Source organism: Gigantopelta aegis, chromosome 6 (genome assembly GCF_016097555.1).
Source record: "Gigantopelta aegis isolate Gae_Host chromosome 6, Gae_host_genome, whole genome shotgun sequence".
Lineage (NCBI taxonomy): Eukaryota > Metazoa > Mollusca > Gastropoda > Neomphalida > Peltospiridae > Gigantopelta > Gigantopelta aegis.
This window is the reverse complement of record NC_054704.1, coordinates 53,585,880-53,657,968: the sequence shown is the minus strand read 5'-3', so window position 1 is coordinate 53,657,968 and position 72,089 is coordinate 53,585,880. Positions and strand designations below refer to the sequence as shown.

Below are 72,089 nucleotides of genomic sequence, written 5' to 3'. Positions count from 1 at the left end.
GCTAGATCCCGCCAGGAAAATATACTGAACCAATGCAACCGTTTTCCTTCTATGAAAACTTTCAAAACAAAACAAACAAAAAATTTCCAACTAGGCATATTAAAAATTAATTTTATATATATATATATATATATATATATATATATATATATATATATATATATATATATATATATAGATATATAAAGAAAAAGAACTGAGTCTTCATCCAGAAAGAGTTTGTGACGCTTCTCACTAATACCAAGGTTGAAAAGTTTGTTTTTTATAACGACACCGCTAGATCACATTGATGTATTAATCATCGGCTATTGGATGTCAAACATTTGGTAATTCAGACGCATAGTCATCAGAGAAAACCCGCTACATTTTGCTAAATGCAGAAAGCGATCTTTTATATGCACTTTCCCCACAGACAGGAAATCACACACCACGGCCTTTGTCCAGTTGTGGTGCACTGGTTGGAACCAAGGTTAAGGGTTATACTGACCAAAACAAAAATGCATTCAGCGCCTGTAGTACATAAATATATTTCTGCACGCACCTCGTTTGGCAACAATGCTTTCACGGTTTACCCTGCCGCATCACGTCTATTGAACAAGCCGTATGGACGTGCAATCCGTCAAAAATGCACACTCTGTGGTCAAACATGCTGGATTTTCCATTTAACGCATCTGGTACGCTAACAAGCAATACATCAGTGTCAGAGACATAAATACAGTAACTTATATATCAGGAGAACGCACGGAGAGCGCAAACCTTTGATCCGCAGATCACTCAATCAATAACAGGCAGATGTATCCTTGAAGAGGAAAAAAGAACTGTTTTTTGTTCTGGACACTTCCAATCGTTGTATTACTGGTGTCCGTGTCGTGTTAAACCTGTTAACCATGTGTTTTTTCCCGTCTCCGATTGCTACTGGAGGTATCTGTGAAATGTGCTCTGCGGTGGAATCCTTCTTTTCTACAGTTACAATAGATGCGCATAACCAATACACAAATTACTGACCAAAAAGACTTCAGTGATCTGTTTGTTATGGAAGACAGCTGTTACAATACACGGACGTATTCCAGAGAGCACCAAAGATCGCAGAAATGTTAATTGTTGGAACAGAGGTGGAACAAAAGAATAACTGGCAGTTCGTCGATAATGTGACGATGGCCGGTTACCTGTTTCGTCTATTTGGGGCAGAAGTTAAATTATTGCGTTTTGACACTGATAGGTAGTGGTTTCGTAGCCCGTTAAAAACTATTCAAATTAGTGTCCAGCTATCGTTTTTGGGTTGTTTGTTGGTTGTTTGGATGGATGGTTGCTGATGGTTGTTGTTGGTGGTGGTGCTGTTAGGGTGGGAAAGTGTTTTGTTTCTTTGAGGTTTTTTAATTTTTTATCAGACCACTAATCATTTATCAGATAAAGAAGTTTGTTTTGTTTAAAAACATCACTAAAGCACATTGATTTATTAATCACCGGCTATTGGATGTTAAACACTTGCTAATTTTGACATTTAATCTTACATACCTAACATTTTATCTGAACACGTAAGGGTAAATTTAGTAAAACCTAATTAAAGAAAAAAACAGAAGCCGTTCTATCTTATTTCACTTTTTCTAGGCCTTTATCAAATATGTTTTCCTTTCTTAAACATTTGTAGTTTATCAGCGGTAAAAAAAAAAAAAAAAAAAAAAAAAAAAACACACCAACTTTCGTTTCCTCTCCTTTACGACTTATAAGTCTACTGCACCAAGCTGCCATCTGTGTTGTATTTTAAATCTTCAACCATGAGTAACTGGTGAAATATATGGAGCACTTTCGTTAACCCCGGCCTTGAAACTAATGTTCTTTCCAATTTTAAGCATTATTTCTGTCTCACTCTTAGACAGTGACAGACCATGATTACTTTAAAAGTGTTGTATCTGTAACAAACACGGCATTGTGGGAGGCTTTCTTGAAAAAGGATCATTTTGTACTTAATGGCATGTGAGTATTCTTTAAAAAAAAACAAAAAAAAAAAACCCCACCAACAAAGAAAGAAATATAACCCGCCGTTTTTAGCATACTTGGTGATAGTTGCACTTAGTAAAGACTCCCTTTCAAAGTTGCTCTCCGCCCCCCAAAAAAGCATATAAAATATAAGAACAAAAATTATCTTTAAAAAAATAAAAACACACAGAAAACACCACAAAAACAAAAATATTTAAAAAAAAAGTTAAGATAATGTTTAGAAATGTAAAGATAATACCATACTTCAAATTTATAACAGGTAGAAAAATATTAATTTTAATGAAAATTTACATAGAGCACGTTTGGTTTTGATGGGTCGAGGCGTAGCCCAGTGGTAAAGTGCTCGCTTGGTGCGCGGTCGGTTTAAGATCGATCAGGGCTATTTCTCATCATAGTCAGTGCACCACGACTGGTATATTAAAGGCCGTGATATGTGCTGTCCTGTCTGTGGGATGGTACATATAAATGACCACTTGCTACTAATTACAAAATTACCAAATGTTTGACATCCAATAGCCGATGATTAATAAATCGATTTTTTTGTTCACTTACTTTAAAGTGCATTCACCGCTAATTCATTCATTAATTTATTTATAGTATTTTCGTGCTTATATTCAATTAATGTTCAAGCACTCTGTCCTGGGCACACATCTCAACCATCTGGGATGGCTGTCCAGAACAGAAGGTTAGAGAGAGAGAGAGAGAGAGAGAGAGAGAGAGAGAGAGAGAGAGAGAGAGAGAGAGAGAGAGAGAGAGAGAGAGAGAGAGAGAGAGAGATCAGACTAGTGGCCTTACACCTATACAATGAGTGGTTAAAACTCGCTCTGGGTGGGAGCTGGTACCGGGGTGCGAACCCAATATCGACTAGCCTTATGTCCGATGGTTTAACCAAGACACCGTCGAGCCCGGTAACACCGCTAATATACAATTTCCACTTAAGTAGTTGCATGTAAGACCCCCACCTGCAAAACATTACTGGATCTGTGCCTAGATATTCTACCACTGAGATTTGGGGATTAAAAGAGAAGAAGTATTTCCGGTGTTTATTACTCATTGTGATAAAAGGCAAAGAAGAAAAAAAGACTGAAATCTTTTCTTTTTTTTTGTTCCACCCACAGAGCTATTCTTCGCCGCATTGTTACTTTGCGGTTTGTTAAAGTTTGGAACCTCTTGCATGTTCGTTTTTCGTCTCATCACCCACAGTTTGGTTATTTTATCCTAATAGTTTATTTGTTCGACGAAAGGAAGAGGTTTTGTCTCAACACACCTGCTACTGAACAAATTGTCTTAATGTGGTTTTGGCACACACGGGGGAATACCTGACTTACGTTTCTTGTTACAGCGTGTTTGTGTTTACGATGTCGAGTCTTTGATACACTTACCTTTTAGTACTACAACCACATTTTTATATTAAAGGTGAACAGATAACCGCCCACTGAATTCAAATATTTCTTTCCGTATAGCATATGTTGGGTTGTTGTTGTTTTGGGCTGTTGGGGGGTTTGTTTGTTGCTTTTTGGGTGGATGGGTGTTTTAGGTTTTTGAATTTTGGCGAATATTTTGTTGCTGGTGGTGGTGGTTTTTGTTTGTTTGATGTTGTTTGTTTTCTTGTTTCTTTGTTGTTGGTTTTTATTGTTGTTTTTGTGTTTGTTTGGTTTGGGTTTTTTGTTGTTGGGGGGGGGGGGGTCGTTTTTAAAAAAAAATTGGGGGGTTTTTTTGGGGTTTTTTTTATCGTTTGATGTTTTCTTTGGGTGTTTTTTTTTTTTTTCGGGGGGGGGGGGGGGTGTGTGTTCTTTTTTGTTTCTTTGGGATGTTTTTTGTTGTTTTTATGATATTTGTTTGTTTGTTTTGTCTTGGGTTGTTGTTTTTTGGTCAAATTAAAACAATAAATTAATTAATTAATCTCCATAAATAAATCTCTTTTATAATGGTCTCTTTTATAAATGGTCTTGGTCATTCTGGCTGACCAGCCTCGGTGGCGTCGTGGCAGGCCATCGGTCTACAGGCTGGTAGGTACTGGGTTCGGATCCCAGTCGAGGCATGGGCTTTTTAATCCACATACCGACTCCAAACCCTGAGTGAGTGCTCCGCAAGGCTCAGTGGGTAGGTGTAAACCACTTGCACCGACCAGTGATCCATAACTGGTTCAACAAAGGCCATGGTTTGTGCTATCCTGCCTGTGGGAAGTGCAAATAAAAGATCCCTTGCTGCTAATTGGAAAGAGTAGCCCATGTAGTGGCGACAGCGGGTTTCCTCTCAAAAATCTGTGTGGTCCTTAACCATATGTCTGACGCCATATAACCGTAAATAAAATGTGTTGAGTGCGTCGTTAAATAAAACATTTCTTTCTTTCTTTCATTCTGGCTGTTTCTATAAAAGTTTACGTATTATCCAGAAGACCAGTTTTCGCATCATCGTAGCTAACTTGATGTTCTTCGCGTGCTTAATAGTTCAAACTAAGCTACATCGATCAACACATTGGTAAGTAAATAACAAGTGCCTTTTTAGATACACATGTATAATATTCCTAGATAGGGATTTTTTCACCGATTCGTGTCCAAATATTTTTTCATTTCAACTTTTGTTGTGTTTATATCCAATTAAGGTTCAAGCACGCTGTCCTGGGCAGACACCTCAGCTATCTGGTCTGTCCGTCCAGGACAATAGGTTAGTTGTTAGTGAGAGAGAAGAGAGTGTAGTGGACTTACACCTACCCACTGAGTGATTAACATTCGCTCTGGGTTGGAGTCGGTACAGGGCTGCGAACGCAGTACCTACCAGCCTTATACCCGATGGCTTAACCACGACACCACCAAGGCCGGTAGTGTCCAAATAACCTTTCGTTGTGACGAGTCAGTCCAAAAGGAAAGGAATGCATGTTAACAACACCTCAGCATATTTTAAAGTTCAAGTTCAAGTTTGTTTTGTTTAATAACACCACTAGAGTACACTGGTTTATTAATTATCAGCTATTTGATGTCAAACATTTGGTAATTCTGACATATAGTCTTAGAGAGGAAACCAGCTACATTTTCCATTAGTAGCATGGGATCTTTTATATCCACCATCCCACAGACAGGATAGCACATACCACGGCTTTTGATATACCAGTCGCGGTGCACTGGCTGGAACGATAAATAGTCCTGCGAGTCCACCGACGAGGATCAAAGAAAGAAGTGTTTTATTTAACGACGCACTCAACACATTTTATTTACGGTTATATGGCGTCAGACATATGGTTACGGACCACACAGATTTTGAGAGGAAACCCGCTGTCGCCACTACATGGGCTACTCTTCCGATTGGCAGCAAGGGATCTTTTATTTGCGCTTCCCACAGGCAGGATAGCACAAACCATGGCCTTTGTTGAACCAGTTATGGATCACTGGTCGGTGCAAGTGGTTTACACCTACCCATTGAGCCTTGCGGAGCACTCACTCAGGGTTTGGAGTCGGTATCTGGATTAAAAATCCCATGCCTCGACTGGGATCCGAACCCAGTACCTACCAGCCTGTAGACCGATGGCCTGCCACGACGCCACCGAGGCCGGTTCCGACGAGGATCAATCCTAGATCGAATACGCATCAAACGAACGCTTTACCACTGGGCTATGTACCACCCCCTTCCCCGCTCCCCAGCACATTTTAAACTACAACTACTGGTATCGATGGTTAATTTGATAATACGTCTACATAATGGAAGGAAGGAAATGTTTTATTTAACGACTCACTCAACACATTTTATTTACGGTTATATGGCGTCGGACATATGGTTAAGGACCACACAGATATTGAGAGAGGAAACCCGCTGTCGCCACTTCATGGGCTATTCTTTTCGATTAGCAGCAAGGGATCTTTTATATGCACCATCCAATAGACAGGACAGCACATACCACAGCCTTTGATGTACCAGTCGTGGTGCACTGGCTTCTACAGAATGGAGAAACTCTTCAGAATGGAGAAACTCTTACCCGTAAAGGGCAGAAAGAAATCTTGTATATGTATTGTCCCATAGACAGGTCAGCACATACCACGGCCATTGATGTACTAGTCGTGGTGCATTGTGTGGGACTTGGGGAGAGTTTTCTTTTATTGTTTGTTTGCTTCTCTGGGTTTTGGTTATTTTTTTTTTGTTTTTTTTTTTTGTTGTTTTCTTTTATTGTTTTTGTTTGTTCTCTGGGTTTTGGTTATTTTTGTTGTTTTTGTTATTTTTGCGGTGTGTGTGTGTGTGTGTGTGTGTGTGTGTGTGTGTGTGTTTGTTGAGTGTTTGGGTTTTTTCTGGGTTGGGGGGGGGGGGGGGGGGACGGCTAAAAAATACAAAATGTCATCACTGAATGCATTATAACACGTTTATCTATGATTATATTTTCGAACTTTCCTATTATTTTTTTTACAATGATGAAGGGCGGGACGTGGTAAAGCGCTCGCTTGATGCGCTGTCGTCCCAACCTGTGCACCGCGACTGGTAAATCAAAGGCCGTGGTATGTGCTATCCTAAATGTGGAATGGTGCATATAAAAGATCCCTTGCGACTAATGGAAAAATGTAGCGGGTTTCCTCTCTAAGACCAAATGTAAAAATTACCAAATGTTTGGCATCCAATAGCCGATGATTAAAAAAACATTCAATGTGCTCTAGTGGTGTCGTTAAACAAAACAATATTTGACTTTTTTATGGTGATGAAGTGAGAATTGGAAGTTAATACGAAGTATAATATTAATAAATTATGTTCTCTCTATTGTGGTTGAAAAGCGGAAACACATCAAATTATGGATCCTGGAGCATGTATTCACGTGTCTTGATCAAATAAACACTTATAATGTATATCATCCTGGTGACAACGGCAAACACTTGAAAATTTATGCTAATATCGAATCGTGTTCAGGATAATATTATATAGTTAACAATTTTTTAAACTATTTTTCCATTGATTTTTGGCAAAGTATTGTGAAGTGTCTATGTTGCCGATACCGGTCGATTGTTACAGTGTCGTAAAACACATTAATGCTAGGCAAACGACACATTCAGGAATTCGAATCTAATAAAGGATTCTTGATCTATAATTTCAATGACAAAACTATTTGCATAAGCAAGTTTGCATTTTTGCACAATACAGTGTCAAGAAGACCTTTTGACAAAGTCGTGATGGTGTGCTCTCATGAATCACTGTCAAATGCTTGATCCGCAAGAAAACAGCCATTCCACACGACGATACAATAATCACTTCAAATAATGGCCTGATATCTAACAATGAAACAACCATGTCCAAGGGATCACGACTATACCGTGATGACATCCACTCATGAATCACTGATAAAACATCGATGATACCAAGACAGAGTTGATTGAAAACATATTGTATCGCACATAATGTATATATAAAAGATATATAAAAGGATTGGGCACAGGTGAGAGAGAGAGAGAGAGAGAGAGAGAGAGAGAGAGAGAGAGAGAGAGAGAGAGAGAGAGAGAGAGAGAGAGAGAGAGAGAGAGAGACAGACAGACAGACAGACAGACAGACAGACAGAGAGAGACACAGACAGACAGACACACACACACACACACACACCGAGAGACACATACATACAGACAGACAGAGAGAATTGTTGTTGTTGGTGTTTTTTTGTTGCTGTAGGTGTTGGGTTTTGGTGGTGGTGGTGGTGTGGGGGGGGGGGGGGCTCTTTTGGTTTGATTTGGTGGGGTTTTTTGTTTGTTTGTTTGTTTGGGGGGGGGGGGGGGGGGTTGTTGTTGTTTTCGGGTGGGTATTATTTCACGTTAAACCGAATGACCACATCGAAAACTAATGAAATTGTCCACGGACGCTATTATTCCTCGGTATCGCTGAACGGAGAGTCGGTGTTCGCGAAATGTGAGCATATCCTGCCCAACAGTTGGCACTCTACGTTTTTACCTGAATGATGTCTTACGTACAAGACTTTTATAAAAACAAAAACGAAACAAACTGTTTCCACAAAATCAAAATATGTTGTTGCACCATGCATCATTCGAGTCAGTATGCCTAAAATCGGGAAATAATCTCTAAAAATAATGTCTACCACAAACTGTTTTGAAAATATTCGGTAGTCGCAACACCTAAAAAAAACAATTTAAGTAGCAGAAGTACATAATGTTGTATTGTTATATCACCTGAAAGCGTCATATCATGAGCCTGTCTTAGGGTATTGCAGAAAGTGAGATATGTAAACACCAAATAATTACCTTCTACAAAGTTGTAGTTATCCATAACCTGTCAAATACTAATCTTAACACTTCATCCAATAATTATAATTAAGAACAACTCCCACTATTGCTGCTGCTACTACTACGACTACTACTGCTCCTGCTACTGCTATTGCTACTGTTACTCTGTCTGCTATTGGCACCACCATCACCACCATCACCACCATCACCACCACTACTACTACTACTACTACGACTACTACTACTGCTCCTGCTACTGCTATTGCTACTGTTACTGTGTATGCTATTGGCACCACCATCACCACCACTACTACTACTGCTCCTGCTACTGCTATTGCTACTGTTACTGTGTCTGCTATTGGTACCACCATCACCACCACCACTACTACTACTACTACTACTACTACTACTACGACCACTACTGCTCCTGCTACTGCTATTGCTACTGTTACTGTGTATGCTATTGGCACCACCATCACCACCACTACTACTACTGCTCCTGCTACTGCTATTGCTACTGTTACTGTGTATGCTATTGGCACCACCATCACCACTACTACTACTACTACTACGACTACTACTGCTCCTGCTACTGCTATTGCTACTGTTACTGTGTATGCTATTGGCACCACCATCACCACCATCACCACCACTACTACTACTACTACTACTACGACTACTACTACGACTACTACTGCTATTGCTACTGTTACTGTGTCTGCTATTGGCACCACCATCACCACCACCACTACTACTACTACTGCTCCTGCTACTGCTATTGCTACTGTTACTGTGTATGCTATTGGCACCACCATCACCACCACTACTACTACTACGACTACTACTGCTCCTGCTACTGCTATTGCTACTGTTACTGTGTATGCTATTGGCACCACCATCACCACCATCACCACCACTACTACTACTACTACTACTACATCACCACTACTACTACTACTACGACTACTACTACTACTGCTATTGCTACTGTTACTGTGTCTGCTATTGGCAGCACCCACCATACACCACGACTACTACTGCTCCTGCTACTGCTACTACTACTACTACTACTACTACTACTACTACTACTACGACTACTACTGCTCCTGCTACTGCTATTGCTACTGTTACTGTGTATGCTATTGGCACCCCCATCACCACCATCACCACCACTACTACTACTACTACTACTACGACTACTACTGCTCCTGCTCCTGCTACTGCTATTGCTACTGTTACTGTGTCTGCTATTGGCACCACCATCACCACTACTACTACTACTACTACTACTAATAACACAGCTGGGTAAAACATGCGAAATCGGTCTAGGATCGATCCCCGTCGATGGGCCTATTTCTCATTCCAACCAGTGCACCACAACTGGTATATCCAAGGCCGCGGTATGTCTGATCCTGGCTGTGGGATGGTGCTTATAAATGATCCCTTGCTATTAATGAAAACAATTTCCTTTCTAAGACTATATGTCAAAATTATTAAATGTTTGACATCCAATAACCGATTATTAATAAATGAATGAGCTCTAGTGGTGTCGTTAAACAAAACAAACTGTAACGGTGTTCTGCATTATCAGTTTTCCACTAGACTAGCTGTTCCAGGATTTTGTCTTCACCCCTGTATTAAAAATACGATTTAATCTACACAATTTGACGATAATTTGTTAAGAAACATATTAACATAAAACACATTTGTTAAAAAATATTATGAGAGTTGGAATGTGTTTAAAAGTTAATAATATGTCTTCATATTCGTTTTAACATTATTTATTACAGAATTACATACCAATTCATCGGTTCCCTTTTCACGCAACCAGACTATAATTTGACAGACAGACAGACATATAAATAAACTGTCTGTGTCACACATTAAATTGTTGCATCATAAAGATATTTTATTTACTGACAACCCAGCCAACCTCAATAAATCCACTTCGAAACTAACTTCTAATTTAACGCGACAACGTTGACCTAAAGTATCTTTAAATATAGTGCTTAATGGTCGGGTGGTCCCAACTGCGAACTTGGCCAAATTAATAACAGTACTCATTTATGATTGCGCAACTGCTCGATCGATCAAGCCCGGCTCCGAAATACATCGTAAAAACCCCCACAGCGATATTATACCGATGATAACTTTGTTTCTATTAGCTAGTGTTTGTGATTTGATGAGTCTTCAAATCAAATAAGATAATTTCACCAGTATTTGAAGGAAGGAGATGTTTTATTTAACGACGCACTCAACACATTTTATTTACGGTTATATGGCGTCGGACTTATGGTTAAAGACCACACAGATATGGAGAGAAAGAACGAAAGAAATGTTTTATTTAACGACGCACTCAACACATTTTATTTACGGTTCTATGGCGTCAGACATATGGTTAAGGACCACACATATTTTGAGAGGAAACCCGCTGTCGCCACTACATGGGCTACTCTTTCCGATTAGCAGCAAGGGATCTTTTATTTGCGCTTCCCACAGGTAGGATAGCACAAACCATGGCCTTTGTTGAACCAGTTATGGATCACTGGTCGGTGCAAGTGGTTTACACCCATTGAGCCTTGCGGAGTACTCACTCGGGGTTTGGAGTCAGTTTCTGGATTAAAAATCCCATGCCTCGACTGGGATCCAAACCCAGTACCTACCAGTCTGTAGACCGATGGCCTAACCACGACGCCACTGAGGCCGGTCAGATATGGAGAGAGGAAACCCGCTGCCGCCACTACATGGGCTACTCTTTTGGATTAGCAGCAAGGGATCTTTTATATGCACCATCCCACAGACAAGATAGCACATACCACGGCCTTTGGCATACCAGTCGTGGTGCACTGGCTAGAACGAGAAATAGTCCAATAAGCCCACCGACGGGGATCGATCCCCTACGTCCCCCCCCCCCCCCCCCCCCCAGTGTTTGAAAGTCCAGACTTCTCTTTCCTAAGACCGGACTAGGTGTTGATGTGGTTAAGCCATAGATGGGGAGGGACGTACCCCAGTGGTAAAGCGCTCGCTTGATGCGCGGTCGGTTTGAGATCGATCCCCCTCGGTGGGCCCATTGGGCTATTTGCCGTTCCAGCCAGTGCACCACGACTGGTATATCCTGTGAGATGGTGCATATAATATATCCCTTGCTACTAAGACTATATATCGAAATTACCAAATGTTTGACATCCAATAGCCAATGATTAATAAATCAATGTGTTCTAATGGTGCCGTTAAACAAAACAAACTTTAACTTTTAAGCCATAGAACTTAAATCTGGTAGATACTGGGCTCGCGTCCCGATACCGGCACGAACACAGGGCGAGTTTTAGCCACTCCTAGGGTTGAGTGTAAGACCACTACACCGACTTCTAGCCATTATCTCGCTCCAGCCAGTGCACCACGACTGGTACGTCAAAGGCCGTGGTATGTGCTATCCTGTTTATGTGATGGTGCATATAAAAGATCCCTTGCTGCTAATCGAAAAGAGTAGTTCATGAAGTGGCGACAGCGGGTTTTCTCCCTCAATAGCTGTGTGGTCCTTAACCATATGTCCAACGCCACATAACCGTAAATAAAATGTGTTGAGTGCATCGTTAAATAAAACATTTCCTTCCCTTTAGCCATTAATAACTAACCATTAACTTGCTGTCCATGACAGCCCAAGGAGATGAGGCGTGTGTGCCCGGGACGTCGTACTTGAACCCTAATTAGATATAAGCACAAAAATAGCTTTAAAAATTAATTAATATATCTCGGGCACAGTTGCTAAATGGATCATACAAATCCGCCCGGGGACAGGCTGGGTGCGCCATCGTGTCGCTAACGCTTGCTAAACTGGTATTTACGCTACACATTATACCGAATGACTACTTCGGGAACCAGTCAAAATAGTTTTCAAACGTTTGGCAAAAACCCCCACCAAAACACATCTGGCTGAGCTCAGGCTAAGTCAGCCAGCATTGCGTTCAGCCAGCATTGCGTTCAGCCATATTGCGTTCAACCAGTCAGAGCAGAAAAAAAAGTCCGATAGACTGGTTTATGCGCTTTACACAGTAAACCAAAATGGAAACACGTTGGGAACCAGTCAACTAGTTCGCGCTGAACGTACTTGCTGGTGATTTGTGGCTCTTATCAGGATTCCACTACAAATATTTGTCATCTCTAAAGAAAGCGTAGTTGTCTGAGAATAGACAAACACTGGCCAGTTGCAAGAGCATTGGCAAACATAAAAGGTAGTGGAAAGAAAAAGAGATGTGATTTGGGGGTCATGGTCCCTAAACGCTCTACCCCTTACCCCACCTCTCTGCGCCAGTGTGAAGAAACAGTTCCAAGTTGTTTGTTGTGTATACCGTCAAATCAAATCTATAGACAGGGTAACAATAACATATTTGTCAAAGACTGCTACATTCAGCATTCCAATCAACGTCACATCATGGATATGAATACATGTACTACACCCTCTCAGCCTTAAAAAAAAAGAAGAAAATATGGGGATTATGCCGATAGTTTTTCGATATAACGGGAAGCATCCTAGTTCCGCATAAAAATCCCCATTTTAGTACAACCCTGCACAAGTCTCGAGCACAATAGTACCTGAGGGATGTTCAGGTAGGTAATCGATAACGGTTGGTTGCTTGCTGAACTGGTTTTTTGTTTTGCGCTGGTAATAGCGAGCGCTCGACCTCGTGAAGGCGGTACTGGTATATTGATAAAAGTTCACATTACATTACAACAGCAGTTTTACCGGCCATATGAAACAACTAAACACTTCATGACAACAAATTGTATTACACATCTCACCAATAGCAGAAAAAAAAAATGGAAGAACATCTTTTATTTAACGACGCACTCAACACATTTTATTTACGGTTATATGGCGTCAGACATATGGTTAAGGACCACACAGATATATAGAGAGAGGAAACCCGCTGTCGCCACTTCATGGTCCACTCTTTTCGAATAGCGGCAAGGGATCTTTTATATGCCCTATCCCACAGACAGGATAGTACATACCACGGCCTTTGTTACACCAGTCGTGGGGCACTGACTGGAACAAGAAATAGCCCAATGGCGCCACCGACAGGGTTCGATCCTAAACAGACCGCGTATGAAGCGAGCGCTCAATAGCAGAACCGGTATCACCGTATGTATTTAATGCACTATTTAAAGTAGCTCGAGTCACCTCTAGCCTTCTCATTATTAATATGATACAACATGGGGCTAGAGGTGACTCGAGCGATATTTAAAGTTATGTACACTTACAACTTTGATCCACTGAGGTGCTATTGTAAATAGACAGATCCGTTGACAGATCCAATGGGGGCGTGGGTGCGGGTGATTAAAGACGAAAATAATACACCTGATACCTCCAGTTGCTGACACCTTTCGACGACTATACGTTCCGTATTTTAAAAAACCCAGATTGTATATTCATAAAGAAGTGGCTGCATATTAATTAAGCTGTTGCATTATGGGATGGATTTTAGTACTAGAGGTCAGAGGTACCTGTTCCGGGTCATTCGCCCTCTCCATGCTTCTGGCGATAAACGTTGCTCATCACAAGTTTTTCATTTAACAATTATATACATGTTATTATTTAAAACATATTAAAAACCTACGTGCACATAAAATACACAATATATGATAAAACAGCATTCTGGATATAAGCATATATCAACAACTTAAATTTGAGCTAAATAAATACCTACAAAATGTGTTTTATATGCTGTCATTTGAAGATGGAAGTTTGTTTTGGTTAACGACTCCATTAGAGCTCATTGGATGTGAAATAAAAGTTCATGATGATGAAAGCCTGGTTCTATTAAGCAGTTATTTCTGTTTAAAGTATCAGAAGCTAGTAAAACAAACACTTGTAGCATATATATATATATATATATATATATATATATAAATTATTTACAAAACAGAAATTCCAGGCTCCATACTTATTAAAGTCCATAAGCAAGGCTTTACCACGGTCTCGCCCATACAAATAGCATGTCTGTTTAGTTAATATTTGGAGATTTAAATTTTGAGACTGGACTATAAACGTTTTCTAAGCATGGGCCCCGATATGTACTCTATTCTATCCGTATCAGTCAAAGAAAGGGACACTTTTCCAGCTGGAGAATATGGCGGGCGAGTCATTAAGAGCAGGGTAGTACCTAGATTGATCCTTCAAAGAAGAGTCGTTTAACAGATATACAGACACAGACACAGACATAGACAGACATACATACAGATTCTTTATTTAAGTCTCACCTCGTGTACAATTGTTTTAAGACAAGAGTTCAACAATACCCTAATACAGCAATACAAGTACACAAGCCACTCCTATGGAGTTATGAGAGACTTTAAAACTACTAAAAGAATATCAGAACTATTTTTAAATTATTGTATTTACAAGAAATAAAACTAAAAACTATAAATTATGTATATGTTTATAGGTATAATAATCTTTGGCGACGTAATACAATAAGATGGCAAGTTTTGGCTGTAATTGTATGGTTATCACTGGCAGTGTTTGAAGTGAACGACGCGGTTGTTAGTAACGACATCCCGCGCCCGCGCCAACGCCGGTGTAAAAGGAACAATGATCCCATTGGACTTCCATACCTAAGGATCATTAGTCCTACTCGGACTTGTATTCCGGACTTAATGTTGCTATTTTGATTTCTATATAGTACACCTGGGACTTGTATTCCGGACTTAATGTTGCTATTTTGATTTCTATATAGTACACCTGGGACTTGTATTCCTACCGGATTTAGATTCCTCGATTCCGGCGGACCCGCTTTCCGTTTACACCGGCACCACATCAAAAACTGAACACATGGGAAACGGCCCGTAGAGAATATTGTTAGAGAGATCGTTCTCGATGAAAGCATTGGTGTTTTGTCATTTTAATATGTGTTCCTGTGCTGGTATCTCAAAGACAGAGATATCTCCCAATAAAAACATGAAATCTGTTACTGTAGAATACAGACCGAATTATCAAGTCTTTACCAGAATTTATTTCTCAGAATTTCCATTAATTTCCATCAGCCTCCACCTCTCGACTCACTGTCTTGTGGTTTTCATTATATCGTCAGACACTTAAAAGAATTATGTTGCACGTCTTCAATGCGCTCGTTCAGAATAGTGACATCAGAATCATCGCATTTCTTTGAAACGTTTGATTTGATCAGATAGTTGAAAACATATATGTTATAAAATATGACATAAATAGATTTAAAAAAAATGAAATTGGAACCCTTAGAATTGTGTTCATGTATAACAGGACTCCCATAGACGCATTTGTCCCAGAAAGCTTCCACGCCATCGTTCAAAGCGTTTCGCGTTAAAACCGCCAAGTACATACCTTCTAACTGCGCCCCTCAACACTTCTCTTGGTCGTAAACCACTGACTGGTAGGTGTTTGGCGTGTGGTTAATAGAACAGGCAGTCAAAGGTGTGAAAGAAGAAACCCAACGCAGCACAGAATAATCTTTCGTTTAGCAGCATGTAGTCTTTTATTTGCAATTTCCACCATACGTCTATATACCAGTTGTGGATCATTGGTTGAAGCAAAGAACACTCCAGTCTGTTACTTTAGGATCGATCCCCGTCAGTGGGCACACTGGGCTATTTCTCGTTCCAGCCAGTGCCGGAGCATTTTTAAGTTTGAGTCCTGTTTTGATTTGAAAGGTTGTTTTCTTCAATTATTTTTCTTCTTTTGTCCTCATACCATTAGCAGTCATACAACCACCGTTTTCGTAAGTCGGGGTTTAAAATGGGATTTTTTTTTTTTTTAACAACATTAATATTGCATTATACCCGCAAACTAGTTTGTGTTGCAATATAGATTTTAAAAACAAGAATACAAACCAAATACAGTGGTGCCAGCGGTTGGAGACCCTGGTATAAGCATGGTACAACAATAATATGGATACATATATGTTATAACTGTAATAATAACGTTACCACGAAAGGAAAGAAGAAACAATGGAAGGAAGAAAAAGAAAGAAAGAAAGAAAGAAATAATCAATTAAAAAAAAGAACGAAAAATAAGAAAAGAATAAATAAATAAATAAATAAATAATCTTTAACATTAACTATCTTCTGGTTTTCATCCAAATTGTTGTCAAAATGGGAACTGAGGGTGAAGTTTTATTTTATTTGATATATTCAGAACACTGGTAATACCGTACATTGAGCATAATACGTGTTTAAAGGACATTCAATAGCCTTTATCTTCAGAGCAAACGGGGATGTAATCTTTTGATTATTTTTGTTATGATCTAAAGCAGTATTTAAACAATAAAACAATTTTGTTTACCAGAAGTCGTCCAAAAGCTTCAAATACAAAGGTGGGTTTTTTCTAAGCAAGGGGCTCCCTTCACTACAATCTGCATTTGCGCTTCCCTTATCAAATTGTCTGCATTCGCCCTGCAATGATCCCTATTGATCTTCCCAATTATCTCCATCTTTGACTGAATCAGAAATAAACTGTAGATAGAGGTTAAAGTTTATTTTGTTTAACGATACCACAAAGGACACATTGATTAATTAATAATTGGCTACTGAATGTCAAAAACATTTGATAATTTTGAAACAGTCTTCAGATAAAAGTTCATACATTTTTGCATTAGTAGCAACATATCTTTTACATGGACTTTCCCCCGAAAGGTAGAACAGCACATACCACGACCCCGATCATGCACACATTGATTAATGATCGGTTATTGGCAAAACATTTGATAATATTTACACATAGTCTTCAGAGGAAACTTGCTACAATGTTGCATCGACAACAACCGATCTTTTAGATGGACTTTCCCCAAAGACAGAACAGCACATACCACGATCTCCCAATCGTGAAGCACTGATTGGGACAGAAAAACCCTTAATGAACCTACCGAGGGGTTCTATCCTACTCTCCAAGCACCCCAAGGGAGGGTTCTACCGACTGCGATATATGCATCTCGCTCCAACTCCTAAAACTCGTGTTACATGCATAATATAAAAATAGTTCTTACCTTGTCTTGCTCTTTTCCACTACATGCTTATTCGCGTGTAGCAACGTAACGCCTAACAGAAGCAAAATTATCCTGTTCAAAAGCATTGTTGCTGAAGATGTCTTCAGTATTGAGCAATCTTCGTAATGGGAGAATTAACACATTATGAAACCACCGGCATCGACAGAAGCGTATTGTTTCACCACAGTGCCGTCAATACGATCCGCCGATCACCAGTCTTTTCAACGCTGCCTGGACTGATCACAAAACGCTTCAAATCATGTGAAAACGCAATCGGCACTCAGCCGAGATACCAGTGGGCGTTTTCCCCAAGACTCTGCCTAATTAATACTAAACAAGTCCAGCCACTAAGGCACATCCTTGGTTAACTACGTCTCTGTGAATACAAACAACAAAAACCTCCGCGTTTTTTGTGGGTACTTCCGTCTGGAAAGTCAAGCGTTCGGAAATATGGATAAAGTAATGTTCTTTGGTTTTCTTTATTTAAAGTTTAAAAAAAGGCTTGCGTTAATGACTGTTTCTATTGATTAATGTTTTCCGTTCGTTTTTCTTAGAGCATTTGACACATCGTGGTTGCAGAAGAATGTGAGAAAAAGGCCTTGCCCTTATGGTTTTACCAAAACAAAAAAAACTGAAACTCGTTACAACCTAGTTGTGCTTGAATCAACAGACTGTGGTTTAAAGACAGTGTCTGACCGCTGTGTTCAATGAAAAGTGGAGATGTAAGAGATATAGGGAGGTGTGGTTCGCGCTCAAAACGCCAATCTATTTGCAGGTTTTTCATAGCCACTTACTGACAGAGATAAGGAAACCCACGAGACACGTGTAGCCATCGAAACGGCACCACGTGAATGTTTGCCTGTAATAAATTCCATTAAAGCAATATTTGCAGCTGTTCCGTTTATATGAACTAAACACACTGGTTTTCTGGAAGCACGATTTTTTTTCTCTCTCAGAAATTGTTATCCCTGGACGTATCAGAGTTTGCCAAATCGTTTAATGTCCACGGTGTATTAGTATCGCAGATTGTGCCCACTTGTTTTCACCCTCTCGGAGCATGAACAGACTATCAGAAATACACTTTGAAACAAAGTCCATAACATTTGCTTTATGCAAATGCTATATTCCTATATAAAAGTGTATGCATACATTCTACGGAAATTTGAATCTTATACAGATCTGTATGTGTGCGTTCTAAAGAAATTCATATCTTATAATTATAGTAATGTATTTTTGTGCCCCTGCGCGTGCTGTAACCTCACCGTGGTGCAGGGGTGTAACATTCTCTTTGAGAATGGCCAATACAGCACAAATTGAAGTTTAGAGTAAAATTCGGTGTCCGTAAAATTCTGTGATATTTGTATTTGTATTTTTGCACAGTTCTTTACACTGTTTTTGTTTAAACCTTGAATTTTTATATTGATGTTGATCATCACTTTATTTATTTGCATTACCATAGTTTGACACCCAATAGCCGATGTATTTGTCGTGCTGGGATGTCGTTAAACATTCATTCATTCATTCATTCATTCGTATTTTTGTGTTCTATGGATGTTTGAATCTTACACAGTCTTGCATCACAAATTTGCTTTTTAGTGATGTTTAAATCTTACAGAGAATTTTATGTTCGCATTCTAATATATATACATATATATATATATATATATTATATATATATATATATATATATATATATATATATATATATATATATATATATATATACATTTTTGCGTTCTATGGATATTTAAATCTTACAGAGAATTTTATGTTCGCATTCTAATATATATACATATATATATATATATATATATATATATATATATACATTTTTTGCGTTCTATGGATATTTAAATCTTACAGAGAATTTTATGTTCGCATTCTAATATATATACATATATATATATATACATTTTGGCGTTCTATGGATATTTAAATCTTACAGAGAATTTTATGTTCGCTGTTTTGAGGGTTTCCAAAATAAGCATTCAATCATGACGACATAGGGCGATTAAAGAAGGATATGATTATTTACACTGAGGTACAAAGCGATTATATTAAAATATGGCGGTAAAACAATTTGAGATGGTTTAAATAAACGTAGATCGATCTACGGACGTTTTAATGACGTTTTAATGACCGTTGAGTTCTGGGGATATCTAAATTCTGTGGGTGGTTTTTATTTTAAAATATCAAAATACTATCTTTACATTGTATGAATATGTTTGTTTTATTTTCGCCAAACGAAAAATATAAAATATTGGTATGCGCATTATGTTAGGCCTGTTTATGAGCGCAAGTCTGGCAAAAAAGAAGCCGATTTGAATCAAATATATAGAAGTACACTTTCAAAATTATAAATTGAAAAAACAAATAGTGTTTTTCAAATGAGTCCTGGTTTGGTCTGCAAATGATTCTGAAATGTAGTTCACATCGGTGGCGTCGTGGTTAGGTCATCGGTCTACAGGCTGGTAGGTACTGGGTTCGCATCCCAGTCGAGGCATGGGATTTTTAGTCCAGATACCGACTTCAAATCCTGAGTGAGTGCTCCACAAGGTTCAACGGGTAGGTATAAACCACTTGCACCGACCTGTGATCCATAACTGGTTCAACAAAGGCCATGGTTTGTGCTATCCTGCCTGTGGGAAGCACAAATAAAAGATCCCTTGCTGCCTGTCATACAAGAGTAGCCTATGTGGCGACAGCGGGTTTCCTCTAAAAAAAACAGTGTCAGAATGACTATATGTTTTATGTCCAATAGCCGATGATAAGATAAAAAAAATCAATGTGCTCTAGTGGCGTCGTTAAATAAAACAAACTTTACTTTTGTTTCAAGATACGGACGACATATGATACCTTTCATGAGGTTTGCTCATGATATAGTGCTTTTAGCTAGAAGATCAAAGTAACTACGATAACCGATTATCACGTTAATCAAATTATGCCCTTTAATAGGACCAAACTGCAAATATAAATAAGAAAAATATTATTATCGTTTTTACATGCATTGAGCCAGAATGCGGGAGTTAATAAAATGGTATTATAACGGTTGTCAGTTAGAGGTTGTCAATAAATTTAATTACCTTGGTGCGCTGTTCATTGATAATGGCAGATTGTGTCTTACTGAATAAAAACAACGGCAGAATATGACATCAAATATATGTGTGCAAATACGATCGTGATATCATCTGTGTGTTATTTCTATAAGTAAAGTTATAATACATACGAGCATATTAATCCATATTATAAAATTTTACAATAAAGGCGACTTTGGGGATATCTGTGTAAGTTTGTCACACAAACTCTCGAGAACAATTGGATTGGTATCCTTCGTATTCTATCACATCCATTTACTGTTAGTCACAGAATTTAGTCTAACTAGTGATTGTAAGAACTGAGCCCAAGGAATATGATACTGAGCAATATAGTAAAAGAAACAGTGGGGTTCCGGTGTAACTGTCTAGGGCGATACTACTCAAGCGGCATGTCGGGGAATAATAGTAAAGAATATGCCACGACAAAAAGTCCCAAGTGTGCCGCGCGGAACATTCGGTATTGTTGTAATTTGCGACTCGTTAACGAAATATTCAAGGGAGTTTAAATGTATTTGTTTGTTTGTTTGTTTTGTTTGTTTGTTTGTTTATTTATTTATTTATTTATTTACTTACTTATTTTATTAAAAACAATTTCCCTCATTCAATAGAAAAAGAGTAATTTGAACTTTTAATTAGTTAATTATTGTATTATTAATTAATTAATTAATTCATTCATTCATTCATTCTATCATTTATGCATTCATTCATTTGGGTATCTACTCGATACAGTAAAGTTAAGGTTTGATTTAGTTTAACGAAACAAATAGAGCACATTGATTTATTTGTCATCGCCTACTGGGTGTCGAACATTTGGTAAATTTGACATAATATAGTCTTAGAGAGGAAACCCGCTAGCTTTTTCCATTAGTAGCAAGGGATCATTTATATGCATCATCCAACAGACAGGACAGCACATACCAAGACCTCTGGTATTCCAGTTGTGGAGCACTGGCTGGCACGACGACACGGTAATGAAAGTACAATACAAAGTATACATATTTATATGATAAAACGTGATTGGTGCGTAGTATGTCGAGCAAGCGAAAGAATGATGTGAAATAAACCAATTTAGAAGCATTATTATTGGGGACCTAGTCGACAGAGCACTTGTCTGGATTTCGTTTTTCCTGTCCTAACCAGTGCCCCATAACTAGTCAATCGAAGGCCGCAGGTTACAGCTCTGTAGTCCGAAGGTTCAATGGTCGAAGGTTCAATGGTCCGAAGTTCAATAGTCCGAAGGTTCAGTAGTCCGAAGGTTTATAGGCCTAACTATAATCACGAAGAATGGCAAAAGAACAGTGTCAAATGCACTAAACAAATGTGAATTATTTACAGTAATCACCAAGCGTACCTCTGTGTAATTAGGCAACAGCGTAAGATGTTATCACACTAAGACTGATACATAGTGGATATCAATTTAAAGACATCTGATTCTTAAATGAATCCAAAACAACCGCTGTCTGAGATTAAGGCTACACATGTCTATTTCTTTTGTCAGATGACGTACTGGTAAGTCAACAGTGTATATTATGTAAACGCGAGCGCCGTATATAATTTGGTTCAAAATACGTTTTAAAGGTGCAGACCCTACTTTCAGCCCATATAAATGAACACTAAGTTTAGTTAATCTAGAAATCTGCAACACATTTGGATAAGGTTATAACAGAGAAAAGCTAAAGTTTGTGATGATTAAACATGGAAATACCGTCAAAAAATAACTAGAGATTATTTCGATGACCACATCCCGGATGACAACAACTACTTTAGGTATGCAAAAGTGAATATTCTAAATAATAAAATGTAATTTATATTATCAAAAATGGCTTTAATAGTGAAAATTGCGTCGTAGTGTTTAAAAACTAGGGTCTGTCACTTTAATGTCTCTTGTTGAGTGCTCGCCTGAGGTCTTTGCGTCGCATGGTCGAAGCACCTCGATGGATCACATCAACCGATTGGGTTTTTTCTCGTTCCAACCAGTGCAGCACAACTGGTCAAAGGCCGTGGTATTTGCTTTCCTCTCTGTGGGAAAGTGTCTCCAGCTCTCGTGTCAGATACCATTTATCTTGCATTTCGTTTAAAATTGTATTCACCTCACGTTTGTTCCCATTGGCGTAGCCAGGATTTTATATTGGTGGAGGACAACAATGTCATAGAGGGTCAACCACATTCAGGTCTTTGACTGTCGGAAGCATTTTTTGATGTAATATTCCAAATTCTCCTCTTACCTTTCTGTCCCGAGTCAAGTCCCTGGCTATCCAGAGACAGGACTCGGGATGGACATGCCTGAAACCTTAGTGGTATATGTGCATGTTAAAAAACTTCAAGCTCAAGCTGTCGGTAGCCAAATTAATTAGCCATTGGCTAATTTTTTATTTCTTTTGAAAAAAGAAAAAGAGGAAGGCTAATACAATTTGCAAGCGGCCAAAATTTTGGCTAAACCATTTTCTGTCTTCTGATGTGAAGAAACGAGTACATAATCTATCAGACACCTCAAACATATTAATACGAAATATTCAATTAGCGTAATAGCGATCTCGCGACCAGTATAGAAAAAACAGTGTCACCCAGAATAGGCCTACATTGACGTTGTTTTTGAGACTCTTAATAGGGAAGGAAGGAAGGTAATGTTTTATAAACGACGCACTCAACACATTTTATTTATGGTTATATGGCGTCGGACACATATTGAGACAGGAAACCCGACGCCGCCACTTCATGGGTTACTCTTTTATATTAGCAGCAAAGCAGTTTTTATATACACCATCCCACAGACAGGATATTACATACCACGGCCTTTGTTACACCAGTAGTGGAGCACTGGCAGGAATGAAAAATAGCCCACCGACGGGGTTCGGTCGGTTATCAAGAGAGTATTGTACCACTGAACTACGACCCGGTGTAAACGGAATGCAAGTCCGTAGGAACAGTGGTCTGCCCGGACTTAGTCTCCTAGGAATGCAGGTCCTAGGTCTAATATACCTAGGAATGCAAGTCCTAGGACTTATGTTTCTTAGGAATACTGGTCTGACTGCCAGGATATCAAGTCCGGGCCGGACTTGCATTCCTGGACAATCAAAATTTAAGACCGGTCGTACACATAAAAATTAAATTATAAATGTAAACAAAACGAAAAACAGTTTCCTTTTTGGTTTATTTAATTAACTAAGGATACTAGCGCCTCTCTTTATTTAATTATTTTCTATTTATTCCAATATTTTCCATTTATATAATTTGCAAGAGTTTGTACACATTTTGTTGACCTTATTACATGAGCAGAACCAAGGTCTTTATTCATTGCGTATTATTCCAACTAATAAATGTTTAAACATTTAAATGTAACTCAAAAACATTTACCATAATTCGAAGCATATTAGTACTCGCAAATAGGTATAACTTGCCCATATGATATACCAACACAATTATCTGTTATACATTATATATTGGTATTTGATGATAATAATAATAATAATAATAATAATAATAATAATAATAATAATAATAATAATAATAATTTAACTATAAAAATGTGATAATTGCGTTATATACATTATCTTGTTATTATATAATTTTAAGTTTGTGCCTTTCTGTCAATAATGTTGCAGGCGCGTGTACATAGGGTGTAGGGTGGGTTGGCAAATTTCTCCTGCATAGCTTACTGAACATGTGCCTGCTTTGTCAAGTTTGCTCATTTTAACAAATAATTTGGTCTAACATATGACATATCAGACTCTAACCTCTATGATATCTTAGTCCCAACAAACCACACCATCGATAAACAAATATGTTAAATGGTTTTCATTAATGTTTATCAATTAATAGAAATATCAATGACTAAGAGTGGGTTTTAGCAGCTCAATGGGCTACTACACCGACTAAAACAAAACAGTAATCCCTGAACAATTATCATACTGTCAATAATATGCACACACAATTTACAAAGATCCTTTTAAACAGACTAACTACTCATGACACTTTTACACCTGACCGTTTTGGTCGCAATAGGCATTCAGACTCCCTTTTTGGGAGATGGGTGGGGGAGGCATGCTGATCATTATTGCCCGAATGAAACGAAAATGTCCGAATCTGGAACACAACGTATATGTATATTCGCATTACTACCAAGATGCTAAATAGGATTCCAAACAAATTAGTCTGCATTTTTAAATGGATTACAACTAATATTGTGAGTAAAATTATGGAAATGCATGGTGAAGATTTTAGGCCAACTCATTTTGCCCGAACGTGTCCATTGACCCCATACATATGTAATAAGCAAACTATCGGAAATAAATTCCAGAGGACTAGGAATACTAGAATTGAAACTCCTGTGGACTAGGAGTACCAGGAATAAAAGTCCTACGGACTTACATTCCTCGAAATGCACGTCCCACAGACTTAAATTCGTAGGAATACAGGTCCCACAAACTAGGATTCCGAGGAATGGAAGTCCGATCGGACAAAGATTAAAAAATCACAATTAATCAGATTGTGACTTACCGTCAAAATATAAACTAACAAAACATATTATTAAAAATTATGTTCGTGCATATAGAAATTGTCTTTTGTTGTTCATCAAATGTTAGTTTTTTGGAGTTACCAGTTTTCATATATATATTTTAAAAACAATTTTGGGCTACATATTGAGGGGGGGGGGGGTATATTTCTTCGTGTTGAACACATGGACATATAGCCTACTTTATATCTGTAGTTGCTTTATATACTTTGAAAAAAAGCAAGATATTCGTCCTACTTCAATATTGTAACAAAAATGTAAGACGATTACAAAAATGCACTGACGTGTCTGATGACAAGTCTATGACGTAAAAAAAAAAAAATTGATACTCAAACTTAAACATATTTTTTGACATGGAGATTTGAACCCAGAATAATCTTAAGAGACTCGTACACTTATCCATCACACTACGATGGAAGGCTGCCTAAACCTCACTTTTTTTCTCGTGTCTTTCCGGCAGCTCGTGCAAATTGCAGAGTATAATAAACGGACATTTAATTTGCCGGACTAGTATTTCTGTCACTGTTGTAGAAGGAATTTAAGTCCGGTAGGAATACAAGTCCTAGGATTAAAAACAACTTAAAAATAAACCAGGAATGAAAGTCCGGGTAGGACTATGGTTCCTAAGCTATGGAAGTCCGATAGGACTACTGTCCCTACGGACCTGCGTTCCTTTTACACCGGCTCCTTGTTAATAGGGCGACAGACAAACATGGTTTGAAAAACAAAGAAGAGGTGTTCTTGGAGAGAGCATAGTCCCTTCCCCCTCCCCAGGCAACGCCAATGTTGGCTCCTTAGGTACGGTTTGAAGCAACTCGGAAGCAAAAACGTTTTGTAATGAGCATTCAAGTAGTATTCTTTGTTTATCCAAGAACATTCTACAGTGGTCACGATTTAAACGCTTGGTGATAATTATACAAATAATATAACAAAAAGAATGCCTCTTTTTAAGAGTGGACATTTGAAAACATAAGCCACACCTGGATAGGTCAGTAGTATAGTACATGCCACACCTGGATAGGTCAGTAGTATAATACATGAATTAACAAAAAGGAAATGTCGGTATTTAATTAAAATAGCGAACCCTACACTGCACCTTTATTACACTCGTCCGTCTTCGCTATCAACCGGTATCGTCAAAAACCTTCTACCGGTATTCAATTCGCAAGACGTAAAAGTGCAGTTATACCTACATTTTGATTTAGTAATCGATGTTATAACATGGTAACCTTATATAGCAGCTTTAACTGGTGGATTTCAATAAACGGACTACTGAACCTTCGGACTATTGAACCTTCGGACCATTGAACCTTCGGACTATAGAACGGTCCCCAAGGCCGCAATATATGCTTTTTTGTCTGGGAAAGTGCATATAAAAGAAAACAGTTTAGCTGGTTTCCTTGTAGACCACATGTCAAATATTATCAAATGTTTGACATTCAGTAGCCGATGATTACTAAATCAATGTCATCTAGTCGCAAAACAAAACATACTTTAAAAGCAGTGGTTGGTCAAACTATGAATTAAAGGGACATTCCCGAGTTTGCTGCATTGTAAGATATTTCCGACTAATAAAATATTTCTACGGTTAAACTTACATATTAAATATATTTTCTTGTTTAGAATATCAGTGTCTGTATATTCTATGTGTTTCTGGTCGTCTTAATATCTGTAAGAAGCCCAAACTGGATTTTGTTTTTAAATAATTTCGTACGTACGAAACAATCTTTTTTAGGAAATAAAATAAAATTTAACCTAGTACAAATATCAGAACGATCAGAAACACATTTAATATACAGCCAGGAAAATATATTTGATATGTAATTACAGTCGTCAAAAAGTCTTTGTTAGTCGATATCATCTTACAAATTGCAGCAAACTCGGGAATGTCCCTTTAAGATATGTACATTGTGAACATATATTTGTTTTCTAACTTGATATAACCTACTGACGTTGTCATCCTTGCAACGAGACCCTTGCGGCATCACACATCCTAGGGTCAGGACGTAGCCCAGTGGTACTGTGTTCGCTCGATACGCAGTCGGTTTGGGATCGATCCCTGTCGGTGGGCCCATTTGGCTATTTCTTGTTCCAGCCAGTGCCCCACGACTGGTATATTAAAGGCCGTGGTATGTACTACCTTGTCTGTGTAATGGTGCATATACAAGATCCCTTGCTGCTAATCGAATAGTGTAGCCCATGAAGTGACGACAGCGGGTTTCCTCTCTCAATATCTGTGTGGTCTTTAAACATATGCCTGACGCCATATAACCGTAAATAAAATGTGTTGAATGCGTCTTCAAATAAAACATTTCCTTCTTCACATTTACCATAGTTTGACATCCAGTAGCCGATGTATTTTTCGTGCTGGTATGTCGTTAAACATTCATCCATTCATTCATTCTTCACACATCCTACGATCACGTGAATGATACACCAGGAGCCAATATTTCGAGGCGTCAGCAAACCGGTTAATTTTATGTTCTTGTAATAGAGTTACATTTTTTATCAAATGCCCATGTCCATGTCCAGAAAGAAGATTCAGTTACAATGATAAAAAAGAATCTTGGTTTTGCATTCGTGTAAAAGTAAAATCGTGTTAGCTTCACGGCTTTTGCGCTTTGATGGACACTTCCACTTGCACTTCAAGCTCCCGTGTGTGTTCCTGGAGCAAAACCACCAGAGCAAAGTTCAAAAATAGAAGACGAAAATGAAAGCCGTACGGAAATATGCAGTACGCTAAGATTAAATTTAAGTTCAGATTTTTTCTTTAAACTTTTTTTTTTTTTTTTTTTTGCCACGATGAGTCAGCAAATAAAAAGGTCTACACAGCCTAAAATGTATTGGTATTCCTGCTAATGGAACACGCAACAGAAATATGAATTTACTTCGGTACTTAAAAATCGCTTCATCTTTCAAAATGGAGCTGCAAGCGGCGTAACGGAAAGCTGTTCCTTAATTAGAAATGAGCACCGATGTATTTCAATGAATGGTTGCTATTTTTTCGGAGTAATAACATTGAGGAAAACGGATGTTTCAAACGATACTTATACGCGCTTTCGTCATTGTTTAATCAGCGCTGTCGGGGTCGAGTTGGGACAAACAGAATAGGAAAACGCTCGCAATACTGGATTATTTGAACTAAGCGTTAGACTGAGTGACCAGAGCAGGAACCATTTACATCGTGACTCGCTTTCGAATAACGCAAACATTTTGTCACAGGAGCGAGTGCATGGGCGGGGGGGGGGGGGGGGGGGGGGGGGGGGGGGGGGGGGAGAGAGAGACTGGAAGGCCCCTAGAAACTTCATTCAAGACAATCTAGAGCACTCCTACAGAACTTTCCGAACACGCGCTTGTGTCCAACATAGTAAATGCAAAATTAAAGTTTGTTTTGTTTAACGACACCACTAGAGCACATTGATTTATTAATCATCGTCTATTGAATGTCACACATTTTTGGTAATTTTGACATATAGTCTTAGAGAGGAAACCCGCTACATTTCTCCAGTAGTAGCAAGGGATATTTTATATGCACCATTTCATATACAGGATAGCACACACCACGGCCTTTGATATACCAGTCGTAGTGCACTGCTGGAAAGAAAAATAGCTCAATGGGCCTACCGACGGGGATCCCAAAACCGGCCGCGCATATGGTAATATGTCTAAATGAATAATACATTTGATGTGGGGTTTTTTAGAAGAAAAAAAAAAAAAGCAAAGGAATATCTAAGTGTCTAGCATGGCGACCGTTCAGTTTATTACCAAAGTATGTGATTTGCAGGCAAACATTTAGCAAATCAGTATAAAACAATCTGTATCGACCGCACATCGAAACGTATAATATATACTGAACTCCATTGAAAACGCACTATCCAATTTTCAGATGTTATTGTCTTCGCCTGTTATAAAATAACAATCGCCCTAACCCTTGTATAGAACTTTGGGGTGATTTGTTTCTCACCACGTCAATACATACGGTTATACAAATATGAGTTAATAGAGGATACTCACCGAGTGTCTTGTGATATCATAATTTATCAGCACGAGTTGATAAAAGTATGAAATCCGAGGCTTGCCGAGAATTTTATACTTTTATCAACGAGTGCTGATAAATTATGATATCACAAGACACGAGGGAGGTATTCTTTTTATCATCCACTATCATTCTTTTCATTTGTGACAGTTGTAAACAATGTCAGTAATGTAGGATGAATGTCAGCGGTACACTCGTTATCTAGCAGAACGGCAGTGGCGTGACGTCACTAAAGGTAGGTTTAGCCTGAAACAAACACGGTGACGTAACAAAACATTGTCTTGTGATTAAAATTTGACCAATCAAGATTATAAGAAGCGATATCCTCTACAGAAGCTTTTAATGGCTGATAAAGTGTATTATTACTTCTTTCCATATCTTTTTTACAAGTACAAATATAACTGGTGCATTTTCAATGTATTTCAGCATAGTTTATCAACGGACCTTTGGGGTGTAAAACATATATAAAACGTGATCAATAACCCTGAGTGGAACCAATGCAATTTACTACCACATTGCCAAAAGATTACATTTTAAAACAGCTGCAGTTGCCGATATCAAATTGCTATTAGGGGCGGGATGTAGCCCAGTGGTAAAGCGCTCGCTTGATGCGCGGTCGGTTTGGCATCGATCCCCGTCGGTGGGCCCATTGGGCTATTTCTCGTTCCAGCCAGCCAACCACAACTGGTATATCAACGACCGTGGTGTGTGCTATCATGTCTGTGGGATGGTGCATATAAAAGATCACTTGTTGCATTAGAAAAAAAAATGTAGCGGGTTTCCTCTGATGACTACGTGTCATAATTACCAAATTCTTAATTAATCAATGTGCTCTAGTGGTGTCGAAAAAAAAACCCAACATAGAAACAGATATTTCATACACACTACTGTTATTAGAAACAAAAGTACCCGTAGACCGATTAATTATTTGTATCTGTAAATCATGTTTCAATTTAACCAATCTGTTGTTTGCCATATGATATTTTAATTGTATTTTAATATTTAATAAAAAAAATAAAATGTCACGGTCCTTTTTAAATATCAGTACAGAACATAACGTGTCTAAATCGGATACCCTTTATAATCGGGCTTTTTGACTTGGTCCTGTGTGTGTCCGGTTTAGAGGGATTTCACTATATAGATAAATCGCCGGTTATGCAAACATGAATTACGTAACTGAACAACCAGTTAGCTAGGTAAAAACCGCGTGAACCAACTCTCTGCTACCGAAGAATATTGTTCCATCAAATTGGGTTAATCGTTAATTAATAGTTTTAACTTAAAACGTGACACGGATACACCCGAATGAGGCCGAAGCCTTGGTTCGAGTCAGCCGATGCGTCCAATCAATTATCGTGCCTCATCGGTGTTTGACCTAACAAGAATCTACTCTGCTGTCATACTGTCATACTGACATCATAGCGTTAGTCATGGAGCACTAAAAGACACATCTAAACCTTTGGAGAAACTATCGAAAAGTAAACAAATTATGTTAAGTTAAAATAATCAGCCTTGTATCCAGTTTCTGACACCGACCCCGACCCCACCCACTACCCCTACCAAGTAACTAACTGAGTCATTCACAGCCTAACCGCAGGTAATTTTTGACGGGCTTCCCGACTTTTTGCTTCCTGCTAAGATATTGCAGATTGGAATTTTTGTAGAAGTGTTTTTTAAATATACTCTTAAAAAAAAGGTAGGAGAACTCTAATAAGAATTTACAATTGCCAAATTTGTAAGGTATATTAGCTATGGGGAATGGTTATATGATAATAGTGAATTAATTGGACAAACGTTACAACTGGTAATTCAGTATTACAGTAGGTTTTATGACCACCAAAGATATTGAAGGACGATTGAGGTCAGAAGTGAAATTTGAATGTTTACGTTTTTTTATTAGTAAATCGCAAATTAAAACAATAAAAATTACTTAAAACAAAACAATAACAACTGTATGATCAACAGAATGAAAAATATTGACAGAAATAATGTTCCACAGTGATTAATGGACCTTCCTGGAAATTGTCAAAATCGAGAATGACACCCCACGCACGTGCACGGGGCAACTGCATGATGCATGTGCAAACTATGGAATTTGTTTCGGTGTGTTGATAAACAGACCTAAATGTTCTTTACTAGGATGTCTGTGGTCAAAACGTATGTTCGGTCTAATACTTGATATTAACATTAATATTTCAGGTTCCCCTACTTTTTTTGAAAAGTATAAATGAAGTATTTGGTGTATTAGAAATGAGACGCGGTATTTCCAGACATTACTTATTAACATGTTAGCAAATAGTTTTATAGTGAGTTTTGTTTTTGTTGGCGTTTTCTAATTAGTAACCAGACAACCATCAGTTTGCGTGGGATGTTAACAGAGAAATCTTTCAAACACACCGTTACTGTTATAAGTCCCTATAGTCCGTTCCATCGTCTTATAAAAATGTTTGGGGGTTTTTGTAAATAATTTCGGTTTGGTTTGACGTAAGAAGAAAAGTAAAAGTGTTTTGGAAATAACAAAACAACGACAATGTTTGTGTGAAATTAAAAAAATATTTGGTTTAGAAATAAATAAAACTGTAATGCATATCACAGTAAAAAAAAAACACCGACGCTTACAGCGTTATGGCTGCCATTTTGGTTTATGGACTGGTGTAGTCTTGCTTTATTGAGATAACTCTGATTAATTTCCCTCTGTAGTGAACTTAATCAAATAGTTATCTCGTATCAAGACTACACCAGTCAATAAACCAAAATGGCGGCCATAACGCCGTAAGCGTCGTTTTCTTACTGTGGTATGTAGTACAGTTTTATTTATTTCTAAACCGAATATTTTTTTAATTGCACACACAAATTGTCGTGTTTTGTTATTACTAATACACTTTTACTTTTCTTCTTACGTCAAACCAAACCGAAATCATTTACAAAAAACCCAACATGTTTTATAAGAAGATGGACGGACTATAGTTTGAGTTTAGTTGGAGACTAATATATAATTTTTAAAAAATAAAAATAAATAACACTACTGAGAATTTAAGTCACTAGCCGTGCCGTTCTGCGAAACTAATTAAATGATTAGTGCTGTTAATTTATGAAGCGTGTTTTCTTAAACGCATGTGTTTAAAAATATTGCAAATGTATGCAGTTACACACGTGTAAGACATAAACAGGCTTTGTAAATGTTGTCCATTATCATTGGCTATTGGTATCCGTAACCGCAATGGTGTGGTTGCGTCAGCTCTCTAATAGTCTGATATATCGAACTAGAAGAGTAAAAAAAGTGTATATGCCAGGGGATGTTAACCAAATGATTCATTCAATTTACTTTTTGTGTTTATTTTTAATCAAAGTTCACGCACGCATTCCTGGACACACACTTCAGATATCAAGAATTGCATGTTCAGACAGAGGTTAATGGTTAGTAATTAGTCGCTGGTGAGAGAGAAGTTGGTGTAGTGGCTATATAAGTGCCCAATGAGTGGTGATAACGTACTCTGGCTGGAGCCGGTAACGATGACTGGATCACAGGTACTGTTCCAAGGCTGCTGCTGCTGCTGGTGCATCGGGGTGAAGGGTGAGGAGTACTAAGTATACCTGAGACATCCTACTACACGTATAACTAACGGCTGTTTCATGTCATGAAGATAGTAATTCTGACACAAGAAGGGTGTATACTACCAAATCAAATCCCATAGACGACAATAGTAACATATGTGGCTAAAACTCCTACCTTCAACGTATCAATCGACATAAACGCCACGGATATAACTACTACCACCCCTCACACTTAAAGTGAATCAGAAAAAAAATGGGGATCAAGCTACTCATTTCTGAGATAACCGGTAGCGTCTATGGCTATCCTAGTTCCGCACAAAATACGAGTAATTTTTTTACAGGTACCCCATACATATTTCAAGCACAAGGCTACTTAACACAGTGGTACTAGCTGAAATACAATTGCATACATGTTTTGCCCAGATGAAACTAAATTTTTTTATAACCAGCACACTCACATTTAACACCAATCACAGGATTTGTGGTGTTCATGTCTCTATCAAAAGTTGGGTACACCTCCAGCCGGAAGATATTTGGTTTAGTACTACCAGAAGAAACCAGTTTACCACTTTCTGTACTCATTTCGATATAGACAGGATATCAATATACCTTATTCTTAACCTGCCAGTCGTGAAGCACTGGCTAGAACGCGGAAAATACCTAATGAGTTTACCAAAGTGATTGATTTTACAACCCAATTGATTTTAAACGAAGTGGCTTACCTAAATTATAGTGGACAACAAAAGAAAGGCAAACTTTAATTTAGTTTTCTTCAATTTTACTTTAAATTGCTCAGTTCGAATCTCATTATAATGTTTGTGTCTATTAAAACTATAAAAGTTTAGTGAACATTTTAGGCCCATTGGGACGTTCTGTTTACCGATTTAATTGTATCATGAATATATATTTATCAACTTTGCAAATTAGATGCAAATTAATCGAGGTCACATTTAAACAAACGTATTGCGGTTACACTCCATAACTGATGTGATCATCATTCAAAAACATTTCAACAGCAATACTACACTGAAAGCAGTACAGCGTTCAGAAAAGAAAGAAAAAACCCTGTTAAGCACAAGGTTATTTTTATGTAAGGACATGCAAAATGACGTCATTCTGTTTGACGTCAATTCCATTAAAAAAGACACTGCGTCACATATTCTTATGTCATTTGAATATAGAGTAATGGCTGACTGGAATTAAAGTTGCGTACATTTTACAGGAACATGTTGTATTAAGCTTGACATTTTATGATAAAGCGATTATTACTCTTGTGTGTTTTGGTATCGTCAATATCAACCGGCCTCTGTGGCGTCGTGTCAGGCCATCGGTCTACAGGCTGGTAGGCACTGGGTTCGGATCCCAGTCGAGGCATGGGATTTTTAATCCAGATACCGACTCCAAACCCTGAGTGAGTGCTCCACAAGGCTCGATGGGTAGGTGTAAACCACTTGCACCGACCAATGATCCATAACTGGTTCAACAAAGGCCATGGTTTGTGCTATCCTGTCTGTGGGAAGCGCAAATAAAAGATCCCTTGCTGCTAATCGGAAGAGTAGCCCATGTAGTGGCGACAGCGGGTTTCCTCTCAAAATCTGTGTGGTCCTTAACCATATTTCTGACGCCATATAACCGTGAATAAAATGTGTTGAGTGCGTCGTTAAATAAAACATTTCTTTCTTTTCTTTCGTCAATATCATATATTAGGAATAAAAATAATGTATTATGCTCGCTAGAGGCTCGCATAATACAATTTGTATTCCTAAAATATGATACTGACGATATCGAAACATACTCTGATAATAATATTTATCCTATAACTTACCCATGATATCCATGTCATAAACTCATGTGATAATTTAGTGTATTAACCCGGTTAATAATGGTATGCAAATTTCAAGGTATATGCAAATTTTCAAGGTCTCTAAATAATAATGTGTTGCTGTGAATTGGTCAGTGGTTTAAAATCCATCAATACCTGTATATCTGAGCTTAACGTTCTCATAAGATGCGTGACGTTAACGTTATTTGTGATAATCATGATGACGTCATAGTACCGAAGGACTTTAGTACTGTAATTTACTAAATATCGAATGAAAATGTTATTTTAAAAGTGTTCTAGGATAAACTGAATTCGCTACTCGGGTTTTTTAATATGTAAAATATCAGCCTTGTCTAATTAATGGAATTTGTCTCGGCAGAGCCTCGACAAATACTGATTAACATAGACTCAGTTGATATTTTCCATATTAAAAAACCCCACTTGTGACGAATCCTCTCTCTCTCTCTCTCTCTCTCTCTCTCTCTCTCTCTCTCTCTCTCTCTCTCTCTCTCTCTCTCTCTCTATATATATATATATATATATATATATATATATATATATATATTTCGCATATCTTTGTTGTTCAGTATATAAAATCTTTCTTAAAAATAAAATAAAATATTTGTTTAAAACCTTGTAGATGAGCTTTAATGGCTCAGTGGTCTAGATAGCTCGTTCGTATCCTGGTGCCTGCTCCATCCAGTGGTGAGTGTGGTGCTTGTTTCATTGATGAGGTGTAAGCCATATACATACCAGAGCTCCACGACTGGCATATCAAAGGCTGAGGTTGTGCTGTTCTGACGACAAGACTGTGCATATAAAAGATGATTGGCTTCTGATCGGTAAATCTGAACAACAAAACCGTAATACATAATCTGGGACGTATCTCTGCACAATGCAGAGACGACTGGGCATTTGGCAAAATGGTGGTTGATTTCATGAATCTCTATCTAGTGTTTCGTCTATAGGAGGACAGCCACGAGGAGATCCTTTACTAGAGAGTCCATCCATCTGGCAAGCCAGAGGACTGCCACTCCCGGACCAGTTTACTAAATCACTACTAGCACTGGGCAGAGCTCATTAGAATAACTACAGCTGTGATGACATGCGCCCATGAGTCACCGTCATAACAATGATGGCATCAGGTGTTCGCGAAAGATGAGCATATCCTGCCCCACCGGTGGCATCCGTCATGAATACTGCCACCACAGCTGTCAAGTGTGTCACTTCATCTAAAACGATGAAAATAAATAATAAATGTGCAATAGTTTCATCAAAGAGATGAAACAAACATATGGAATAGCATCAGCCATCATTTTGGTCTGTGTTGCCACGTATTTAGTAGATACAGCCTCCAAATGTCAAACATAAAACGTTTTGAATGCCCTCAGGAGTCTCTGGACATCATAACCTTGTGCCAAAATGATACATGGCGTTGTTTGAAATCTGCATACAGTGAGCATGCTGTGGGATTTCCTCTCTGACATTAGCTTCCACATGGAATATTTCTATCGTTGAATATGCTTTCAATATTAAGTTAGTCCACAATCACTTTCCAAGACAGACGGCTCTGGCAGTTGAATTGCATGCCTAGGATAGCGTGCTTGTGCCTTGGTTGGATATAAGAACAACAAAAAATATATAAATGGCATCTTATCACCAGTGCTTATAGATGAACGGGAAGAGATAATGTTCTTCTTTCATCGCATATCGTGCAGATATGTGCCGATAATGTTTTTTCCATTTTTTATGGGCGTATCATAGAATAAAAACAAGATGAAATATCGTTAAGTCTTTCATAATTAATTAACTGAATATCGCGTGGTTTTTTTAATCTGTTATGTCATGTTTTACATATTACAACAATAAACCACGTGTTACAGTTTTGTGCTATGTTAATAGATATGGGGTTAAATTTAGTTACTCAAGGTGAATGACGAGGGATGTAGCCAAGTGGTAGGGCACTCTCCAGGGGTGCGTTGTGCCGTACGATCGTTCACGCTCTTTAAGACTCACTTTCTTCCCGTCCCAGCCAGTATCTAATATTGAGAATACTACATGAGTGGCCATTAGATACCATTTATCTTACAGCGAGTTGTTTAAAAGGGTATCTAACGAGCGAAAGCGAGTAGGATACATTTTTAAACAACAAACTGAATGATGTTCTCACCAACGGGTGTGTAAGAAAACACATTAAAGGTGCAGTATCATAGTTACAAGTGCCATATTTTGCTAAACAAAATTTATTTCTTATAAATAACTAAAAATATTAACTGAAACAGCATAATATTCATTACTAAAATAACTCGGGAATATAAAATTGTAAATCACATACATCCTGTTTAAATATGGTGACGTTCAGTACGACATAGTTTCAAGTTTTATGAAATCGGCGAATCCACAAAATCTGACAAGTTCACTGTCGGCAGCTAACGCGCCCAATTCCATCGGTTATCTCTAAAGATTCTCCAATTAAAAAAAGAATTCTACAAATAATTCAATTTTTTTAAGTTGTATTTTTATGGGTATAAAGTTGAAAGTATAATAATTTGGGCGAGAAGCCGCTATTATGCAAATTTGATACTGTATCTTTAAATGCCGTGGCATGTGTGTATTATCCTGTCAATGGAAAAATGGATATAAAATATCGAGCAAGTGTGGAAAAAGCACAGACATATCCGATATCAGCTACATTTCTACAGTCCTAACAAACAGGTTCGTACTTAAATCTATCACGTGTACTGTCAACCCATCTCAAACCTAGCATAACAGCCACATTTACGGGTCAGCTGTAACTCTCAAACCCAACATACGAGCCACATTTACGGGTCAGCTGTAACTCTCAAACCCAGCATACGAGCCACATTTACGGGTCAGCTGTAACTCTCAAACCCAGCATACTAGCCACATTTACGGTGAACTGTAACTCTCAAACCCAGCATACTAGCCACATTTACGGTGAACTGTAACTCTCAAACCCAACATACGAGCCACATTTACGGGTCAGCTGTAACTCTCAAACCCAACATACGAGCCACATTTACGGGTCAACTGTAACTCTCAAACTCAGCATACGAGCCACATTTACGGGTCAACTGTAACTCTCAAACCCAGCATACGAGCCGCATGTACGGGTCAACTGTACGGGTCAACTGTAACTCTCAAACCCAGCATACGAGCCATATTTACGGGTCAGCTGTAACTCTCAAACCCAACATACGAGCCACATTTACGGGTCAACTGTAACTCTCAAACCCAACATACGAGCCACATTTACGGGTCAGCTGTAACTCTCAAACCCAGCATACGAGCCACATTTACGGGTCAGCTGTAACTCTCAAACCCAGCATACGAGCCACATTTACGGGTCAGCTGTAACTCTCAAACCCAACATACGAGCCACATTTACAGGTCAACTGTAACTCTCAAACCTAGCATACGAGCCACATTTACGGGTCAGCTGTAACGCTTAAACCCAACATACGAGCCACATTTACGGTGAACTGTAACTCTCAAACCTAGCATACGAGCCACATTTACGGGTCAACTGTAACTCTCAAACCCAACATACGAGCCACATTTACGGGTCAGCTGTAACTCTCAAACCCAGCATACGAGCCACATTTACGGGTCAGCTGTAACTCTCAAACCCAACATACGAGCCACATTTACGGGTCAACTGTAACTCTTAAACCCAACATACGAGCCACATTTACGGGTCAACTGTAACTCTCAAACCCAGCATACGAGCCACATTTACGGGTCAACTGTAACTCTCAAACCCAGCATACGAGCCCAATTTACGGGTCAAATGTAACTCTCCTGTCATGTTTTACCAAGAAAACAGAAGATAAACGCAGCAATTAATAGACGACATAGAACTTTCGAAACTATTCGCAGGAAAAAAACAGACCCTCTTGTTTTATTAGTATGCAGATCGCTTCCAAGTTTATGTCCTCGAGAAACATAATGATGCCTCTCCATCTGTCTCGTCATACAATTGTTATTCTGGATGGCTCCGAACATCAAACAGTTTCAAGAGGATGAGCGGCAGAGTTGAAAGGTTGATCTCCGCTTTCAACGATTGCAAGCTGCCTGGGAGTGTTATAATGAAGACAGTAAGGCTTTATTATCTGCTAGCATCATGTGTTATATCGGTTTAGTAATACTAAATACACGTAATGCTTTTGTTAAGTCTGGTTACAATAAAATCTGTGACACGCGTGAGATCGTTGCGATCGTTTGCGATTACGTTCTCTAAAACATTGGTGTTGGCCTGTGATGATCTGTGACTGTTTGTGGCGATCAGTGACTGTGACGAGCTGTTACTGTCTGCGACGATTTGTAACTGTTTGTGGTGATTTGTGACTGTTTGTGACGATCTGCTACTGTTTGTGACCATATGTAACTGTATGTAACGATCTGCACTCTCTATGTGACGATATGTGACCGTTTGTGAGGATCTATGGTTGGAACGGGACGTAGCCCAGTGGTAAAGCGTTCGGTTGATGCGCGGTCGGTCTGGGATCGATCCCCGTCAGTGGGCCCATTGGGCTATTTCTCGCTTCAGCCAGTGCACCATGACTGGTACATCAAAAACCTTGGTATGTGCAATCCTGCCTGTGGGAAAGTGCGTATAAAAGATCCTTTGCTGCATTAGAAAACATTATAATAGCGGGTTTCCTCCGATGACTACGAGTCAAAATTACCCAATAGCCGATGATTAATTAATCAATGTGCTCTCATGGTGTCGTTAAAACAAACTTTAAATTTTATCTATGGTTGACTGTAACGATCTCTGACTTTTTGTGGTCATCTGCGACTGTTTGTGGTCATCTACGATTGTCTGTAAATGTGATGAGATGCGACTGTCTGTGACGATCTGCGGATGTTTGCTATGATCTGCGACATTTTATGGGAATGCTGACTCTATATGAAGCAAACAGCTGATTTATATCCGGAAGTACGTGGTTGTTATTTTGAGTTCTCGCTAGATACCATTTATATTACAGAAGGGTGTTTGAAAAAGTAACTAACGAGCAAAAGAGAGTTGGGTGTATTCTTAAACAACGGGTTTAAGACAAGTGGTATCGAACATATCCTCAAAAACCAAGTTTAAAACAAATTTAAACATCTCCCCACTAAAACATAGTTATGGCGCTCGCGCTTGTGGTTACCTTATTTGTCATAGATCAATCAATTTTAGGTTAACTGAAATACGTCACAAAGAAATCAATTTCGATCGTGCTTATTTCATGAAATGGTATGGCTGTGGCGACAGGGTCATTACCTTGGAGCAGCCAGTCGTATGTGTGTTACTGCTGTGTGAGGTCATGGCGCATTCTCGCCAATGGGTGTATAAGAATATGTTTGTTATCCTTGGCTAGACAGAATATAAACAACATTAAACCTCATTTAATACATGAAAAATAAATATATGTGTTCTATTTATCATGCGAGTTTTTACATGTAAAGGAAATCTACACAAATAACCCAATAAAAACAAAAACATCCTCGACTAAACTAAATATAACAAGGCTGAGGCAGTTAAGATTATTTTCATCTGAAACTGTATATCTGTATATTTTGCCGCTTTTTTTTTAAATAAAAAAATAACCTTTTAAATCAAGTTAAGTGTTATCACAGAATAAAAAACTAAAATGCAACAAACAGCGAGATTAAAAAAACAAGAAAATCCCAAAATAACATGCATGTGTCTTCCGATCACTGAAGTCGCAAATGCGCAACAAAATAAAAAGTTAGAGAGGAGAGAAAAAAGGAAAATAATCAAAGAATGAAAGAAACATAGAAAAAAGGAAGAAAGAAACGGACAGAAAAAAGGAAATGAATGAATGAATTAATTAATTAATTAACGAATGAATGAACCAATGAAAGAAGGGAGAACGAATGAACAAATGAATGAATGGAAAATAGCAAGTTATCAATAGGGCATTTCAAAAGAGAAACATTTTGAATGAATAAATGGTTATACCTAACGGGGAATCGGGAAGGGCAAGACCCTATAATACTGTGCCCTAATTGTGTTTGTTTTACTGCTCCCCTGGTTATTTTAGGCTAGGATATTCCATGAAAGTGAAGTAAATTCTGTTTAACGACACCACTAGAGCACATTGATCAATTAATCATCGGTTATTGGCTGTCAAACATTTGGTAAATCTGACGCGTAGTGTTCGGAGAAAATCCGCAACATTTTCCCATTACAAGTAAGAGTTCTTTTATATGCACTTTCCAACATAAGAGGACAGAACATACCACATCCTTTGATATACCAGTTGTGGAGCACTTGTTGGGACGCGGAAACCCCAAGAGAGAATGGGTCCATTAAGGGGATTAGATCCTTATACCCAGGCACTTCACACGAGAGCTCTACCGGCTGAGCTAGATCCCGCTCCCAGGAATGGCCATGAAACAAACCTGTAATAAGGAAACGTATAAAATTGCTAAATGTTTAGCTAGTAGATTTGTTTTCCTTCTAACCTGTCAGGAAGATTATGGCTGCCCGCACACAACCACAAACCGTTTGATGGGCATAAAATGTTAAGTGACGTTAATAACGCTTTTACGCGTCTGAAACGACACATAAATCTTGCGTTTTTCGTAATACGCAATGAAGCGTTTAATATATCTTTCGTTTGGCACGGCTGCACAAGGTGAAACATACATACACAAGTAGTTTTAACCTTTGGAAAATGAAAGGAACGTAATGTTTAATGACACCCTATCAGAGTCTTTAATAAGCGGGAAACGGGAAACTCTTTTTACGTGCCCCTATCCACAGAGGTTCAGGCACGCCCACCACGGATTTAGCCTCTGACTTCGCCAGTGGCTAACTCCGGAGCAGGAGGGGGGGGGGGTAAGTTTGAGGTGGGCGGAATTTGGAATAAAGCCATTTAGTAAGGTCGACGCGAGCGCGGACCAAATAGCAGACACTTCGTAAACTTGAAGTACACCGAGTGGGAGCCGTGCTCTGATTGGCTGAATTTCGATTCCTCGGTGAAGCCTGTATTTTACCTAAGTCTACAAAGAGTAACTGCATCCAAAACATGTCCGGACTCTAAAATTTAACCAAAAATAGTTAAGACTGCTCAGCCAAAAGGTTTTTAAGGTGATTGTGAGCAATTGAACGGGCGCCAAAATAAAATGCGTTAGACTATTTATAAGAAAATAAACATAAGAATTTAGAACTGCTTCCAAAACGTTTAAAGTCTAACTAGCCCAAAAAAAGAGGTTGTTACCTGTCCTAGGAAAGGTTGTTAGCGGGGATGTCGTCACGGAGAGGCGATGAATAGGGACGAGTCCAGATGGGTGAGGGCGTACCGGTTTGCGGACTTGGCGATGCTCTCGGTGATTGGACGGTAGTCATCCCCGGCAACGGTCTTGATGACGCGGTGGATGGTCGGGTTGTCCATTTCATCGAGAAGCATCCCTTGGTTGAAAAGTCCCTTCCGGCGAACGGTAAGGCAGATCCCTCGCCCATCGTTTATCGTGATCCTACGCACCGAGAACTCTCCCTCAGTTCGTGGCAGAGGTTGGTAGGACTCCGGAGTCGGTCCACAAAGGAGCTGACGGACATCCCCAATGTTGGTCTTGACCAGCCTGGAGTAGCGTGTTGGGAGCTTGCCGGCCTGCAGTGACCAAGGTTCTTCAGGGGGCTGGTCGTTCACTGGAGATGATGTAGGTGGGGGCGGTTGTATCGGCGGACTTGGCTTGGCTGTCTGGTCGCCTGGTGACACCATCGCCTTTCGTTTTCCAACGAGTACCAGTCGGGCCTGGGTCTCTACAGCGCCACTCTTTCTGGGTGGGGGTGGCATCGCTGGAATCCCGGGGGTTGAAGTAGTCGGAGTTGTTGGTGGCGACTCCATCTGGGCCTGGTTAGGGACCGTGTCCGCCACTGGCGAGTCGACGACTGTATCCTGCAAAGCTGGATCAGCTGGCCTCGCTGGTATTGACTTGGGCTTGGGGGGTTCAACGGGAAAAGTCGCCGCCGGTAGTTGAGCTACCTGTTTTGACCTCCCCCGGTCCGCCCCTGGCGCGTCCGTCTTCCTCCTCCTTCTCCTCCTAGTTGGTTTCTTTACCGGGTCGCCGTACACCAAAGTCACGGTTGCCCGTGACCCGGTGTACGCGACGCGGTATTCCAGTAACGTCCCGTAAGAAGCAATGAGCCCCCCCAGGTGGGGGGGGGGGGGGTAGCTCGAGAGAGCAGGCACACACGTCCTGCTTCATCTTTGTTAAATTTCGGACTATAAGCGACTATTACATGTCGGACGTGTTACTTGTGACATTTGGTTTCGCATGTCAGTGACGTAACTTGCTATCAACACCTTACAAAGAAAATGAGTGACACCTCAGCACATTTTAAACTGTGGCTATTTGGGATTTAACGTAGTTATTTCAACACTAAAGGGAAAAGAGGAGGGTGGAAGAGATACTGACAGAGAGAGGGCGAGAGAGAGAGAGAGAGAGAGAGAGAGAGAGAGAGAGAGAGAGAGAGAGAGAGAGAGAGAGAGAGAGAGAGAGAGAGAGAGATGAAACCCACTGCCGTCATACAAATTACTCATACAGAGAGAAAAAATGCAATGCAAATTTCCACAGACAGGACAGTACATATCACGGTTATTTGATATACCAATATATCTTTGTGCACTGCTTAGACGGGAACTGGAATTAGCACCAACGGGATAACCCATCACATTCCATATTATTCGGTATACCAGCCAGTCGTACATCATTAGTTGAACCATGACTTAACCTAACAGATCCATCGCTGACATCGAATGTGCGATATATTGCACCTCGAGCGAGTACGCTCCCGTTGTAAAACATCCTTCTTCCGTAACTTTCCAATTATCGCCTGTTTGGAAGTACTTGCATTGTACTTTGCTGTTATCTGTTAAAAGGTTCAATGGTGGTGATATTCAACTCATTGGCAAAGAAAAGCAATACACAATTTAACGACAATCCCAGCACTGTTAGTTAACATCACATCTAGTACCGTTAACGATCACGCTTTAGGATTCGTCCAGATGGTAAGGGAACCGTAATACGTAGTCTAAGCTACATAAGATACCACTGAAGATTTTTAACAGATCATCGAGCTTCCTTTTATGGATTTGAGTATAGAGAATTAGAAAAACTGAAAACAGATAATTCAGACTGAATGACCTTTGGGAAAACAGTTGGCGCTCAAGACGCAATGCTGATGTGAAGATCCAGTTTGTGAATTCAAATTGTTAATGTATGCCATATGCTTTAAACGTGTTTTGTTCACAAACAACAGAGTTTCTTGCTTGAAATATTTCTTTCTTTATTTCTGATCATGTCAAATTGACGCCTGGCTATATAATCACCCAAATATTCATGAGACATTTCGCAACACAAAAGTTTAATAATCTTGTCTGGACACCACAACTAAATGCTTATTTTCGTGAAGCAATCCAAGTGTTCTGAATGGTAACAAATCCTGACGATCCTGATGGTTTAATAGGATATATATTTTAAGGTTTTATTATATAAAACTAGCGCTCGCCAATTGGTCACACAATGGACACTGTATGCAATGTATATGTGTATCAATATTAAGACAACCCAGAACACATTTGAAGTTCAGAAATGAATAATATTATTTAAAGGGACATTACTGACTTTGCTGTTATTTATAAGCTATTATCGACTAACAGAGACTTTTAACGATTGTAATTACATATTAAAAAAGGATTCTGCATAAAATATTACTGGCTGTTTATTAACGTGTTTCTGATCGTTCTAATATTTGTACTAGGTTAAATTTCATTTTATTTCCTAATTATTATTTTTTTTCGTACGTACAAAATTATTAGAAGATAAAATCCAGTTTGGTCTTCTTACAAATAATAAGACGACCAGAAACGCATTGAATATACATACACTGATATTCTAAACAAGAAAATATATTTAATATGCAAGTTTAATCGTAGAAATATTTTATTAGTCGGAAACACCTTACAATGCAGCAAACTCAGGAATGTTCCTTTAAGCAATAAACTGTAGGCTTCGATCACAAGTACTGTTTAATGTTTCTAAACGGAACACGAACATTTAGTGATTAGTGGTTAGTTTTTGTGAAACGATAAATTCACTTCTGACTTCTGAGCTTATACCAGTTTGAATTAAAGGGGTTGTCTTTCAGTTTGCTGCTATTGTAAAATAGCGTGTTATAGTAGCATCAAACTAGGAACAGTCTGTTTAACATCGAGTAGTTTTAACAAGCGTTGACCTTTATAGACATTGCAGCATCCTTCAAAATCGGTGTAAAAACAAAGAGTCGTTTTAAAGTTACAGACCCTAGTTTTTAAATACTAATGCGTATTTTTCACCATCAGAGGTGCTTTTGACAACTGATATAAGACATTACTTAGATTGTGTTCTTTAGTTTACCCATTTCCAAACATCCAAAGTGTTTCTGGTCATCCTGGTGTTTCTATCATATTTTGAAATACCGTAGTTTGACACCCAATAGCCGATGTATTTTTCGTGCTGGGGTGTCGCTAAACATTCATTCCTTCCTTCATTCCTTCCTTCATTCATTCATTCATTCCTGGTGTTTCTAATACCACGAAATGCATTTTTCATAGTTTAAAAAAAACAAAAAAACATCACACGTACCATTGAGAAGTAACGGTTATGGAGACGACCTCTAGTCTACTGTTAAAAGGGGTATTTCCAAGTTTCAACGTTACAGACTTGTTTCAATCTATTTTAATTTTATCCAAATGAGCAACAGGTTTGTTGAAACTAGGGTCTGCCCCACTTTAAAGGTAAATATTTATTACCACTAAACAGTGTTAGTAGGAGTAGTCTATTTGACGATAGCGACCCCCACCCAGCATACTAACCATTAAATATCTGTATCCTACAGACAGCGCTGACGTTAATTTGTCAATGTTATCTGTTATCTTATCAGTATAGCATGGTTCTATGACAAGGTCGGAATATACAGATACGGATGGCATGTTATGGTTATATTTCGTCGACCTGCCATATATGTTTTTTCTTGCTAAATCTTGGGTCTCACAGGAGCTTACTTTCAGATCAAGGTTCATTTGTGAGAGACGCCTTATTTCAAACTGTTGTAAACTAGCATAATTATATTAGAAATGCAGTCCAACTTTATATAAAATATTATTCATCACAGCCCAATAACAATGTAACATATGTAACCATTCTGTCTCATGACCAGGCACTGGCCATGCCAGATACTGGGCTTGTAATGTACGTACCTGAATCTTAAATAGGACACGGACACGTAAAGAGAGTACATAGCATGCAATATGTCTATACAAAAAACCGGCCTCGGTGGTGTCGTGGGTAAGCCATCGGACATAAGTCTGGTAAGTACAAGGTTCGCAGCCCGGTACCGACTCCCACCCAGAGCGAGTTTTAACGACTCAGTGGGTAGGTGTAAGACCACTACACCCTCTTCTTTCTCTCACTAACCACTAACAAACTAACCCCTAATTCACTGCCCTGAACAGACAGCCCAGATAGCTGATCTGTATACCCAGGACAGCGTGTTTGAACCTTAATTGGATATAAGCATGAAACTAAGTTGAAATGAAATGAAAGCGTAAAAAAGAAAATTAACATTGCAAATATGAAAAGTCCTCCAAGTAGTTAAATTTAGTTTTTAAGAGGAGTTAACAAGATGGCGTGAGCAACTCTGCACCTGAAGGGCATAAAGAATTATCACTTCGTCAGAACAAAGAATCATTTTTATTTTTCATCTTTTTTTGTTTAATTTCACCATTTTACTGATTTACAGCAATAATTAATTTATTTTAATTAATTAATTTAAATACTGTGTTTCTTTTAACTTCGCAGTTCATAGATCTAAGACGATAAAATCGACTGTAACATTTTTTTCTGCAAGAACCATTAAATCAGAACTTGCACAATGAGAGAAGCTTTTCAAGAAGATCGTTTCTAATTAGAGAGACCTGACTTTCATTTGCATAGCGATTGTCGTAATGTCGAACCTGATCGATTGGCTTTTGCGTGTTAATTCCAGCAAACGTCTCTGAACACGAAATACCATGTTGCTTTCTCATTGATCTAGATTTTAAGTTAGTTATGGTTAGTTTTTAAGCTTTCTTCTTCTTTTTGTTTACGTCAGACATTGATTTCAAAATGAGAGAGAGAGAGAAAAAAAAATTAAACTTACGATTGGAAAGTTGTCTCACTATATTATAACTTAAAGGTGCTATATCATGGGTGTAAATATTTATTTGTAATAAATAACTTCAAGTTAATCGAGCTCACGCATAATCTGTGTATAAATAACTCAGGAATATGGAAATTGCAATGAGCTTATATACGCCGTTATAATAGAGTGGCGTTCGGTGTAACTATACTCAAAGGCTAAAGTTATTGTGACATGGATTGTTTGGAGTAATACATTTGTGAATGGATTTATGGATGTAAACCAGAAAAAATGTGCATGAAACAGCTTAAAGAAATGCAACCAAACAGTTGTTGCAGCGATTTCATGCTTTGTGCAAGAAACATGGAATATTCTGGACAAATGCTGTCCAGTGTTCACCATAAAAGGCCAGACATTCAGTCGCACACCATTGCCACTCTGTGCAGCCTTCAGAAGTCCAGAAGTCAGAAAAATACCATTAGTGAAATGTTTGATGCAATTTCGTCATGCCACGCCTCAGTGAAAATGGCAGATGGCGAGTCATAGGAATGCTTGAATCTTGGATCTCGCAGCGTGACGTCGCACATCAATTCAACGTCCACAGAAACACCATATGACACTTATGGCAACGATATCAGCAAAACAACCAGGTCAGGGGCCGTCTCTGTAGCGACCGACCACCCGTGACGACCCCTTGCCAAGACACATGGATCCGAACCACGCATCTGCGAAACAGGTTCCAGCCAGCAACCCGTACCATCCCTTTCTCCAGCGTTGAGTGGTCTCAATGAGACGACGGTGCCAGGCCTGTATAAATGTTCAAGGTGGACACTGTGTGAACTTCGCTCTGGACCCCCTCTAGTGATGTGGCTCGTTTGCATATGGCATTTGCGCCCTTTTCATGGACTATTGCTCGTTTCCATACCTTCGGAAATTTCTCTTTACATGTTATAACGTTTCATACACGGCAGTTATAACTTATCCTCATTTATCTTTGTCTTTTGTGTGTCACAATAACTTTTGCCTTTTAGTATAGATTCCTGTCTTATCACAGTGTAACAAATCTTATGAAATCGGCAAATCCACAAATTTGACAGATGAGTTACAATTATACAATACAAGACATTATTTATTGCAACCTTTGTATGTATACATTGGTTAAGCACAGCTGGTCAAGGGTCGTGGTATGCGCTTTCCTGTCTGTGGGAAGGTGCATATAAAAGATCCCTTGCTGCATTAGGAAACATGTAGCGGGTTTCCTCTAATGACTACTAGTCAGAATTACCAAATGTTTGACATCCAATAGCCGATGTTTAACTAATCAAAGTCCTCCAATGGAGTCGTTAAAAAAAAGAAACTTTACGTTGGTTAAAGGCAAATGTTTCCATTAAAAAACAAACATATGAACATATTAAATTTTTTAGGCATCATTCGCCTGGCATAACATGACGCAGTGTTCGTTTGAACTAAACGCGCCAAATCCCGTTGGTCGTCTGCCATTTAAACATTCTCCAATGTGTGCGGGGTTTCTTGCGGGTTTTGTTTGTTGGGGGTTTTTTTTGGGTTGGTTTTTTTTGTTTGTTTTTGTTTTTTTTGTTGTTGTTGTTTTTTTTTTTTGTTTTTTTTTGGGGGGGGGGTTGTTGTTGCGGTTTTTTGTTGTTGTTTTTGGGGGGCGTATGTGATTTTTTTTAAATTATTATTTATTTATTTACTTATTTACTTATTGCTTTGCTTTGTTTTTTCTACTAGTAAATAAAATTATCTAGTTGTAGTTTTGTAGTTGCTGAAGGTATAATGCTTACACTTAATAAAAGATAATAATTACTTTTCGCGGGAATCCGTCATTATTCGATTTTGAGATAGCACCTTTAATTCACTACAGCAAATTTCAAAGACGGCTACAGATTTTAAGAAACTTGTGCGTTATCAGGGCCGTAGCTAACAGGAGAAAAAATTCGGAAAGCATTATAGAAACTTAAAGAAAAGGAGTTTTAGACTATTAACTACCCCCCCCCCCCCCCCACACACACACACACACAAAAAATCTTAGCTACGGCCCTGGTTATCGCTGTCTGTATCAACAGTCAAATACATTCTCGCCATGTTTTTAATTCTGTGTAGCACAAAGAAGTAAAATAATTCATTTTTATTTGACCTGGATTAGCGAATACAAATAAAGTACATCAAAGAAGGAAGGGAAATGTTTTATTTAACGACACACTTTATTTTCGGTTATATGGCGTCAGACATATGGTTAAGGACCACACAGATATTGAGAGAGGAAACCCGCTCTCGCTACTTCATGGCTACTTTTTTCGATTAGCAGCAAGGGATAGTACATACCACGGCCTTTGTTACATCAGTTGTGGAGCACTGGCTGGAACGAGAAATAGCCTAATGGGGCCACCGACGGGGATCAATCCTAGACCGACCGCGCATCAAGCGAACGCTTTACCACTGGGCTACGCCCCCCCCCCCCCCCCGAAATAATGACGTGCGACGCTACAAAAAACGTTTTAATATTGTGGATAGTCTGCTATAAATGGTTAAATATTAAAAATATATTCGATATCACAACTCTAACACACACAGACATATACATATATACGCACACACATACATACACACAAATACACAAACACATAGGTGCACACATACGTGCGCGCACAGACACACGCATACAGACACACGCACCACACACACACACACACACACACACAAACACACACACTTCCGCATACTCGAATAACAGTACGGCTGTGCTTAAGAAAGTACATTTGTGTTTTCATATATTGATTGCTAATTTAGATCCCTGCTCATGGAAATGCCATTTTCGTTTTCAGCACAATGATAACAATCTGAAATCCGTATCCATCAATCATGGAATTACAGCGAATTCGGGTCAATACACCAATAAAACCGATCATAAACGAGCACGCTAATTATTTAGTTGGTTAAATATTTATGACTTGAGTTACGTTTACAAAAATGTCAACTAATAAACGTGTATGTGAACTATTTAAGTGTGGATTATCCAGCTCATAAACCCATATTTTTTTAAACATCATAATTGCTACTGATGTACATCAATGTTCCTTAAACACAAATTAAAGACGCATTCTCGTAGATGAGATTGACCTATTTAAACATAAATATTTTATTTACTTTATTTCACTTTCCTGAAAATTAAATAACGTGTTCTAATGAAAAAGGAACATTATCAGAAATTGTGACGATTTCACAGAAAATTTCCATTTTTAACATAATGGCCCTAGTATAATTTTTGTTTTTAATCTCTAAATGAGATGGAGTGAAAAAATCAAACTGGTATTTTGCTTCAAAATGCTACACTATGAATTATATTTTTCGAAAAGACAACCAAAAATGCTCATTTACAAACAGTGAGAATTTATAACACTGTGGCTGTCGAATCTCTCTTCAATCAGTTTTAACTTATTCTTTGAGATACTCCAGTGGAAAATGTTGTCACTTTTAGTTCTTACCTAATTAGTATTACAATTTGTTATAACTGCTTCCGATATCGCCATTTCCGGAAGGTGTTATCGCTTCTTCCGGAAGTTATCATCACTTCCGGAATTGAATAGCCTCGCTATGAGTCGTTTAAATATTTAAATATATTTATGTTATTGGTGAATTTTTATTTTAATACCCTAATATTCAGCTACTAGAAGTGTGCATTTATTGAAGTGCTATGAAGATGTCTATTTTTTTAGCAACAACAACAGTTACTTTGAAGTTTGAACTTTTTAAACATGCCCCTATACCACTAAGGTTTCAAGCATGTCCATCCCGGGTCCTGTCTCTGGATAGCCAGGGACTTGACCCGGGACTACAATAACAACAGCAACAAAAACTCTCTCTCTCTCTCTCTCTCTCTCTCTCTCTCTCTCTCTCTCTCTCTCTCTCTCTCTCTCTCTCTCTCTCTCTCTCTCTCTCTCTCTCTCTCTCTGTCTCACTCACTCACTCTCTCTCTCTCTCTCTCTCTCTCTCTCTCTCTCTCTCTCTCTCTCTCTCTCTCTCTCTCTCTCTCTCTCTCTCGCTCTCGCTCTCGCTCTCTCTCTGTCTCTTCATCTCAACCTCTCTGTAAATCACTCACTATTTCTCTCTCACCTTAGGTTTGGGGTCATTTCAACAAGGTGAGGAACAGATAACACAGAATGTGTTGCAAGTTAGCAGCGATATAACATCGTACAGAAAAACAACCAAACCCGTGTACTATCTTGTTATTTGCTTCTCTATGACGTGACACGTGTTTGGCACCTCAGCGCTCATCCAGTAGCTAGCTAAGTCTTGCATTAAGTAGATAACAATATCTTTCTTCTCTTAAATAACTCACAGTTGTCACGCGTGTTTTACATCATTCAGGCCTCCAGGCGCTGTTCAAAAATCACGTATCTCAGAGTCGAGGCTGTATTTACATACGAGGCTGTATGTATATATATATACATATACAGTAGAATCTCGTTGGTTCGATCCCGGAAGGGTCGAAGACACCGCAACGCTCGAACCAAAAACGAAGTCCCGAGTTTTTTGTTCAGTAAACCCTTATATTAACTGCTGAAGGGTCGAACACGTCCAGGGTCGACTATAAGCCATGGCTCGAACTAAATTGTCGGTCCCATCTATGTTAATAGCTATATTTCCCTCGAACTGGTGATCCATCAAATAAAAATAAAAAGAGTTGGTGATCGTCCTTTTGATCACACAAATCAGGGGGGGGGGGGGGGGGGGGGGAATGGGTTTTGTTTTCTGTGAAAAACTTTATAAAACACTGGAAACCAGGAGTAGCATACAACAGCGCATGCGCCTGGATGTTGTAGTTCCTTCACTGGCCGCCAGATGGACCTGGTGATGGTTTAACCCGTTACTGTGCTTACGAAAGTTGAATTGCTGCTATCTCGACGCATTTTTAACAGCTTTTTACAAACTAAAAAATAAAATAATTTCAGGGGCGGGCGCATTTTTTAGGTACGGGCGGAGACGATCACCAATTCTTTTTTTACTTGGCCTTATGGCAAACCGCCAAACAGGACTAACAATTGCTGCGCTTGCGCAGTTGGTTATTATAACCTTCGGATTAATTATTTAGGCGGAACGAACTATAGATAGAAAGAAAGAAATGTTTTATTTAACGAAGCAGACATAGATGAATCGGGAATCGCAACACTAGCTATGCAATCCTTTTGTCACCACACTTGTCATGTTGTTTGTTAACGACTATCGGCAATGATCTTTCAAGTACAGCTAGTGTTACCGCAACTGTCAAATGAACCGTGATACCAATCAAACAATTAGTGCACAAACGGGCCTCAGCATAAAGCGTTACTTTGAAAACGACTACATTTCTGAAAAGTGGACAGTACTGCGTTTTTTATTGTTGAAATATTCAAATTGTTTAGTAATAAATTCATGTAAATACAGATTAAGAATTTGCCATTTATTTATTTGAGTTCAGTGCATTCAACTTTCTAACTGATGTTACGAAAATGTCCGATGTTGACCAAATGGTTCGGTCGAACTACCCGATGGGTCGAACACTTTCACGAGCACCGACGGGGTTCGAGCCAACGGGATTTAACTGTATATATATATATATATATATAAATATTGTTTAAAAGTTAGTTTGTTTTGCTTAACGATACCACTAGAACTCATTGGTTTATTAATCATCGGCTACTAGATGTCAAACCTTTTGGTTGCAGCCAAACACGCGGCTACAGGTTTTTATTCGTACCGGCGGAGTTTAGTCCTGATATTGAGCGTTTTTACATATTCTATGTTTACTGGGTACTTACAGAGATAGCAAAAATACATTATTTATGAGAAACACATCAGTGTGATCCCAGCTCCATAGTTAATTATCATAAATTTTCATGCATATTTACGGTTTCTGTCTTCTCTTTTTTTATTTCTTCTCTAGAATGCATTATAAATGTTGATCAAACGACAGTCACACACTGTCAATGTGTCTCAGTATTCTCTGTGTACACAGAACACTAATTTCAGTGTTTTGTATCCATGAAATGTTCACAATTACTTGCCAAGTATAAACCACAAAAACTAGTTGTTGCTTAATTAATTCCCAGGTGTATTCATGATGTTCGGTATGTTTATCATGGCATCTTTAATTGTGAGTATACCAATTGTCAGAATTATAAACGACTGGTTTAATAAATTCAGCAAAAGACATTAAGATCTCTAAACTTTAGATTATATATATATATATATATATATATATATATATATATATATATATATATATATATATATATATATATATATATATATATTCCATCCCTTTTCATTTGTCCTCTTTTTGAGATCCGTTTCATTTCTGTCCTCAACCACATCCCAGTACTCTTCAGCCGCAAGAAATGCTTGTCTCTTGTGGTCATCTGTGCCACACAGCTGACATTTCTCATCATTGTATTTATTTTATTCTGAATCTTATGAGATATTCCAGTCGAAAGTGTTGTCACTTTTAGGTCTTTCCTAATTAGTATTACAATTTGTTATGACTGTTTCCGATATCGCCACTTCCGGAAGGTGTTATCACTTCTTCCGGAAGTTATCATCACTTCCGGAATGGAATAGCTTCGCTGTGAGTCGAATAAAATATTTTAAAAGATTTATGTTACCGGTGAATTTATATTTTAATTCCCCAATAATTATCATCGTTTAGACGTCAGCATGTACTGAAGTGCTTAGTTCCAAGACACCGAGTTTGTTCAATATAGTGAACCAGCCAAAGCCTCGGGGTTTTTTTTAACGGCATTGTTTGTTAATAGCAGACATCCATGTGGAATCAATCATTCATAGGCTGACAAAAATGATGTGGGTGGATGTCATTGTCAGTTTTAAGTTTTAAGGTCATTTTCAAGGTCATAAAGGTCACCAAGGTCAAAAATGGCGTTTTCACAAGTTTAATTGTCTAAGTAGTTTATAATTGCAACAGAAGCATGATAATTGGCACACAAAAATAGTTTTTAGTCATTCTTCAAATCCATATAAGTAAACATTTGAAAATCCAAGATGGCGGCCACACTTTCTAAGATGGCAGCCATTTTTGCACTTTTGAACATAACTTAGAAGATTCGCTAACTTTGAGCGATGTTGGTGTCCATTTGTGTGTTTTTACGTATGATGAAACCATTTATGCTCTTTTTAGTCCTCTTACATATATAAATATCATATTTGAAGCTATTTTAATACAATTGTCTATGCACATATAACAAGGCAAAGTATAATGATGTCTATTGTCCAGCTGGGTTGCAGCAACCGACTATATCACATCCACATGCTGCAGTGCACTGCATGTTCTTCGTGAAGCAGGAACATCGGGCAGTCTTGCACTTGGACTTGCAGCCGCATGTCACCAGTTCCAAGCAGGCGTCTGGGATATGGGGGAGTCTTGTCCAGACTGTTGTCAGAGACTCTGCGTCTTTCTTCCAGGCCGTGGTGGCTACTGGGTGTGGAACATCTATGTGTTCTTTATTTGCTTGCAACCAGATCTTAGCCTGGTAGTTGGCACGTATTACGTGAAGTTCCAGGGCATGTCTGGTTGGAGGCAACATCTCCAAACCCTTCTTTGCCTTACCAAACAACTGCAGTCTGGCCTGATTGGTGTTTAGCTGTTCCGGTGTGCCATACAGGTGACACACAAACTCTTCAACTGGTGCGAGCTCTCCATCACGACCAACTCCGCTGACAAGAAGTGGGTGCTTCTGGAATGTTTTCCAGCAGGACTTCTTACCATGACCACTGAAGGCTGAAGTGGTGTCACAGCCTGTCAGTGCATGGAAGCTGAGTAGGTTGTCCCTTACAGGCTGTGTAAGTCGCTGAGATACCTCATGTACTGGGTAACATTTCCGTTTCTTGGCTGTCCCAGCGATCATCCACACTTCAACTACAGGCATGAAGTGCACCAGAAGCAGCAGAACATCTGTGTCTCTACAGATGACCAGTACTCGTTTATATCCTCTGTCAGCTGCTTCACACGCATGCAGGATTAACCTCGTATCCGCTTCTTCGTGGTTTCCCGAAAGCTTGGTTTGATCTCTTCTTGTTGACTTTGCATCTGTATCATTGATGAATCCGCCTCCCGTCACCATCTCATATCGCTCTGGTAGGTCTTTGCCTTTTACCATGATGAAATCCGATAAGAACCGGGCAAGATCGGCCTTGTTTTCATCCAAGGCAATGAAGGTGCTCCATACCTGTGGTAGTGGGACTTGTGGTCCTTCAATAAGCTTGCGAATTGGCTTCTGTTTGCCCAATCGCTTTGATCGTGCCACTGCCTTGATTGAGTCCTCTCCTATATAGCGATCAAACACAACATCAACTCTAGTTATGTGTTCTCCAAAGTGACGTGTTGCAATTTGTATGAACACACCAGCTAGGTCGCCAAATGTCTGGCATCCATGGGGCTTCCCAAGGGACTGGATCAGTGCATGCCCATCAATCAGCACACAGGTCTTCATGTCAGCATCCGGAACATCACAGGAAGTGTGAATTCCAGCCATCAAGATGCTGATCAAGTCTGCCTTCGATGTTGTGTTCATCTCTCCGGGCTTTGCTAATGATTGTGGGAATGGAGACAGCTCATGCTTAAGCACGTTCACCATTTCTACTGTTCGACCTGCGATGACAACATTGAACAGACGCTGCAGTAGCTTCCTGTCAGCTTTGATTGTTTTCGCTATATTCTGTGTAGTACACACCTTAGCTTTGTACAGGTCAGCGAAAGTCTTTGAGTGATGATTCTTTAGTGCATCATAAAATCCTGTGGTTCCCTCTGCTAGTCGTTCCTTCACATTGATGATGACTGCCTGCATTCCTCTCTCTTCTGCAGTTAAGAGATCACTGAGCACCTCACTTGGTACAGTGTCTTTGGTGGCCAGGGACACCAGAGGTATGTCCATAGTCTCTGAGTAGGTGTCCCCTTCCTCTTCTGCTGATTTTGTGTGTAACCTGAACACATCAAATCCTCGGAGTTGCGTAGCAAGCTTCTTCACATCATCAGCATCACGCCTTGTTCGAGATGGAAGACTATCAGAACGGGAGAAAACAGTCTCCTCGTCGTCATCTTCTAGGTTGAAGAGTGACCTGGTTTCTTGTGAAATGTATGCTCGTTCTGACCATGTGACACAAAACTTGTCTCTGGCTTGGTCATTTCTTGTGATGCCGATGATGCCATCAAATCAATGATTATATGCAAAGTTATGTCAAAAAGTACAAAATTAACCGACCTTTGGGGGAAAATGGCCGCCATCTTGGATTTTTAAATGTTCACTTATTTGGATTTGAAGAATGCCTCAAATCAATTTTTTTGTGCCAATTATCATGCTTCTGCTGCAATTATAAACTACTTAGAGAAATAAACCTGCGAAAACACCATTTTTGACCTTGGTGACCTTTATGACGTTGAAAATGACCTTGAAACTCAAAATTGACAATGACATCCATCCACATAATTTTTGTCATCCTATTAATGATTGATTCCACATGGATGTCTACTATTAACAAACGATGCCGTTAAAAAAAATTCTACAGGCCTTTTCCATATTTGGCTGGTCCACTAATAGATGTCTATCTGCACGATCGTCCCAGGGGTCCTATGTGCAATCGGCATTAACTTGTAACAGTAACGAAGCGTAACATCAATGAATATTTCACAACAACTGCACCCCCGGGGTCGATAATCGTTAGGTATCCAGCCATACTTCAGGAAAGTGGTTAATATTTCATAAAAAAAGAGCAATTGAGTTTTTTTATCATATAAATGGTAGTGCTATCTAATCTCCAACATTTTGTAATAAAAAAATTACATATTTCTGTTTAAAAGCATTAACATTTTAATGCATTTTTAAATGGGGATACTTCAGCAGGTATCTCAACCCACATCATACTCGGAGGTGAAAACCATCATAAAGAACCGCTTTAACACCAACTGGAAGATACGGATGGAAGTGGGAAAAGAGGATAACCTTGAGTCACTGGACAGAACACAGCAAGTAATCATCTTTAGAATGAGGACTGGCCACTGTCGCCTGCTCTCCCACCTCTATAGACTCAGACGCCCACACTGATGAATGTCCCTGTGGTACAGATGCCCAAACACCTGAACACATTCTTCAGTCCTGTCCATCATATACCACCCTGAGACAAGACACCTGGCCGTATCCGGTGGATCCAGAAGAGAAACTTTGGGGACCGACGTCGTCCCTTCGACGGACAGCCGACTTCCTGGTGAGAACAGGACTGGAAGTCTGAGCATGGCCTTGGGAACGCAGAAGAAGAAGAAATGGGGATACTGTTTCATTGGTGAAAGTTAATTTCATTCAAGAATTGGGAAAATAATCAACATCGTGTTCAAGCAGGTTCGTCTTGGTCAGACAGTTTGATTTTGACCAAACCTCTTGTCCAACACTGGCAATTTCATTACCGGAAACATGACCAGCCATTAGTTGAAACATGTGGTATAGTTTTACAATAGCATACAGGCCTATGACACCACTGTAAACTGTTACTTTTTCTTATTGTAAAGAATGTGTGACACAAGGAATGAATTTGTGTTTCATTTAGCACCGAATGGTAATTTATATGCATTTTCCTCACATACTGTACACTGTATACCAAGTCTTTAGATACGAATATCATGGAGCAGTAACTGATCAATCTACGCCGTCCTGTAACAGAATCTGTATTAGACATGGACACGTGAAGTCAGTCACATGTAACAGTGATAGAATTCCATAGCAAAACATCTTGTCTTCTGACCTTTAAATTAGGGTAGCAGGAATACGATGCGTGGTAGATAGCTGTAGTTAATCTTCCTTACGTTCTGCAACAGCGAGCAACACATGTACTGGCGTTCACGAACTATTTGACTCGTTTCTGATGTGGCCATTTGTTTTAACATGAAGCGCATAAACTAAAATGCGGACGTTTTGCTGTTGGGTCCAGATGGCTGAACGCTACCTTGGCGCTCTCTGACGGAATGAATAACCTTTTGCGCTTCAATGATTCGAGCGCTTCGTGGTTCTACAAAACGCTCGTTAGATTGGTTTAAAGGGACATTCCTGAGTTTGCTACAATTTTTAAGATGTTATCAACTAACAGAGACTTTTTAATGAATGTAATTACATATCAAATGTATTTTTCTGCATAAAATATTAGTGACTGCATATTAAACGCGTTTCTGATCGTTCTAATATTTGTAGTAGGTTATATTTCATTTTATTTCCTAAAATATATTTTTTCGAACGTACGAAATTATTTGAAGACAAAATCCATTGAATATACAGACACTATTATTCTAATATTAAAAACAAGAAAATATATTTAATAATGTGTAAGTTTAATCGTAGAAATATTGTATTAGTTGGAAACATCTTACAATGTAGCAAACTCAGGAATGTCCCTTTTACAGAAGGCAATAGGGTCGGATCTAGTCAATTATATAGCAAGCGCTCTCCCCAAATGGCATGTGCTGAACGCGGACCATGTTTTATGTGTTATATATCGCCTTGTTAGACACGGTCTGTGGGAGACACCTAAAACATGTTCAAATGAGGCTCGTAGCTGAAAGTTACTTAGATGCCGGTGTGGTGAAGAGGATCAATGGAGGATGTTTCCTGGTTTGGTGGGATGTCGGGAAGAAACTACTGATGATCAGTGATACAAACCACATGGTGTTAAATCTAGTCTTACCGTGGGCTATCACTTGATTACTCATACAAACCAAGTTATGTCCACTGCCTAATGTTACTATGGCGTATCGTTAGCTGTAATTGTTAATATTTGTGTTGTTATCGCTGCCTCTGCTGCTGCTGATGATGACGACGACGATGACGTTGATGATGATGATTGTGCTGCTGATGATTATGATGATCCACCATAATTATCATTATCATCAGCACAATCATCATCATTATCATCATCATTATCATCATCATCATCATCATAATCATTATCATCACCATTATCGTCATCGCAATTATAATCATTATCAACATCTTCATTAATTTCATCATCAACATTAACATGATCATAGTCATTGCCATGATCGTTGTCTGCTATTGGCCCATTACATTAAACTGGGGATTTTAAGGAACATGGATGATTTATTAACTAGGACAAAAATAAGGTTAAAGTTTCAAGAAGTCACACATGAAAACAAAATTATTCTAACAGATACGTCCACATACAAACCACACATACACACACACATGCTTTTTATACCCTCGTTACTGTTGTATTAAGGCAAACACGCTTGTCTGCCACAGCCAGATATATACATAAAACACTAATATTATATACTATCTTGGCAAAACAAATAAGATAAACCCCATATAGCTCTCCTTAACACATTTGGCTTGGCAGTTATACTGTCTTACGAATACTGTTGACTCTAGCAAATATTACCTGGTTATTTAAGGTTGCATACCACCAAATCAAATTCCATAGACGACACTAGTAACATATTTGCCTAAATTTGCTACACGCATCGTTTAATTCAACATATACACCATGGATAAAAAAACATATTGCAACCTCTCACCCTTGAAGTAAATCGGAAAAACGGGGGGATCTCTATATAAATAAAGATTTAAAAAATCTTGTCTGTGCATTCCCCCACCCTCTTCCCCCTCCAAGAGACTGGGCACTCCCCCACTATTGTTGGTTTGATGTGTGTGTGTGTGTGTGTGTGTGTGTGTGTGTGTGTGTGTGTGTGTGAAAGAAAGAGAGAGAGAGAGAGAGAGAGAGAGAGAGAGAGAGAGAGAGAGAGAGAGAGAGAGAGAGAGAGAGAGACAGACAGACAGACAGACAGACAGACAGAGACAGATAGACAGACAGAGAGAGACAGATAGAGAGGGGTAGACAGACAAATGCAGATGCAGAGGTGGAGACAGAGATATTGAGATAAAAGAGAACCAAGGGCGGATCCTGGAAATATTTTAGGGAGGGGACCAAGGGCAAAACAGCATTTTAATCAATGTTGTCAGCAAACTGTTCAAAAAGAAGAGAGAGCACGTAATTTGGTCAGCCTGGTCTCCTCCATTGCATCCGCTTTTGAGAACTTTAATATAATCTAATAATTTAATATAATACTAACTTCTGAAACCAACCATGTAATAATAAAACTATATTTACCGTGTCTTGGTGCCTGTGCTAACACCGATCCAGGTAAGAAAGATGATGATCTTAAATTGCGCTGTAATCCATTCACCTCTCACGTTATTCTTCCACATCTTTTAGTAGTCGTTTTTTTGGTGTTTTTTTTGTTTGTTGATTTTTTGCTGTTGTTTTTTTGGTCTGTCTTAAATTCCACCACTGGAATTAACACACCTTCATCATCATCATCATCAGCATCACATACATGATACGTATATTTACTAAAGTTCCTATCCACGTCAATCCATAATGAATTCTTCTGACATAGAACACCTGAAAATTGTTCTTTTTTTCATGGGCAGACAGTTGTGCCAATGGACACACTTCGCTGTGCGTTTCGCAGAAACTAATATCATATCTTAAGGAATGCACTCACGGTTCCGAAAGAGTAGGCGGCAGTTGCAGACGGTAAACTGCACAAGTTGCCTGCCTCCCTCACGTGTCAATATCCTGACCATAGACTGGTCTCGGAATCAAAAGAAGAAAACGGCTTGTGACAGGGTGTACCTAAAAGGCGACATGGTTGCACTTACCTCGCGAGTGATCGCGTGTTTGATGCGCACGGAGAATGGATACACAAATTAGGCTGCGACGCAACATGAAAGCCGTTGTTACAAGCATTTGATATTGGTAGATTATTTTCAGATTAATAACAACGGCTCTTTTGTACGAGGCGGAATATTAATAGGGCAAGCTTCCAACACAAACGTTACCGCGATATTAGCTCGTTTACTAGAACTACTGGCTAGGTTCTCTCCGTCATTTGATTATATCCCGCGCAAAAAAAAAAAAGACAAAAAAAGGAGCAATAATTTATAAACATAGGTGTGGATTGCAGTTTTTTAAAATAAATAATTTCTCCCTTTATCGCTCGTCAAATCTGTTATTTTGTTCTGTGATGTTTCTGTTGGTGTGTGTGTGTGTGTGTGTGTGTGTGTGTGTGTGTGTGTGTGTGTGTGTGTGTGTGTGTGTGTGTGTGAAGGGTGTGTGTGTGTGGCGGGGGGATTTGCATACAAGCAGTATTATTATGCGGATTATTGTCTCGTCATGGCGACAGCAGCAGCAAGGATTGTCATGACGACAGCGATGTCGTCGGCGAATGGCGTGATCTAGTTCAGTCAGAACAACGCTTGTCTGAGGTGCTAAGGTCACAGGATCAAACGTCCTCGACACACCTATTGGGGTTTTCCCGTCCCAATCAATGCACCACGACTGTTATATCAAAGGCCGTAGTGTGTACTGTTCTATCTGTAGAGAAGTGCATATATAAATATTCCTTGCTGCTAATGGAACAAATGTAGCGGGTTTTCTCAGAAGACTACGTGTCAGAATTATTAAGTGTTTGACTTCCAGTAGCCGATGATTAATTAAGCAATGTGCTCGACGGAACACTCAAGTGCGCTACGTTGTATTGCCTGTTGTCTTCGTATATATATTCAACTGGTACTAATTAACACCCAGAAACTCCAACCAGGACCCGAACGCTCGTGGCCAAGGCGACGGTGGTGGTGATAAAGACGAGGATGATGTTGATAAAGACGACGATGATGGTGATAACTTTAGACGAGGATGATGGTGATAAAGACGACGATGATGGTGATAAGGACGAGGATGTTGGTGATAAGGACGAGGATGATGTTGATAAAGATGACGATGATGGTGATAAAGACGACGATATTGGTGATAAAGACGACGATGATGGTGATAAAGACGACAATGATGGTGATAAAGACAAGGATGCTGATACTAAAGACGAGGATGTTGATAAAGACGACGATGCTGGTGATAAAGACGACGATGATGATACTAAAGACGACGATGATGGTGATAAAGAAGAGGATGATGATGATAAAAACGACGATGATGGTGATGAAGACGACGATGGTGGTGATAAAGACGAGGATGTTGGGTGATAAAGACAACGACGATGGTGATAAAGACAACGATGATGGTGATAAAGACGACGATGATGGTGATAAAGACGATGATGGTGGTGATAAAGACGATGATGATGGTGATAAAGACAACGATGATGGTGATAAAGACGACGATGATGATACTAAAAACGACGATGGTGGTAATAAAGAAGAGGATGATGGTGATAAAGACGAGGATGTTGGTGATAAAGACGAATGGTGGTGATAAAGATGACGAGGATGTTGATAAAGACGACGATATTGGTGATAAAGACGCCGATGATGGTGATAAAGACGACGATGGTAGTGATAAAGACGACGATGATGGTGATAAAGACGAGGATGATGGTGATACAGACGACGATGTTGGTGATAAAGACGACGATGTTGTGATAAAGACGACGATGATGGTGATAAAGACGACAATTAATGTGATAAAGACGATGATGATGATAATAAAGACGAGGATGATGATGATAAAGACGAGGATGATGATAAAGACGAGGATGATGACAGCGGCGGAGATGCTCACAATGATAATAAAATTACACGAAAAACTGTTCTAAGCCTAAGACTAGCTTAATATTAAGTCTTACTCTAGACCTAAGCCTAAGTCTAACCCCATATACCTAAGCCGAAGTCGAAAGAAAGAAATGTTTTATTTAACGACGCACTCAACACATTTTAATTACGGTTATATGGCGTCAGACATATGGTTAAGGACCACACATATATTGAGAGGAAACCCGCTGTCGCCACTTCATGGGCTACTCTTTCCGATTAGCAGCCAGGGATCTTTTATATGCACCATCCCACAGACAGGATAGCACATAACACGGCCTTTGATATACCAGTCTATGTTTGTTGTATACCTGTCTGTCTCTCCGTCTCTCTTTCCCTGTGTCTCTTTCTCTGTGTCTGTCCGTCTCTCTCTCTCTCTCTCTCTCTCTCTCTCTCTCTCTCTCTCTCTCTCTCTCTCTCTCTCTCTCTCTCTCTCTCTCTCTTTTTGTCATCTGTCTCATCTCTCTCTCTCTCTCTCTCTCTCTCTCTCTCTCCTCTCTCTCTCTCTCTCTCCTCTCTCTCTCTCTCTCTCTCTCTCTCTCTCTCTCTCTCTCTCTCTCTCTCTCTCTCTCTCTCTCTCTCTCTCTCTCTCTCTCTCTCTCTCTCTCTTTGTCATCTGTCTCATCTCTCTCTCTCTCTCTCTCTCTCTCTCTCTCTCTCTCTCTCTCTCTCTCTCTCTCTCTCTCCCTCTCCCTCTCTGTCTGTCATCTCTCTCTCTCTCTCTCTCTCTCTCTCTCTCTCTCTCTCTCTCTCTCTCTCTCTCTCTCTCTCTCTCTCTCTCTCTCTCTCTCTCTCTCTCTCTCTCATTATTTCCTTTTCTTTGTCTCCTCTCCATAGTTAGTTTAGTTTAGGTATTGCCCTGCACACATCAGAAGTATCAGTTGGTACACTGGTAGAGGTACAAGTAATATGTAGAAAGCTATCGTAGGGTCGTCGAGTTCTTTTTTCTATATGTATGCACTTTATAGGCTGCCTAACATAACTGCCGTGACTAACTGACAATTCTTATTGATTGTAACCCCCGCAGAGATATTGATTTTTATTCAAATAAATTACATTACATTAAAAAAAACCGTTCATCAAGAGGTATATTAAGTACAGTGTCATTCTGAAGAAAACAAGTTAATGGCCAAAATAAAGCAACAGAAAAACAACAACAACAAAAAAAAGAAGAAAAAAGGGAGAAGAAACAAATACTTAAAAAACATAATAACATCTGCACATGGCGTACATTGGAAATGCTTGCTGTAAAGCACCTGGTAATCTCTGTGGGTTATTTGGTAAAGACATAACGAAATGACTATGTGCATAAGCCGGCCGACCTACAACAAACAGTTCACTTCGGTACGGGCTAATTCAATAATCATATCGAATCATATTGCTTTCTCTTCTCTTGCTTTTGGCAATAAGCAATTGGTGTAAAAACATACCTCATGCAATTTCTGTTGTTTTGTAAACGACAGTTCCGTGAAGAAAAACAAAATTCCAAGTTAATTTCTTTACAGCAAAATGAAATTAGCTATGTCTGTTTTGGCAATTACAATTCCCAAAGATCACAACTTCTGGAGTACTTCTGAGGAGTGGCGATAACTAGATCGCAATATGATTGTGAAAGAGTATTTTCTGTTATTGTAGGGAAACAATCTACTATAGTATCTGTTTGCTTGTCCACCTATTACCCCCCCCCCCCTCTCTCTCTCTCTCTCTCTCTCTCTCTCTCTCTCTCTCTCTCTCTCTCTCTCTCTCTCTCTCTCTCTCTCTCTCTCTCTCTCTCTCTCTCTCTCTCTCTCTCTCTCTCTCTCTGGAAAGTGCATGTTTTAATCGAATGCACTGTAACTGCTGTAGATAACCATAACAGATTCAGGTACCCTTACATGTCAGCACTAATATTTTAAAAACAAAACACACTCATGTAGCTAGCTAATTACTTTTTATGATTAATATGTTTGTTTTAATCATGCGCAGTATAGCCTAAATAAATAAAATAAATAAATAAGTCTCAAGTGTAGACTTCTGTTTCCCGGAATAACAATTTACAATTAATACATAAGGCCGTTTTATTTTCATTTCACTTCAATTTATTTCCGTGCTTATATCCAATTAAGGTTCAAGTACCTCTCCTTGGCACACACCTCAGCTATCTGGATTTGTCTGTCCAGCACAGTGGGTTAGTTGTCAGTGGTAGGTGAGAGAAAAGAGGGTGTAGTGGTCATTCACCTACTCACTGAGTCGTCAAAACTCGCTCTGGGTTGGAGCCGGTACCGGGCTGCGAACTGTACCCACCAGCCTTATGTGCGATGGCTTAACCACGACACCACCGAGGCAGGTACGTCCGTGTTAACAGTTTTTGATCGTTCTGACCGTTTCTTCTCTTGTTCTGCCAACCGCCATCTTTGTTCTTTCCCGAGGCCGCGCTTCGCAAGGATCATTTTTGTACTCAGGTCCTGTCGACTATCGTACACACATCGTGCTAAATATTGCCTACAAAGATGAATTCCATAAATACAGCGGAAGTGGAAGCCGCCATCTTTGTCACTTAAAATAGAAGTGGCTAAATACATCGCGGCCGTGTATATAGCCTCGGCTAATGAAAAAAAAAATGTTTTGTTGAATGTCACTACTGGAGCAGATTAATTAACCATCGGCTATTGGATGTCAAACATTTAGTAATTCTAAGACGTATAGTCATCAGAGGAAACCCGCTATATTGTTCCTAATGCAGCAAGGGATCTTTTATATGCACTTTCTTCACAGACAGGAAATCACATACCATGGCCTTTGACCAGATGTCGTGCACTGGTTGGAACGAGAAAACGGCTAATGAGGGTTGGCTATTTAAACGGCGGTCGTATTTTGGGGGGAAATAGTCGTAGTAGTCGTAGTAGTAGTAGTAGTAGTAGTAGTAGTAGTTGTAGTAGTGGCAGTGGTAGTTGTAGTGGTAGTAGAGGTAGTGGTAGTGGTAGTCGTGGTAGTAGTAGAAGTAGTAGTAGTAGTAGTAGTAGTAGTAGTAGTAGTAGTAGTAGTAGTAGTAGTAGTAGCAGTAGCAGTAGCGGCAGCAACAACAGTAGTATAGTAGTAGTAGTAGTAGTAGTAGTAGTAGTAGTAGTAGTAGTAGTAGTAGTAGTAGTAGTAGTAGTAGTAGCAGCAGCAGCAGCTACTAATAGTTATTGTTGTTGTTGTTGTAATGGAGGAGTAAAATCAGGTCACATTGAGCTAATAGACTGTTTAACCAGTGCTATACGACTGCCATATGAAAGGCATATACTTTTCTGTTGGTGGTGCATACACTATTCTCACTTGTTGGTAAATGACAAAAGATAGTAAAAGCAGATAACTAGGCTGAGTTCAGCCAGACCGAGCAGATAAACGTTCGCTAGACTGGTTTATAAATGCGCTTCACTTAAAACCAAGTGACCACATTGGGGACCAGGGCCCCGTTCCACGAAGCGATCTTAGCCCTAAGATCAGCTTAAATGCATAGGGTAGCTATGCGCTTAAGGTAATCTTAGGGCTAAGATCGCTTCGTGGAACGGGGCCCTGACCGTTTAGATCGTGAACCTGAGCGTCGCTTGATGTCGCTGAAAACGGGGCTGGATTCCTCTCTAACTAACCCAATGCTCTATGTTCTATCTATACATCCGACTGAGCGAAGGACCTCGAACAGCGAGCTTGAACCCTACATCAAAACAAGAACGAAAAAAGCCTCCATTATATCACACAACCAGCTCAAAACAGTGTTCAGAATATTACTGTTTTATTATATCATCGATAAACGTGTTTATTCGCAAACATCCTCGAAATAAGATAAAGTTTGTTTTGTTTAACGATAGCACAGAGCACATTTGATTTTAATCATCGGCTATTGGATGTCAAACATTTGCTAATTTTGACATATAGTCTTAGAGAGTTTTCCATTAGTAACAAGGGATTTTTTTATAAGCACCATCTCATAGACAGGATAGCGCATACCACGGTCGTGGTAGACTGGCTGGATCCTGAAATAGCCCAATGAGCCCAACAACGGGGATCGATCCCAGACCGGGATCTTTTAAAATGATTTTACTGCAGACGGGGAACCATAGCACATACCACGATCTTTAGTATACCAGTCGTGGTGCACTGACTGGAACGAGAAATACCCCGACGGGAATCGATCCCAGACCGACCGCGCATCAGACAAGCGCTTTACCACTGGGCTACGTCCGTCTCCTTCAAGATAAGATATCCAGTGTGTACGTTTGCAATTGGAGCTCATAAAGTATTACTACAAGATATGGATCTCCGTTTCGACTGTCTGCCACCTCGCGTAAACAACTTAACACATGCCTGACCCACAGCCCGGTGTATCTAAATCTGTGTTATCAACGTAAGTTTTGCCTTCTCTTTTTTCTTCGATTATATCAGTTCTTTATGTCCTCCTCGCTCCCATTAAGACGCAAAAGCTGTTAGAGTTTTTTTCGCGATAACAGCGGTGCGCTCACTAACATGGATCGGAGTGTACTTACGAAAGAAGCCACTTCCGATGGCCGATCTGACAGGGTGCTAATTAGTGGGCAGATATTTTCTTTAGATTAAAGCCATGTTTGTTTTTTGTGGTTACAGAACGATTACAGATTTGATAAAAAAAACAAAAAAAACATTAATTAATAATAAACGAATTTTGAATGAATGAATGAATGAATGAATGTTTAACGACACCCCAGCACGAAAAATACATCGGCTATTGGGTGTCAAACTATGGTAAAATGCAAGAAAAGTGTGATGATCATCATCAATATAAAAATTCAACAATTAAATAAAAACACAGTGTAAAGGACTGTGTAAAGGTACAAATATCACAGATAGATATAATTAAAATTTAGAATAAAATTCAGTATCTCGTAAAAACTGCAATAAAAGTTCTGGATGGAATCGAAATGATTCCATCACATTTCTTTGTCCAAATATATCTTTTCGAGTTTCTGACAACTGCTTACACTCTACCAAAATGTGTCGAACAGTCAGAAGACACTGGCAGTGCTCACACTGAGGTGGAGGATCTTTCTTCAAGATAAATGAATGGGTTAAGTAAGTGTGACCGATGCGGGCACGACACAAGACTATTTCATCCTTCCTGCACCGTCTATAGGAGGACTGCCACTCTCCCAAGACTGGCTTGATAGCATGAAGCTTGTTCGCAACCTCACCGTCCCAATCACGTTGCCAAATCGAAAAGATAAATTTGTTAATACCATATTTAAAATCAGTATACGGTACACCAACCCTGGCATGAGGCAAATCCAAAGCAGACTTGGCAGCTAAATCTGCCTTTTCATTACCCCTGATGCCAACATGGCTGGGTACCCAACAAAATACAATGTCTTTATTACCAATAGATAAAAAGACACACTTTCGTATCACCATCCCAATTAAGGGATAAACGAATTTTGTTTCAATTCAAAATTTCCTTCATGATTTTTATAACCTGCATAAGCGTAAACCTCTCATTCGTTTAGGGGGTGGAGGGGTAAGGAGTGTGGGGGTGGAGGGGGGGGCATGAATTAATTAATGTTTAACGACACCCGAGCACAAATATACACATCGGCTAGTGGGTGTCACAATGTGGGGAGCAGAATAATTTTTGCATGAATTGAACAAAAACCGCTATTCAAATTTGTATTACTATACAGGGTTCGAACCGACTACGTGGATTACAAATAATATTGTGAGCAGAATGCATGGGGAAACGTTTCCAGCGGTTGAAATAAAAAAAAGTAAACATTATGATGTGAATTTTAAAAAACATAGGCATTGGACAAACTCTGAAGATCATGTATTGCCCACAAACCCCTCGATGAAAAAAAAAAAATTAATACATAATAAAACTGCCATCACTAGCTCCGCGCCCAATCACCAGAGTTGCTGGTATCTTCCGACGCCTATGACAAATAATCTGAAGTCTTCTATGCTCAACATTGGTAATTTTAACCCCCACCGTTCCAAAATTCCTTATGATTGTGCATTTATGTATATTTTTAGAACATTAATAAATTGAGAACAATACATGAGTGGCTGTTAGATACCATTTATCTCACAACGAGTTCTTTTAAAATGTATTTAACGAACGAAAGAGAGTTTGATACGTTTTTAATTAATGAGTTGTAAGATAAATGGTATCTAGCGAACACGAATGCATTATTCTGTTTTTTACATATCCTAAAAAACCAGGTTTTAAGTTAAAGTTAAAGACTAAAAGTTATTGACACCGCTTGCATTTATAGCTAACTTACGCCCAACAGACAAATGATTGTCGGTGTACTCGATTTCGATCGTGCTGTTTTTTCATTGGATGTATGGCACTGATGACCTGGTCATCACCTAGGAGCAGCCAGTCGTATGTCTTGAAATTGTTAACACAAGTACATGTGTAAACAAGTATGTGTTATCAAAAATAACGAATGATGTTCTGACCAACGGGTGTGTAAGAAATGTATACAATGCAACTGTGTCAGTGATATTTTAACGCGATCTGTCAAATATCGTCAGTTGTCGAACTGGGTTAGTAAACCTATGTAATACTATATCGGACACTTGTGTATTTATGAGAACATTATTATTATATATATAATACAACTATGACAGTGGTACTTTAACGCGATCTGTCAAATATCTTCAGATATCAAACTGGCTTGGTAAACCTATTAATATCGAACATAAATATACCTGCGCGTGGGTGAATCTCAACACACCTGTTTTCCATCTCATAAAGAGCAATTGAGAAGATCACGTAAAGATAATTGGCAAACTCGTCACTATTTCCGTCAAACTATATTCGGGTTAAATCGTTTATCTCCGGAATTCGTACCACCACCTCGGTGTTTCCCCGCCCATTTTTACAGAGCTATATATTTTATTTTGGCTTTCAGAAAGTTATTTTCGAACCTCTAAAAAAAAAAAAAAAAAAACTTCCGGAGATTAATAATGTCTGTGCTTTATTTCGAGAAAGGATATATTAAATTTGTGTTTTAGGTTTGTGGTCGATTATATTACATTCTCAATATAATAAACACCGACGTTGTGGTGTGAATATAGGCGTACGGAGGTTGGTCGTGTCAGGAGGACTTTAGACCCCAGCTGATTAAATATATCAACATTCATTATTTTCTTTTAAACTTGATTTCCATGCTTATGTGTGGAGGGGAGCGAGACCTAGTTCAGAGCGCGCGCTTGAAGTGCTTTGGCCTCAGGATGGAATCCACTCAGTGGACCCATTTCAATCAGTGCCTCACGACTGGCATATCAAAGACTGTGGTATGTGTGGTGTGTGCTGTGCTGTGTGTTGAAAAGATGAAAGATCGCTTGCTGCTAATGAAAACATGTTACAGGTTTCCTCGAAAGGCGACGACACACGATACGAGTGCCTCGTACGAGAATGGGAGCGGGACGTAGCCTAGTGGTAAAGCGCTCGCCTGATGCGCGGTCGATCTAGGATCGATCACCGTCGGTGGACCCATTGGGTTATTTCTCGTTCCAGCCAGTGCACCACGTCTGGTATATCAAAGGCCGTGGTATGTGATATCCTGTCTGTGGGATGGTGCATATAAAAGATATTTTGCTGCTAATCGCAAAGAGTAGCCCATGAATGGCAACAGCGGGTTTCCCCTCTCAATATGTCTGACGCCATATAACCGTAAATAAAATGTGTTGAGTGCGTCATTAAATAAAACATTTCCTTCCTTCCTTTCGTACGAGAATAGTCGATTGTGACACTCGTATCGTGTTGCTTCGCCTTAAGACTATATATCAGAATTAACAAATATTTGACATTTAATAGCCGATTAAAACTCCACACAGAGCGTCCACATTACCAATCCATTTTTAGTCCGATAGTTTAACCACTACACCACTAGGGGCGGTAAGACATCCAAAAGTCGACAGAAAAGCTTCATCCATGATATTAGTAGAGACAGAAGAATAAATTATGTCAATGCAAGGCCTAGCCCCCCCCCCCCCCCCACACTCCCCCCGCAAGTTCCTTATAATGAACACTATTCTGTTCTGTACTTATTTACGACTGCAACCAGTAACGTTCTGTTTTCAATATTACTTTATTTACATTTATAAGTGTCGCAGAATATCAAATGTGCTGGTATATCAAAAGATTTGCGTTCATGGTTTTATATGATTGGTTGGTGTTCTAGACCATGGCACTGTATCTAAGCTGTATTTCCAAGGCTTTAACTTATTATGAATTTTATAGACCGGGATATTGTGCTTCAACCTTGTTTTCTAGGTTTTAAATAATGTTTGATGTGCATGGCAAGGATCTCTTAACTGAACCTTGCTTTCTAAATTTTAAACTAGAGTTGATGCGCATGGTCTTAACAGCATATTTTGGTCTTGTGTTTTGTGTGTGTGGTTTTTTTGTGGGGGGGTTTTGTGGTGGTTTTGTGGTCTGAAAATGAATGGCATGATCGTCAGGCGAACATACAGGACCGAACGCATTTAATCTACCTCTATAAATATAATGAGTCGGAACTGGATTAAGAAATTGTATCAATGATAGGTGTATATTTAATCTGCCCTCATGTCGGCCCAATTTCACAATACATCGTAAGCCTAGTTTTGCACGTAAACGTAATCTACGACTAAACGACATTTCTTAATATTATTATTATAATTAGAAATACACGTATTTCATTAAAATGCTCCATCTTCCGTAATGATGCAATTTTCTGCGCGAAATAGACACCAAACACATATAAACGTACGACCGGAATAACTTTTAGTTGCAGACGTAAACTTACAATGGTTAGTGAAATAGGCCCCTTTACTATACGATCCATGTATCAAAAGTTATAGTACCTCCGTTTTTATACGGCAGTTTTCTTGCAGAGCACCTCTCCTAAAATCGAAAAAGCGTAGCGTTGAAAGCAAGCTTCTTTTTGTTTCAACATTTAGAATCATACTGTTTGAAATTACCTCATGTAAAACATACAATACCAGTAACCTACGATGGTGTATCGTTCAAGATATATTTTCACACAACTGATGCGTTTATCTTGTGTTCTCTGTTCTTTGTCTAATGAAAGATGCACATGATACTCGTACTGAAATATGTTGAAACAATTACGTAGTCGGTAAGTATTTCTGAAGTGTGAAACGTCAAGTTGCGTACTTACGGTTCGACTATACTTAATAGAATCCCATAGACGACAATGTTAACGCATGTGGCTAAAATACTATATGTTTTGTTTTTTTAAGTTTGTTTTGTTTAACGACACCACTAGAGCACATTGCTTTATTAATCATCGGCTATTGGATGTCAAACATTTGGTGTTTTTGACATATAGACTTAGAGAGGCAACCCGCTACATTTTTGTCTTTAGTAGAAAGTGATCTTTTATATGCACCATCATCCCACAGACAGAATAGCACATACCACGGCCTTTGATATACCCGCCGTGGTGCACTGGCTGGAACGAGAAATGGGTTCACAGACAGGAATAAAACCCAGACTGATCGCACATCAAGCGAACCCTTTATCACAGGCTACTTCCCACCCCCAATATGTAATAAATCAACTAAATTATGACACGTAAATACGAATACTACAACCCATCCAAATAAAATATCATCTGTAGAATGTGGAACGTTTCTTGTCTCATTTTTGATATAACGGAATGTTTTTACAACACCCATATTTTCACACAAAACTGAGGTATTTAGTTTTGATAAAATTGCATTTGTGACAGCAAACAGTCTCACATTTATCACCAATGACAGGATTGGTAGCATCAACTACTCTGTTATTTGGTATAGTGCGACCTTATGAGTAGTAAGGGGGTCTACCTACTATTGTTATGAGGTAACTTGTATTTGACCGATTTCTTTTTCTTTTTAATTTTATTATCATATTCTCAACTGAGGTTCAGTCATTTTGTCCTGGGCATACACATGGAAGCTAGGTCAGCTGTCTGTAGGTGGTTTACAGGCATCTCACC

General features: G+C 39.0%; 1 protein-coding gene across 1 annotated transcript; it reads left to right on the top strand.

Moving 5' to 3' along the window:
- The first annotated feature begins 61,152 nt into the window (after positions 1-61,152).
- On the top strand, positions 61,153-63,759 carry LOC121374626 (prostatic spermine-binding protein-like). Its single transcript, XM_041501732.1, has 3 exons — positions 61,153-61,453; positions 61,777-61,955; positions 63,742-63,759. Exons 1-3 carry the CDS (start codon positions 61,153-61,155, stop codon positions 63,757-63,759), a joined length of 498 nt encoding a protein of 165 aa, XP_041357666.1.
- The last annotated feature ends 8,330 nt before the right edge of the window (positions 63,760-72,089 follow it).

Bases quoted from the DNA above. Each gene is read 5' to 3' on its own strand.
- LOC121374626 (XM_041501732.1), top strand. From the start codon at position 61,153: ATGATGTTGATAAAGACGACGATGATGGTGATAACTTTAGACGAGGAT. The intron at 61,454-61,776 runs GTGATAAAGAAG...GTGGTGATAAAG, and splicing joins TACTAAAGACGACGATGATG to ATGACGAGGATGTTGATAAA.